Here is a 72089-nt window from a genome sequence, read left to right on the forward strand (position 1 = left end):
ACAATTCATTGATAATTCAAAGTTAACTTTCATAGATAATGTTAGAAACTCTAGTTCAAAAGAGATTGATGCCTAGAGTTGGTGGTGAGCAGTTTCCTTATTAATAATTATTTTATAAACTAAGTTGAAAATAATATTTCTAAATTAAGAAATTACCTTCTAGGAAACGGACTTTGGCCCAATGGTTAGGGCGTCCGCCTACCATATGGGAGGTCCGCGGTTCAAACCCCGGGCCTCCTTGACCCGTGTGGAGCTGGCCCATGCGCAGTGCTGATGCGCGCAAGGAGTGCCGTGCCACGCAGGGGTGTCCCCCGCGTGGGGGAGCCCCACACGCAAGGAGTGCGCCCGTGAGGAGAGCCGCCCAGCGTGAAAAGAAAGTGCAGCCTGCCCAGGAATGGCGCCGCCCACACTTCCCGTGCCGCTGACGATAACAGAAGCGGACAAAGAAACAAGACGCAGCAAATAGACACCAAGAACAGACAACCGGGGGAGGGGGGGAAATTAAATAAATAAATAAATCTTTAAAAAAAAAAAAAAAAAAGAAATTACCTTCTAAAATAAATGAGTTAAAATAGTAGTAACTACATTCATTAATCAAAGATAATAAGTAAATATTTCATTATAACATCATAAGCTCTAAAAGTTTATTATTTATCATCTCTTATAGGGAAAATGAATGGTTACTTCATTTTAGGAATTGCCTTATATGTAGGCCCATAAAGCTCTATAAATAATCAACATATGTTGATACCTAAGTTAACAGATTAACTTAGTTTACTTGGTGGATGTTTTAGTGCAATATTGATGATATAGTTATTTGTCCCCCAATATTTGTACTCTTTTTTTTAGTAATAGAGCTTCTGATTTTCAAGAAGGTGAAAGGCTACTTAGAATAAAGAGCACATTCCCATATCAAGGTGTAAATGGGTGACTCAGTTCCATCCAATGGGATGAGTGGAACTATGTATGTAGCTTCCCATAAATTCCTTAAATGGATTTGACATCCCTTCTTTTCTCTTTCTCCTGCTGGCTGGTGGAACATAGATGTAAGTCTGGAGCTTGAGCCATCATCTTTTTTTTATTTTTTAAAGATTTATTTATTTCCCGCCCCATCCCCCACCCCACCCACCCACATATACCACCCAGTTGTCTGCTCTCTGTGTCCATTCACTGTGTGTTCTTCTGGGCCTGCTTGTATTCCCATTAGGCGACTCCGATCCTGGGACCTTCTGGATTGGGAGAGAGGCGGTCATTCTCTTGCACCACCTCAGCTCCCTGATCTGCTGCATCTCTTATTATCTCTCCTCTGTGTCTCTTTTTGTTGTGTCACCTTGCTGGGCCAGCTCTCTGCCCGGGCCAGCGCTTCTGCATGGGGCAGCACTCCTGTGCCAGGCAATACTCTGCACAGGCCAGCACTCCATGCAGACCAGCACTCTGCATGGGCCAGTCCACCTCACAGTCCAGCTTGCCTTCACTGGGAGGCTCTGGGCATTGAGCCCTGGACCTCCTATATAGTAAATGGGAGCCCAATTGCTTGTGCCACATCCACTTCCCTTGAGCCATCATCTTGACCTGAGTAGAAATCACATGTTAGATATAGCAGTGCTGTGAGATAAAAAGGAACTTGGGTCCATGATAACCATGGCACTTCCATATCATTTCTGAAATAACTATCTCTTAACTTTATTTGCATAAGAGAGAAAGAAGCTCTACCTTATAAAGCCCCTACTTTTTTGGGTTTTGTTATTTGCCATCAAACTTAATCTCAACTGATTTTGATCCATTATAGGTTGAAACACTGGACAGCTGCTTGGCAGGCCTCATACTTCACCTGGCACCCTTAATACTATTTCCCTTAACTTAGCCAAACCTGCCTTCCCACCCCACCCCACCCCCAAGAAAAAGAAAATGGACAAATTGCCACGAGGCCAATAACTTTCTTCCCCCATCTCCATTCAAGGATCAGAAAGGAAGTAAGGGGAGGCCAGCTAGGTGTCCTTCCAGCAGGGTGGCAGAAAGGGAACTCCTGGTATCACATATAATCCATCTGTAAATAATTCACACTTGACTGGGACAGGAACAAAAGTCAACTGCTTTCGTTAAAGCCAGAGGTGAGTTGTTTGCCCGTGAATGTAGCGCTTGTCTGCTAAAGAGCAAGAAAGTGTGGAAACTTTGATGTGTTCGATGAGAGGCACTTCATGAATCTAAAATATTATTATACATTATTACTCATTGAGATAATTTGTGGCAAAGGCAGATTCTTGTAGGCAACTGGTTATATAATCTCTTGTTGTTTTTTTTTTTAATAACATATGTGTCAGCCAAAAAGACATATGCTTTAACAGCTTTTAATTATTTCTACTGTTTGCTTGCTTATTTGCATTAAACATGACTTTAGTCTTTTGCATATTCATCTGAAATCTCCATTCCCTTATCCTTTGTAATCACTTCTTTAATAATTGCTGCCAGGTCTGTGGGGATTTTTGTAAAACAATCAGCCTTTCTGCAAGCCAAAACAGTTCCATTTTAACTTGAAGTTTTTTTTCCCTCTCTTTGGAGTTTCTGCTGATCTTTCCTGGCAGAAGGAAAGTTTCGATTGCTCCCTGCACTAACTTGTTTTCGTACACTGCAGTTCAAGTATAACCCTGTTTGACAACAATAACACCAGCAGCTTGATGGTGGGAGTGTCGCCCCAAAGGTGTCTTTCAGCAGCAGATGAGGTAATCCCTGGTACTTGAGCTCTAACTCCGTTAATTTCATAAACAGTTTTGAAAGGGGTTCGTAGCAAGATATTATTATGATATGTTGGTTTGGATTTAATGGAAAGAATGTGTCATTGGACATGAACAAAAAGTTGTGTTTATGTGGTTCACCATTGAGCTTCCTCAGTTTAAGTCAACAGATAAATTGTGATAAATTGTGAAGCCAGACCACAGTATCTGCATTTTCAGTACAGTATTGTCCCATAGAGCAAGCCCTAATCTGAATAGTGAAGGAAAATGTTGGCCTTGCAAGCTATTTTGTGAAATACCATATATACAACCTACAACACTCTCTGTAAATAAACAAGATTAACCAAATGATGCATAATACATAAACCTGGAGAAATATGCACTTTTGATAAGATGGGCCCTAGAATGAAAGAAAAGCCAAGATGATGAACTATTTCCGTTCCTTTGAGTGCTCTGTTTTTCATGAACCCTGAAAGGGCTATAGGCAAGCTGCCAAGTAAGCAAGGTACTACCAATCAGTTATATATTCTTAGGAGTGGGTCAAATGTTACTTCCCATTTAGGCACACCTCTTCCCAGCTGACAGGGTTATGTCATATTTCCATAGGGTTTCAATGAACAATCAGGCAACTCTGTGAGCCTTGGAACAGAAGGACTCTTGGACATATCTATATCTACATATCTCCCTCTCTCAGGTCTCCCATGCCCTACCCTGCTCCCACTGCTTCTAATCTCTGAGTAGTTTTCCTTCTCTAAAGGAGAATGAACCCTGAACTTCGAATCAGAGGACCTTGATCCAAATTAGGGTTGTCAGATAAAATACCACATGCCTAGGGAAATGTGAAATTCAGATAAACCAGGAATGTTTTTTAGTGCTAGCATATCCCAAACATTATATGGGCCACACTAATATGAAAAAATTGATTCTTTATTTTATCTGAAATTTAACTTTAACTGAATGCCCTTTACATTTCTTTGCTAAATTTGGCAACCTTTTTCCAAATTCAATTTTGGCCACTAACTCAAACAAGTCATTTTTTTATAGATTTAAAAAATTTTTTTAAAAGATACATAGATCATACAAAATGTTACCTTAAAAAATATAAGAGGATGCCATAAACCCGTACTCCCCACTGCCCCCACTCCTCCCACATCACCAAGTTCTTTCATCAGTGTGGCACATTCATTGCATTTGATGAATACATTTTGGATCCCTGGTACACAGGATGGATTATAATTTACATTGTAGTTTATACTCTCTCCAGTCCATTCAGTGGATTATGGCAGGATATATGATGTCCTACATCTGTCCCTGCAAGATCATTCAGGACAACTCCAAATCCTAAAAATGCCTCCATATCACTCCTCTTCTTCCCTCTCTCTGCCCTCGGCAACTCCAGTTGCCACTGTCTCCACATCAATGATACAGTTTCTTCCATTGCTAGAGTCATAATAATTCTATAGTAGAATATCAGTAAGTCTACTCTAATTCATATTTTTTCCTCCCTCTTGAGGGCCCTGGGATGGCAATGCCCACTCCACCTCTAACTTGAGAGGGGGCTTAGATCCCACATGGCTGATGGATGCTATTCTCCCGCTTGTAGTTGTAGACTCTCTCAGTTCCCTGGTGTGGTGGTTGACCATCCCCACCTCCCTGTTAGCAGACATGGGCATGTCTAACAAACTGGAGAGTAGGTGCTACAACTCTGCTGAGCCTCAGGGCCCAGCTGGTACACAGTCAGTCCAGAAATTCAAGTCTTCCAAGCATACACCAACCCCAGTGCCAATCATAAGTTCAGTAAAAGTGACAGAAAAGGCATGTGTAGAGAGGTCACATCTGAGTCCAACTGCATCACACTCAGGAGCACAAATTCCAAGATAGGGCCCACCAGCTAGGAACTGAACTCCAGAGCCATCTGTCATGACCATAGGACCTGGGTGTCTCTGTAGCCCTCAGGAGCACCACTACTTGGGGTTATATCTACTTTGGCTGTCTCTGAGATCCTGCTGAGTTGTGCATAAGCACTACCCCTCAAATGACCTCCTGACTCACTTTGAAGTCTCTTAGCCATATAAACTCATTTGTCTTTACTGTTTCCCCCTTTTATTCAATGTCTTTTTCTAGTTGCATCACCAGCTGGTGATTGGTAGAAATCCCTCGGTACCAGGGAGGTTCATACCCAGGAGTTGTGTCCCACACTGGGGTGAAGGTGATGCATTTACATGCTGTTTGGCTTAGAGAGTGACCACATTTGAGCAACATGGAGGCTCTCAGGAGTTAACTCTTAGGCATCCTGCAGCTCTAGACCTAGCTGAAATTTCAGGCACACATGCTGCTGGGTATTGTCATCAGTATCAAGGGCCCATTGTCAGACCATCCTTCTTCACAGGTCTTTGCCCTTGCACTTGGGGGATTGTTGTTGTTCCATTGGAGAATGTGACAGAGCTCCCCAGGACAGAGCTCCCTAGCAATGGAAAAAATTATATCCATTGGAGAATGTGACAGAACTCCCTCAGTTGTCATGTGAAACTCTACCCACTATGTCAATACCCAACGAACATCTGAATATATCTATATACCCTATATGCATGACCTGGAGAACTCCCTCCCACCCATGCATCCCCCATCAATGACATCTGTGTTCTTCTCCTGCCATAGTCAAACCCCTCTGTGATCCAAAACTTCTTCAAAAATGAAATCTAATATATTGCTGAATTCAATTGATAGGAAAATGAAGTAGTAATGATAGGTTTAAAGATTAGAAATAGAATACATAATAATTTAGAAAAACTAAAAAAATTAATTGTGTATAAAAAATGAAAAATATCATAGTAAATTTTTTTTGGTGTCTCAAACAAGTCAGTTAACTTTGGAGATTCTTGGTTTCTTCATCTCTATAAGGAAGGGGGTAAAATTGATGGGAGAAAAGAAAAAGATCAGTGTTAGTACTTATCTCCCAATATCAGGCTTTGCTTTAACCAATTCAGTACATGTTATTTATTTAACAACTTCTTATTGAATAGTCTGTGACCCAGTGTGTTTTGGGCTAATCACCAAAGATGAGGAAGCAATGGTTCTAAAGAAATTAATAGCAGTATTTCCATGCTAACTCTATAGTAATCTTATGAGGAAATAATTATTATTTCTATCTTATACACTAGGAAAATAAAATAGAGAAACTGTCACAGAACTAGCGATAAGAGAGTTGGACAGAATTGAACTTAAGTTCTACAAGTACTAAGAATATGTGACTCCATCTGTATGAGTCAGCCAAAGGCATGTTGATGCGAAACACCAGAAATTGGTTGGTTTCGATAAAAGGTATTTATTTGGAGTAGAAGCTTATGGGTACCAGGCCAAAAGCCTAAGTTACTTCTCTCACCAAAGTCTGTTGCCATGTGTTGGAGCAAGATGGCTGCTGACATCTGCCAGGGGTCTGTCTTCCTGGGTTCCTCTCTTCCCAGGACTTGTTTCTCTCTGGGCTGAGTGTTCCTCTCTTCCTGGGGCTGTGTTTCCCTCCAGGCTCAGCTGCTGTGCTCACTCCACAAGACCAGCTGTAGACTATCAGGCAAATGGCTCTGTCTCTTTCCCTGGGGCTTCTGACATGTGTAAGGAGCCTTCTCTATTCCTCTGTGTTCATCTTCTGTGTGTTCACTTCCTGGGCTCCAGCTCAAAACTCCAGCATCACAAAAACTCCAGCTCTGTCTTTTGCCATGTCTTTTATCTCAATACCCTATTGACATGGCCCAATCAAAGCCCTAATCATAATTTAATCATGCCCAAGTACAGACCAGTTTACAAACATAATCCAATATCTATTTTTGGAATTCATAGCTATATCAAACTGCTACACCATCCCAGAATCCTGAGGATTGAGGAATGAGCTAGGAACCAAAGTAGACTTATTGATATTCTACTGCAGATTTATTGGGATTCTAGCAATGGTAAAAATTATATCATTGATGTGGAGGCAGTGGCCACTGGAGGTTCTGAGGGCTGGGAGAATGAAAAACAGGTGTAATGTGGAGGCATTTACAGGCCTTGGGAATTGTCCTGAATGACTTTGCAATGAAAGATACAGGCCATTATATATCTTGCCCTAACTTACAGAATTGAGTAGGAGAGAATATAAATTATGACGTAAAATTTAATCCATGCTTAGTGGCAATATTCCAAAATGTCCTCATCAATTACAATGAGTGTACCACACTAATGAAGAATGTTGTTAATGTGGGAAAATGTGGGAGGTGTGGGTAGCAGGACATATGGGAATCTCCTATATATTTTTTGTAACATTTATGTAACCTAAGTACCCTTAAAAAAAAAGGTATAATATGGTAGCATTTTCGGGACATTGGAATTGTCCTGAATAATATTGCAGCGATGGATACAGAATATTATATATGTTTTCATAACTTAAAAAAATGTGTGGGAGAGAGTTGAAACTATAATGTAAACTATAATCCACACTTAGTGGCAATGCTCCAAAATATATTCATCAATTGTAACAAATGTACCACACTAATGAAGGATGTTGTTAATGTGGGAAAGTGTGGGAGGGGTAGAGAGTGGGGCATATGGGAATCCCCTACACTTTTTATGTAACATTTATCTAATCTAAGTATCTTTTAAAAAATTTAAAAAATATATAAAAGAAAAATAAATTGAAAAAAAAAGAATGTGTGACTGGCAGATTTTCATCTTTACTCTTCTTCCTTGTCCATATTTTAAAGCTTTTCTTAAGGTCTTTTTGGTACATTCCAGAAGAACTAAATGGCATTGCTAGTAAGGTAAGTCATTTTATGTGGTCAGTTTGACATAGCTGTATTCTAGTGGGGGGCCATTTTGAGAGAGTTTTCTGTAGTGATGCCATGCCAAAATGCCTGCATACAAAATGTCAACGCAAAATGTGTTGTTAAATGAATCAATCCAGATTCCTTATTCGTTATTCTCTTCCTGTCCTTAGATGGGGCTCAGTGAGTTTTAGGAAAGGCATGAGTCTCTGGGGAGAGGAGAGGATGTTTATTGAGTACATTACTGAGAATAAAAATAGCCGAAAGCTTAATAATATATTTGTAGGTCATGTCAAAATGTCGCTAGGGTCAAAAGAGTCACATGAAAACATCATGTACACACAGCTGAAGAGGTTCCTGGTTTATGTTCAATCCTGCCCATTTTATTTTTGGATGCAGTGTTTTCCAATAGCTCCACTTATTTTTCTAGATCCCTTTTAGCTACTCTCTCAGTACAGTGTTTAGTTCTTTTGGTAAAAACCAGAATTCTTTCTATGAACTTATATAAAAACTGGTCATTGTGATGAAACGGTTTAGAGGTCCATTGAAAAACTTCAGCATAAAAAGCCTGTTATCTAACTTCTTTTATGATTCTGTTCTTTCCTAAAGAGTAGGCAACAATTCAATCCTTACTTCGTAAGTTACCAACTTCCACACTTAAAAAAACAATCATCATACCTTGACTCAGCTAGCATAGATTCAGTCTATCCACCAATATTGTAAGTGCATGAGAATATAGAGCTTTTCAGCGCCGAATAGAAGCTTCAGGTGACAGTGGAGCTTATCCTTCCTCATGAGAAGAATAGGGGTGGTTTAGAGAGTGGCTGGCTAGAGTAGAGGACTGAGACTTTCTACCTTCTTCTATCCCTATTCCACACAGATCCTGACTGTTCACAAGGCCAGATCACAACCCAAAAGAAGGTGAACAAGGGCCTACAATGTAAGCAGGGACAACTCCAAGCAAGTCTGTGATGGGAACTTTTCCTCTCACGACCTCCCCCACAAACACATCTCATCTCTCCTTTGTCTCTTTCATGTCTTTTTAAACTTCTTTCGAAGTCTCAGTATCCTGTCCCACTATGTCAGCCCAGCTAGGATTGCTTCCTGGCTACCATCTAATACTCCTCCATCATATTTTACCTGCCTTGAGTTTTATTTCCTCAAAACTATTCTCCCTATTTTACAAATTAGTAAGTGGTTATCCAGTGATTAGGGGTCTTCCCCACCCCACCCCAAGATGGCTCCCTCATCTGTTTGCTCATTGTTTTTGCTCATTATCTGCTCATTGTTCTGTTTTTTTTGTTTGTTTGTTTTTTCATTAGGAAGCACTGGGAACTGAACCTAGGATCTCCCGTGTGGGAGGCAGGCACTCAACTGCTTGAGCCACATTCACTCCCCTCAATTATTATGGTTTTTAATGATGGAAACTGCCCTGATATGACTTATCATAAGGGCGTTTGCTTTATATGAGGTGATTTTTCTTGGTCTCAGTGCCCAGTAGATTATATCTCTAGTGAAATTATAAGATCCTATAATAAAAAGCACAGTAATAGAGCTCCCATTATGTGCCCAGTATAGACAATATTTAATTTAATATTTAATTTAATTTAATTTAATTATTTAACTTAACAATAGCCTTATTACTATGTCGGTTTTCATAAAAGGAAACCTAGGTTCAGAGATGTTAAGTGACTTGTCTAAGATTGCACAGCATGTGAATGGCAGTGAAGAGATTCAAATCCAAACATATCTGATTTCAAAGCCCCTGATGAGCAGGAGAGATTTAATCACCAGCAACTCAATACTATTTGGGCCCCCAGTTATACCTGGAGACAGTGCCTATGATCACTACAACTAGTAATTCTCCCACTTCCTGCTACAAATTCTTCATATCCATGGGATGACAAGCAAATCCTTCTCCTTACCCAATGTTACTCTGTTATACTGACCAATCAGAGTAAGAAGAACTAGTCTCATTGAGAAAAAAGGCCAAGAGAGCCTAATTAAATCACGGTGTTTGTGAAGACAAGAGGACTTTTGAGGAACAAAAGTAGATATGGACAAATTAACCAACTAATATTTAAAAAAAAAACAAACCCTTCTTGCAAAGGGCCCTTATGCTATTTATATACAGATCTTGCAAAGGAATCCTAGAATCCAAATCCTCATTTGAGAACCCTGAAGAATACCACTGATGTTATAAACTTGATGGCCCATAGAATCCAGCCCAAATTCCCTACCAGTACATAGAAGTCCCATCTCAAAGTGGCTCAAGTCTACGTGTCCAGCCTCATATTGAGTCACTCACCACAAACCCAACTTATGGTACCTGGACTATATCTTAATTATTTTTTAATATACTTACTATTTTTAAATATTCAGTATCTTTTTATAAGAACATAAATTTCCAAGAGTCCCAATGCCAATGATTGGAAATCTCAGTTTATATCTTGTACATCAAGCAAAGTACTCACATTTTAAGATCCAGATCAACATCCCCAACTCTTGGTCACTTTTTCTGATTCAGGATTGTCCTCACACAATTGTGGTCCTTTTTTTTTTTTTTTAAGAGGAACCAGGGATTGAACCTGGGACCACATACATGGGAACCAGATACTCAACCACTGAGCTACACCTGCTCCCTTTTTATCCCTCCCATATACTTAGTTTTAATGAATTTGTTAATGTTGCAGGCTTCCTGCTCTGCCAAAACCATGCCTGAGAATTCAGAGAAAGAAATGGTACAATGGACAACCTCATCGACCCATCATACAGTATATTTAAACTTGATTCATGTGAATTTTTGATAAGTTCACAGTCTTTTAAAAAGTATAACAAGAGTTGGAGTTTTAAATCTGATGCAAGGTTTCAGATTTCTAGTACAATATGCTATTAAATAATATTTCCACATATTCATCTAAGTTCATTCCTCAAAAAGTAATGCCCAACAAGATTTTGCTGGAAAAAGATGCATACCTTTCAGGGAAAATGTGTGACTCAATATCCAAGAGATTATTTAAGGTTTTGGATTACCAAATGAAGTCTTCAGTTTAACTAAGAACCCCTTGTGTCTACTTTAATCATCCAATTTCTCCTTGGCTCACCTGCTCACCCAAATAGATCAGAAGGCAGGCATGATTCCTGCCACCTCCAATAATGCCAACACTATTGCCCAGAAGTGGTTGGCATGTCCTGTCAGGAGACACTGTAACCCTCCTGGGGTTTAACTCCTGAACTGACACTTCTATCAAGACTGAACTTCTATCAAGACTACTCCTATCAAAATTCTTCCACATCAGGATGTTTTTATTCACCCATTTGCTTCACTCTTACTGGTAGCAAGTCTGCAGCTCCTGCATTTGTCAAAGGGATGTAATTCATTCTTTGAACTTCAGGACTCAGAAAAGCCAAGAACACAGTGGGACTCTGGCCAAGTAGAATGAACGCTTCAGGGAGGCTGGATGGGCACATAAGAAATGCATATGCAAATGAAAGGACTAGTCCTCTGAGGTGGTGCTCCCTGGCCACCTGCCCACTCTCACCTAGCAACAGCCTGGGGCACAGTCCCCAGAGGGCATGCTGCAGACAGAAAGGAATAGGACCAGGAAGTAACATGGCTGCTCATGGGCAGTGCAAAGAATCAGCACCCTGGATGAGGCAGCCTTTGTGAGATGACTTGAGCCACTCTCCTGGCCCTGCCTGAGCCACTCAGAAGATCTAAAGGGATGCAATAGAGGGTCGACAATTCTGCTTTCTGATCAAATGTGGTTCTCGTCCTAGATTTACCTCTGGCATAGTCCGTGTGACCATTTACTCCTCTTTCAATCTGGTTAGTTCTGGAATCTGTGAAGCAAGATTGTTGGATGAAATGACTGCAAAGGGTCTTTTCTGAGTTTAATTTTTTAAATCTTGTTTGTGCCTATGATATATAACAATTCTATGGGACAATAAACTAATTTAACTGAGTTATCTTGAAGCTTAGGTATTTTTCTTGTCCACAACACCATCTCATAAAATGATTAAACTAGCATTAGTGAGGATTTTCAATCATAGAAACAAAATTGGGTTTAATTTTGCTTATATACTTGTATGGTTCTTAAATTCTTAAGAAAACTGATTTGCTATAGTAATAATTATGCATTGATTATCTACCATGTGCTAAGGATTTGATATACTCTATCTCACTTAATTCTAATAACAGCCCTGTATGGCATTGTTCTAGTTACCTAGGCCACTGAAAGCAATATACCACAAATGGGTTAGCTTTTAAAAATGGGAATTTATTAGTTTACATGTTTACAATTCCTGAGGCTGAGAAAAATGTCTAAATTAAGGCATTATCAAGGCAATGCCTTCTTCTGCCTATAGACTGGCTTCCGGGGATCCTGGACTCCTCTGCCACATGGCAAGGCACATGGTAGAGTCTGCTGGTTTCTTCCTTCTCTTCTGGGTTTCCTTGCTTTCAGCTGCTTGCTTCCATGGCTTTCCTGTCTCTCTCTCTCTGTATTCATCCCATTTATAAAGGACTCCAGTAAGAGGATTAAGACCCATACTGGGTCATGTCTTACCAGAAGTAACCAAATCAAAAGACCCTACTTACAAAAGGTTTACACCCACAGGAATGAATTGGTGTTAAGAACATACTTTTCTGGGCATACATAGAGCTTCAACCATCACAGGCATGGAGAAATTAATTAATTTGCAGAAGTCACAAATTAGTACGTGATAATAATGGCTATTTGAATGTGTCCAGTGTTTCTCTGCCTCTTTTTTTGGTAAACTCACCTCTTTTTTTGGAAATTCACACTCCCTACTGATGTGGGACTCCCGATTAAATTCACTATCCCATCACCATCTCAACAACATGGGTAAGCACAAGAAAAAGGACTGGCCAACTACAAATTTCTTCTCCTGGCCATAATGATTGGTTCAAAGGTGGGCAAGTGACTCCAACCTGGCCAATCAGAGGACTTTAATGGCCATTGAGAAAGATGGCTACCCTTTCTTTCTTAGAGTTTTTAGGCTGAGGTAGAATAAGCCTTCAACTGTTTGAAGCATCACATGTACAATTTTTTTCTTCATAGTAGATATGGAAACTACCTTCTTTATTTTCCTTCCACGTAGGTAATTTGTTTGAATCTCTGATCATCTCTCTACAATATCAAGATCAATCACTGGTTCCAAACTTTTGTATGTATCAGGATCATCTGGGGAGCTCATTAAAATACAGATTTCTCATAAGGTACATCTAAGATATAGTCCAGGAATATGTATTCTTAAACAATCCTTTATATGATTCTGATGTGCGTAACCCTCTGAATATCTTTAAAAATACTGAGCTACAATAATTGTCTTGATTTTCAGCCTTCTTCTAATTGTGCTATTTGTGTTTCCCTTACCCCAGGCAAAAATAGAATGTCTCAAGTAAACTCCTGTATTTCTCTTTGAATACTTTTATTTCCCTGGTCAGGATTTCCCACATTTTATTAATGTTTAATTTCAGGCTTCCTCAAACTCATCTGCCATTTCTATTTTGGAAAAAGAAATACTGCAAGTGGACAACCTGATGAATCACAGGTGGGCTAAATTTTATTATATTAATTTTCCTCATTGGAAGATTTTGCAGCAGAGTTTGGGATTTTACAACCTTACCAGATTCTGTTACATATGATTTGGTATATATATATAGTTTCTTATTGGCACCAGTAGATACTTACTCTAATGGTAAATAAGAAGAAACCTTGTTTAGTATTGAGCATTGCATTCAACTGTGGAAAAAGGTATCAGTAAATAATTTGTAGAGAGGAATAACCTTTCAGAACTGGAACTTACAGTGTATTTTCTCTTTATCATTAGTATCAAATACATGTCTTAGTTTTTGTTATCATAAGAAAACTGAATTTTTTTTTTTTTTTGGTACCATTCCCCTTAACTATTTAGAAACTCCTGTTATAATATACAGGTCAGGACATGCGTAATTGTTGATATAGGTAACTAGTATTTTCCTAATTTAAATTTTGGTCTTGTTATTATCAAAGTCTACATGTTGAGTAGCAAATGGTCTTTGCAAAAGCAAAGTATGCAGTCACAGGAGTCGAAGATCTTTGTGGATTTCTAGTTCTTTCTGGAGGGCATTTGTCCTAACACAGAACAAGCTTATGAGTCAGAAAGCAATGTCTCTGTTCCTCACAATACTACAACCTTTCTAGGTCAGGAACTCCAGTAGGCTGAACAGTAGCCCCCCAAAATACATGTCCACCCAGAACCTTTTTTCAGAAATAGGATTGTTGCAGATGTAATTAGTTAAGTACATCTTAACTAATGATTAGTTACTGAATCATTAGTTAAATGATCATCCCAGATTTAGGGTGGGCCCTAAATCCAGCGGCTGGTATTCTTATAAGAAAAGGAGAGCACACACAGAGATACAGTGAAGAAGGCCATGTGAAGGTAGAGGCAGGGATTGGTGCTATGCTGCTGCAAGCCAAGGAGGGCAAGGAGCCACAAGATGCTGGAAGAGGCAAGGAAGGAGTCTCCCCAGAACCTTCAGAGAGGGAATTCCCTCATGATAAACTGAGTTTGAACTTCTGGACTCCAGAACTGTGAGACAACAAACTTCAATTGTTTTAAGCCACCAAGTTTCTGGAGTTGGCTAAAACAATCCTAGGAAACTAACACAGAACATTACCTAGAATCTTTTATGTATACTGGGTATACACATAAGCTGCCACAATGCCTAGAAAGTTGTCGATACAAATATATTTTATTGAATAAGTAAGTCTTATATATATTTTATAATCTTAATATGAACATCATAGAAGGGCAAAGGGAAAGTCCTACAAGCTTCCAGGGAGGCCAACATAAAGGAATGAAAAAGCATATCTTCAGATTTCTCAAGAGAAGTAAACTAAAAGCCAATAGAAAAATACTTCAAAATTCTGAAGGAATATGACCTCAGACCTTGAATTTTATATCTAGCCCAACTGTCAATTAATAACGAGATAAGACTAAACATATATTCAGACATACAACCTCTCAGTATTTACCTCTCAAAAATTCTTTCTCAGGAAGTACTGGGGAAATACTAGAAAAACAAAAGATACATGGAATAAAAAATCAGGGGTTCCAATGAAAGAGAGTGGTCAGGGAAATCTAAGAATGATGGGTGAAAGCGGGCTGAAGCAGACAGTAGTATAAGGCAGATAGCATAGCCGCTCTCTACGGGAGCAGGTCCAAATGCTCCGGGAGGTGTTTCTTCAAAAATATGAAACTGACAAAATATCTGACATCTGAAATACTGGTGAAGTAATGTAGACAACTGGTAGAGATTTAGGGGCTAAATTTATGAAAACTACTTAATAACTAAGCAGTCAAAATCGAGGTATTTATCAAGTGCAGGGAAAACCAAATGTACAGGAAAGAAAAAGTAATCATATTATAGCACTGGCCTCACCTATGTATAGTATTTATGTTATAACAATGGCAGCAAGGAATATTGATGTCACCAAAAGGAGTTATATTAGGAGGAAGGAGGACTGTTTTTGTATAGTTGAATATTGGGGCTAAAGAGAGTTAGTCCCTGTTTTTCATAATGGCTAGTTCTTAGATTCTGCCTAAATTTTAAACATCAAAAGTTAGCAATATAGTATTTTTATTTAAAAAAAAAAAGTGGAAGTAAATACAGGAAAGAATCAACCCCCGCCCCCCCCCCAAAAAAATGAAATAGGTTGTTTTAAGGAAGGAGAAATAGGGGAGAATGTTAGGGAACTATTCTTTTGTTGATGAGCTTTTTAGAACTCTTAAAAGTTTTTAACAAGGAGTAGGTATATTTCTTATATAAATAAAAATGACAAACTGCTTACATCACATGGACAACATTTTAAACTATAAACCATCATAGAAGCTTCTTCAATGAGCTCTGGGTCAGATAATGCACTAACGAGCTCTTATGCTCTCTTGCAGCTCCTGGCCATACTTCTAAAAGGATTGAGAATGTTTTTTCTTTCCCCTTCAGAAAGGTCACACATGAATTGAAACACCATCTCATCACCAGTCTCCTAAGAAACAAAATCTTTTGCCCTGAAAAGAAAATTTGGTTTCTAAAATGAATAATGTTTTGAGAAACCCCTGAAAGGTTAAGGCTAGGTGTGGGAAGAATTCAAAATAAACAGCAATGCATGATATATAGCTTTATTTTTAGTAGTTAGGCTATATATTAATAAAAAGTTTACCTAAAAATATTTAGATAGTATAGTATTCAGGGTATGAATGTGCAAAACCAGAAAGTTCTTGTTGAGCACAAGCAGCTCACAGATTGAATTATTTTGGAAGCTGCCCTAATTCATACATTAGGCTGAGCCATAGATAAAATTAATGCAAGCAAATGTAATTTTGCTAAATGGTTTCTGTATTACAAGATTTACTTGTTACTTCGAGTTGCCTGTCCACAATAAGAAATCTAAGTAAATATTATGTTGTACTTGAAATAAAGCATCCTGCTGAGAGCGATTATTCATAAGGTATAGGAGACCACTCTCCCAGCTTGACTTCTTTGTCTTATTTAATCACTCTGTTTCAGGTGTGATTAAAAAAGCGATCCTACCTTTAGTTGCTCCTAGTCTTAGCCACGAAGAAAAGCTTAAGAAAGTGCTGAGGTCTTCTTCAAAAACATTCTGATGAAATCATTTGCATGAATACTTGAAACCACATGGTGCCAGTTTCCATTATAATTTGGAGAAGTCAACCTTTGAAATTAAAACCTGCCTGCAGCGCTAGGCTCAGCAGGCATAAATACACACTCACACACACACACACACACACACACACACAGGAATCCATTGAGGAAAAATGCATGATGCCAAGTAAGAGTTGCTGTTCACTGCCAGTGTCAGAATTGTGAGTCTCAGTACACATTAGCCCAGGTGAAACCAGGTCAGCCATGGTTGTTATGGCATTGAGGCTGTATTTTCATAAGAAATGGCTCCAAAATTAAATTAAGACAAGATTATTAGAGCCATTCAAGCTTCTGTCTGTTCTCTGATTATTTTATTGTATACAATTTATCATTTTATATGGATGATTTATATGTGTTTCTTCATATAACTATTTTTATTTAAGTCACATTTGATTATACCTCATACATTTCTATGACTATAGGACCTAAAATCAATGGACTTGAGTCTGTAATTATAGTTTAAATAAAAGATCAATTGTGTTAAAGAAACAGTACCTTTTCAAGCTTGCTGCTATAGTTCTACTTTTTTTCTAAATTTTTCAAACTAATCTTCCCCCATTTTCTTTTTTTAAATTTTTTCAAAATCTACCCCTAATAATTCTGATATGCACATACACACACTTAGATTCTTTCCTTTGCAAATTAACAATTACAATTTTTAACCCCTTCTCACCTCTCCATGAAAATTTACCCCAATAGTCATTTCCAGATCCTTTATATCACCAGTCTGTCTCTCTTATACACCATCATAAATTTTGATTATTAATTTTATTAAGTAGTAATTATTATAATTTCTAACTCACTATATGCCAGTCAATATACTATGTGTTTTGTAAAAATTATCTTTAGCTATGCATCACAAAAACACTTTAATATGGGTGTATCAGTCAGCCAAAGGGGTGCTGATGCAAAATACCAGAAACTGGTTGTTTTTTATAAATGGTATTTATTTGGGGTAGGAGCTTACAGATACCAGACCACAAAGCATAAGTTACTTCCCTCACCACAGTCTATTTTCACATGTTGGAGCAAGATGGCTGCCAACGTCTGTGAGGATTCAGGCTTCCTGGGTTCCTCTGGGCTCAGTTCCTATTTTCTCCACAAGGACAGCTGTAGACTATCGGCGAACGACTCTATCTCTTTCCCCAGGGCTCCAGGTTAAGACTTCAGCATCAGACTCCAACATCAAACCTCCAACATTAAGAACCCTCAGCTCTGTTCTTTGCCATGCCTTTTATCTGTGAGTCCCCACCTACCAAAGGCAGTCAATCATGCCCAGGTACAGACCAGATTACAAACGTAATCCAATATCTATTTTTGGAATTCATAACCATATCAAACTGCTACAATGGGTTTAAGTATGCCCATGTTGCAAATGAAAAAAAGTGCAGCTTTATGGGAATTATACTGCTCTGTCTCTTCCTTTCTCCCTATAACCAGATTGTTTTAAAAAGTGAGACTTGTAAGAACTCTTTCTTCACTTTCCATTCACCCCTCAGTTTAGTGCCTACAATTCTAATCCAGTCTACTGTTAGAAATAGTATCATTGATGTCCTAATGATCAGTTCAGTATCTTCTCTTTAGTTATCATCCTGTTCATTTTCTTATTCTCTTTTGAATTATGGACCCCCTTTCACCTTCTTGAAATGTTTTTATTCCTTGACTTCTATTATTTATTTTCTCTTGATTTTCCACTTGCCTTTCTGATCTTTCTTCTCTTTCTTAAATTATTCTTTAGCTGCTACATGAGGGTATGTATTTCCCAAGTTTCTTCCTTTCTCTTCTTTTTTTTTCAGTCTTACTGAACACTCTCAACAATTTCCAAAGCTCTGAGAGTCATCTATACAGCTAGCCCTAATCATTCTTCTGAAATCAGACTTTATTTAATCTACCTAAAATATATGGTCAAATGAATGTCACTTAGTCAACATCGGATTCAACATGTGCAAATTTCCCTTTGCAGTTTGTTTTTACCAATACATTTCCCATAATAGTTAATGGTATCAACAAGTACCTGGTTGCCAAGGTAGAAATCTCAGCATGGTTATTTACTTCCTCTTATGCCAGATATCCCAATACAACACACCATCAGTTCTATGCATTTTGCCCTTCAGTTCATTGTCATTCTCGATCCTACTGCCATTATTTTATCCTTCAACCTCTCTTGCCAAAATAACTACTTAACCCACCCCCCAAAATAGGCTCTGTACTTCCATTCTCCCATCATCATTAACCTTTATATCACTGACAAAGGTCTGCTTATGTCATTCCCATTTTAAAAGCCTTGCTTACAGAGTAAAATTTAAGTGCCCTAATACGGCACTCAGTATTCCCTTTGTTTAGGTCAAAGTCCACATTTTTAGCTAATTTTTAAAAAACTCTTGTCCCATTTGCCTTCTTGTCTAGTTAACATAGGCTAAATACTGTTCTTCTATCCTATTAAACCTCCTTGTCTAGAATTCACTCAACTGACAGAAGATAAGGTTCTGAGACAAAAGACTTTACCTCCAAAACTAGTTAAACTGTTTGTGAGTACAAGCATAATTGTGGTGGTGGTGTTTTTTTAACTAAAGCCTAGAAGAAAATAAAAGGAAAAGTTTTTAAAAACATAAAGATACTTTATCCTGATACGATAAATCTATACTTGCTGTGGTGGTCTGAAGCTGTATGCACACCAGAAAAACATGCTCTTAAATCTAATCCATCCCTGTGGGTATGAACTCACTGTAAGTAGGACCTTTTGATAGGTCATTTCAGTGAAGGCATGGCCTACCTCAATCAGGACTGGCCTTAGTCCTATTACTGGAGTCCTTTATAAATGGAATAAAATTCAGACACAGAAAGCAAGAAGATTAAACAGAACTTGGAAGAGAAGGAAGGGACCAGAAGATGTTGCCATGTTCTTTCCCATGTGGCAGAGGAACCAGAGATCACCAGCAGCCAGGCTAGAATGGCAGTCTTTAGCAAGAAAACATTGCCTTGATGAGTCCTTGATTTGGACATTTTCCCAACCTCAAAACCATGAGCAAATAAAGTCTCATTGTTTAAACCAAACCATTTCATGGTATTTGCTTCAGCAGCCTAGGAAACTAAAAGAAAATGCTGGTACTTGGAGAGTGGGGCACTGCTATTGAAAATACCAAAAATGTGGAAATGGCTTTGGAACCAGTTAATGGGGAGAAGTTAGAAGGACTATAAGGAGGGACTAGACAACAAAGACTTAAATTGCTTTGAAGAGACTTTTGGTAGAAATAGGAATGCAAAAGTTACTTCCAGTGAAGATTTAGATGAATAGTAGTGTTATTGGAGGAAAGGCAATCCTTGTTTTAAAGTGGTAGAGAACTTGGTGAAATTGAGTTTTGATATTGGATGGAAGGCAGAACTTGGATGCAAGAAACTTAGACACATAATTGAGATTTCCAAGCTAAATGTGAAAAGTGCAGCCTATTTTCTCCTTGCAGCTTACAATGAAATAAGAGAGGAACAAAATAAGCTGAGAACTGAACTCCTGGACACAAAGAAATCAGAAATTGCTGGTTGAGGCAATTCTGAGTTTCTGGAATGTGAGAGACCAAAGAATAGTGCTCCATGTGAGGTTTAACTGAACATGGAACCAGTCGGCAATTCCCATGGAAGTCAGAATTGGAAATACTATTATCCAGGAAGGATCTGTGGAAAGTTCTTCTGTCTAATGGTTTGGACCCCTTTGAACTACAAGCAAAACCAACAAGTATTTTTTGTTTCATAATTCTTATGAAGAAAACCACTGCCAGTCTTGAATTAAAGGGACAAATAGGGGCAAATTGAAGAAAAAATCACTTCAAGGGCAGAACCATGGAAAATGAGGTCTGAAGACATCTCTCAGGTCCAGAGAGTAGACCCACTCATGTGGAAAGGGGGAGTCTGCCCCAGGGCTTGCAGAGGGTGGGTCTTCTGCCCCGTTGTTCAGGAAGAGTGCTGCTGTCCCAGTGCTCTGAGAGAGTAGAGCCTGTGTTCCGGCATTCATGGAGAGCCTGGCAGCCATTCACATGCTTGGAGAAGGTGGAATCTTCATCCCAGTGTTCAGAAAGCATGGCCTCCCGGCAGGTGCTTGGAAGGGGTGGGGTTGCTGCTCCATCAGGCCTGGAGGACAAAATATCACTCAGTGGTTAGAATTATGCCCATCCCCTAAAGTACAAGTTTCCTTGTGAGAAAAAAGAAATTACAGTGGAGGGGTAGGTGGAGATAATAGAGTATCCATCTCAAAATTAACTTGACTCTGCAAAAGTTACCAAAAAGAACACAAAACAAAAAGATTAAAAATGAGTTATCAAATTTCTTTTCTTCACCTAGAAAATCTACCAGTATTCTTTCATGTTACTAAGACCAAAAAGAAAATCATAATTAAATTTGTTTTGACTGAATGACTGTGATTAGGTGATTCTTTGAAGAGATAAATTTCCATGCATTAGGGAGGAGAAATTGCTCATTCTATATGACTTGAACAGTAACTCTTCCAACAACTGCACATGTGGAAGGAGGTTCAGCCCAAGAATCAGCCTATTGGACACATCAGTAAAGTATAATGGAGAGCTTCTGGGGTGAGGCAAGGAGACAAATAATATGAAATTCCTCCAGTTTGACTTCAGAACAAATATTTAAATTTTAATTGAAATATGAACATGTAATTTGTTCATATTTGGATAATGCTAAAGCACAGAGAAGACAGCATTTAGGAGGAGCTTTTTTAATGCTAGCCTCTGTCAAATTCCTTCTGGTTCTCCATTTTGGCAGTAGACTACCTTGTATTTCAAGATTGTGCCAAGCAGTTACCATATCCAAGATTTGATCAGCTTAATGTTGAACAGCTGGGGAGTGACAAGGTCCTACAGCCGAGTGGACCTACTTGGAGGAAAGGTGGCAGAAGCTTGGCCATAGGTACTAGGATGCAGGAAACAACAACTCTCCTCTGAAAGTGGGATGGGAAATCTAATGGAGGGCAGGAACATGCATTTGCAATAGCTCAGCCACTGACACAAAGCTGTAAAAGGTCCAAAGCAGAGGTTCGGTGATGGGGGTAGTGGACATCTCCAGACTCAATGCACGGCAGATCATGTACACCTCCTGACCTAGGATTCTTTATAAACAATCAATTCCCTCTGGCAGATATGGTATAAATTTAATCTACTTTGTGAAAGATATTGGGCAGCAATTCCTAAGAAAGAACTTCCTTCCCCTGCCTGCCTGCTTTCTGGCTTATGTTTTCCAAAAGGAAGAAAAATCATGATGGGCTAAACTAGAGCTCTTTTACATTCAGCAAGCCTGACAGCTATGTATGAATAAGCCTAAAGGGTAGCAATGTCCACAAAATAATAATTTTGCAAAAGAAAAAAGCAGATAACATCAATGAGAGGTGAAAACAAGATTTGCTATGATAAAATGCACTCCAGATATTATCTGACACTATTAGATGACTTAGTTCCCAAGCACCATCCAAATATTACTGGAAGGGATAGAGGGGCAGAATGAGTTACATTTTCCTCAGAAATATTACCTAACTACTCCAGTGATGTTTGCAGGAAAGATCTTGCAAAGAGATACACATCTTTCATTTTCCACCTAGAATTTATTTCCATTTCTAGCTCCAAAGTTTCCAGTTGAAGCTTTTATTAAGAATAGTATTTGGCAATAAGGAATAATCCTTGAATTATAAAGGAAATTTAAGGAGGTAGAATATAATTTCCCTTATGCCTATTATTAATTTTTGCATATTCATCCAATACTTCTTTCTGGTGTTGGAGGAGTAACATTTCCATTGTGGGCATAATTATCCCTCTAGGTAGAGCCTGAATCTAACTGTGATAGGTTTTTTTAATAACTACTGATAATTATTTTTCCATTTTTCTCTTTTTATGTTCTCATGGTAAAATATTTCATTCTAGAATCCCCTTCTCACACCTTTGTAGTATGTATTATGTTTGGATTATTTCCCTTTGTCAATAATATTGCCAGTTCTGATAGATCATCTACATGTTTTAGAAATTTGAGAGATTGCAACAGCAGTTGGTTTTGCCCTAACTGGTCTGAGTCAGTCAGTGGGAATTCTGATTATATACTCCTTGGCCAAGATGTGAAACTGGTTTGGAAAACTTTTGGAAATATCAATCCAAGAACATTTCTTTCTTATTCATGTATATCAGTCATTTTATTTCCTACTGAGAATTATATCATTCAGAGTTTCCAAGTACAGAACATGACTTTGAAATCCCATGGTTTCTGAAAATCTTTCAAAAAAGAAAAGGAGATGAAATGAACCAGTAATCAGGCAGCAGCATTTCATTCCTTGCTCTTTGAAAAGCATTTTCTATCTTTTGTTTTCCCTTATAGTCTTTTCTTTGCCCTCTAACCTGCTGATATTTCATATACTGTGATTCCTATCCCTTAAATGTACTCATGATCACACACTTGTTGAAAGATCATGGTCTTAACTTTTTGAATACTTCAATTCTGCATCAAAAGTTGGCACAAAATGCATACATTCATATAAATACATGTGTGTGTTGTGTGTGTGTGTATGTGGGGGGAGAGACAATGACAGAGAGAGAAAGAGTGAGAGAAACTGATTTTTCTCAAACAAAGCATAGCGTTACTAAGACTCTCCTTTCCTCCTGTGTTTTTCCAATTCCAGATGCCACTGAAACCGAAGAAATTGGCATTGATTTAGTCATTCATGCAACATACATTTATTAAGCACCACAGGTGCTGTCCCAGACGCTGAGGTTACACTGCTGAACAAGCAGAAAGGTTCCCTAAATCTCATGGAGCTCTCATTAAAGGAGAGAAAGACAGATCATATACAGGAGGAAACTTTAATATCATAAAGTGAGACGTGGTATAATCAAAACAAAACAGGGTGATATGATATGGAAGAATCAGCAGATGGCATTTCTGTGTAATGAAGAAGGGCTTCTCTGCGGAGGTGTCGTACAAGCTAAGACCTGAATGACAAGAGACATACATAATAGAATCATTTAAGAAAAAGGAAATAGTTCTCGTTTAAAGGTCCTAAAACAGGAAAAAAACTGAGTTGTTTGAAGAAGGCCAGTGTAAATGGGGGCAGGGTGAGGGTGGATGTATACTCTGTTAACGGGAGCAGTAGGAGACAAACTCTGATGGTAGTGACAGGAGATTTCATCATTTACGTCTTCTTTAGTAAGGACAAGTACATGCTATTGGAAAGGTATGAGTAGAGAGTGAAGCTATCTGATTAAAAACATTAATATGTATAGAGAATACATTTTACTTGTATATTAATCTATTTTAATGTATTTTAATTAAGTGTAGATAATTTTAAAAATTAAATATATTTTAATGCTGTGTGGAGAATATAGTGTAGAAGGGATAAGAATGAAGAAGACCATATAGGAAGGCAAAGAGGATGATCAGTTGAGCTGGTGTGATGGCAGCAAGATAGAAGGAAGCAGAAGCATTTGGGATATATTTTGGAAGTGAATTGCTTCTAGCCTAGGGTTTTTAGGTTCAGTAACTATTGATATTCATGCATTTATTGAGATAGGGGAGATTGAGAGAAAAAATGGAATTGGTTTTATGTTAAATTTAAGATGCTCATAGAAATCTAAGTGAATTTGCCTAATAAGCAGTTAGATAAAAGTGTCTAAGAGAGGTCAGGATTAGAGATAGAAATTCTAGACTGTTTAAATCTGTGCAATTGGGTGAAATCATAAAAGTTAAATTGAGAAAACAAGGATTCCAGATCCAAGACATCAGGTACTCCAACACTCAGACAGGAGGAAGAGGAGAAGGCAGCAGAGGAAACTAGAAGTAGAAGGACCCTTAGGAGAACGTGGTATTAGGGAATCCAGGGGAATCAGCTGTTTCAAGGAGAGAGTGGGCAGTTACCTTGACAACTCCAGGGAGTTTAAGAAACACGAGAAGAGAAAAGTGATCACTGACTCTAAGCTTGTGATTGTTGAAACTGCCAAAGGCAGGCAGTAGAATGGAGGTCATGGAAACCACTTGGGGATAGGAAGGGCAGTGAGGAAGAAAAGAAAGTGACTATAGACGTTGTGTTTTAAAAGCTTCATGTGTTAGAGAAAAGAAAAAATCAAATAAAATAAAAGCTTCATGTGAAGGGTGGCAGTGAGATGGGGGAATAAACAAAGGCATTCAAGGAATTGGAGAGGTTTTTTGTTTTTAATTTGATGATATTAAGACATTTATATGCTTCATTGGCCAACTTCTTCATATCATATTTGAGTCCCTTTTTGAATTTCCAATAGGAATATAAAGTAGTGGTAGTGATAAATAGTGATAAACATGGTAGTGATAAGGTTTTAATGTATATTTTGAACGGAAACCAGAAATTTTTGTAGCACGAAGGGGAAGCAGTAGATACCAAACATATTATATTATTACCTCAACCATGCAGAAGGGAGTGAAATTAATTCCCAATATTTTTGACTGAGGATAGAGCAGTTTTGTCTTTGCTTTTATTTTTAGCAAGATACTGCAAGTATGCAAAAATACCTTCATTAAAGTAGGGGTAAATAAGTTTACAAAGTTATTGGTAGTGTTGTCTTCATCCACCTTACAGTGGATTAACATTTTTTCTTGCACTTCAGTTTTAAAATGTCTTGCTAATGAATGGAACAATTGCAAATCCTGCAAAATGTTGGGGGGGGGGGCAGGGAATGGGGAAGATATGGGGAGTAGATTTTAAATTATAAATTAAATTATAAATTATCTGGTAAATACTCTCATACGCAAGTGTTTGCTCTGAAGAAGTTGATGTTTAATTTATTACTCTCTCCTTTCCTATTTAAAATAATGACAAAGAAACAATAGAGTAGAAATTCACAGAAAATAAGAGAGCTTTCACTTATATAGTAGTAAGGGGAATAAGTCTTCCCCTTTTCCAAGGGAAAAGGAAAAAAAAAATCAGTATTGGACCAAGGAACTAAAATTTAAATAGTTCCAGATGACTCCAGCTAGTCAACTGCTAATTTAATTCCAAAGAGATAGTTTGGTTTTTCAAACAGCTAGAAAAATCATTTTGGGGCAGAATTGACCTCATGAACTGATTTAGTCCAGAGGATCAAACCAGTTGAAGATGCAAATCTGCTTGGGAAGAAGCTAAGACATAAAAATCACAAAGCGGGGCCACCCATGTAAGTCTGTGGTTTATGTATCTAGTACACTTTTTGAGACTGAAGTATTCCATTCTTAGACTCAAATGTCTTACTTATGGCTAATTCCAAGTCTCCATAGCTGGTTAGGAAAATGGAGAGACTGCACGAGTCCTTAAATGTCCAAGGTATAGGTAATCATCTGAACAACTGTTCTATAGCCTCTGACTGAATATCGAATACTGCTTCATGTTTCCTTTAAATAAATCTTTTTTTTTTCCCCTTAAAAAATAGGAACAAGAGGTTTAATTTATGCTAGTAGATTCCTAGGTTTTTATTCAGAACAAATATTTTATGAATATGATTGGGAAGATGAGATGGGATTGGGTCAATGGTGTGATGGTAAATGTTTAAGAACCAGCTCCCTGGTCAGGGGAAATCCCCGATTTGTAATGTTTGCCAGTTTCCATGGTATTAATTTTCCCACTGTGGCCAATTTCCAGGAACCTATTTCCAGCTACTAATTTGAATTCAGAGTTGGTAAGAAATGTGCACAGTCAAGTTTCACAGACCAGGGCAAGCCTATTCCAGTAAACCAATGGATCGGGATCAAGAGTTGGGCAGATGGCAGCAGCAGAAGAAATTATAAACCTGGCTTCCTCGTATGCCTAATAGAGTCAAGGATTTTTTATTGCGCAAGATCTAATGGTGACTTGTTTTCTTTTAAAAGTAGGGTTTTCACAATGCCTAGTGCATTCCCAGAAATCCCTCAGAAGAATGAGGAGCCTACTCTGGAGAGCACTTTCAGATGTGAAAGTAAGTCTGGTTTGGAGTGTTTTTTGAAAGCAAATGTAGCATTGAAGCAGTTGATATTTCCTAGACTATTTATTTTTAGTCATTCCATTTAGACATGAACCCGCTGTTGTGACTCCAAACCTGTTTCCTTTCTCTAGTGGCAGATAATTCCAGTACAATCTCATTTGTCCTCTCTTCAGAAAATGATTGTAATAAACTCATAAACCTGGAGAATCTTGGGCCTGGACAGGGACTTTAAGAGACTTACTATAATCTGTGCCTCCAGGACACAGAATGTGTAAGGCCAGATAAATATAAATAGCACTTATTTTCTTAACATTTTCACAGTTCATGATTCACCTCCTCTGTCCAGTTTTGAACATGAAATCTCAATCCCAGGCAGGAAATCCTTTCCTGTATCTAACCTTGGCATCTCATTTTTTCATGCTTCATCAATTCCCTTTGTCTTGTCCTAAATGAAGGAATTATTCTGCCACTCCTGCAAATAATTAAAGATACTGAAAAACCTTATTATCACACCCCACTAATTCACAAATTGTGATAATTCCAACAAGACATGGACTGCAAAAATAATTAGATAAGCAAATGAATAGAGCAAACAAGATTGTAGGTGTATTACTTAACTGCTCAGGAGTTACATTCATTACATACCTGTCCCAAGTAAAGTGCCTGCTAAGAAATAGGCACTCAGCATATGTTGTTAAATAAGTACTGTCTGAACTGGATTTATAGCCTTAGCAGCTCTTTGCTATCACGCAGAGGTGCTGCTTAAAAAGCTCTTGGTACCCTTCCTCAGAAAAGCCCTTTAGGGTCTTCACCTAGGTGTCCCTCCCTCACCGTGGACTTTATTTCAATCCCTTATGCAACCCCATAGGACTAACGCGTTGGTTGGACTTGCCCTGGCTTTCATTTATAGGAGTCTTTCAAATCTCCTTTGTCTTCTCACTCAGCAGGCTTTGGCCAAGATAGTCCACCCCCATGCCAAGGCCAGGTCTCACAACCACCTGCATTTAGCTCTCCCCGCCCTTGCTTCCTCAAGGGGCAGGTTCAGAAGATTATAAGATATTACTATGTAAATTAGGAACTCGTTCCCTCTCCTTCTGAAGGCAAATACTGAAGGACCTTTCCTGGTGGAGGGTGGGGGAGCTGGAGACCAGGAGGCACTGAAAGGCTACCAGGTTGTGTTTCTTGCAGTGTGCTTTATAAATCTGGCATTTTATGACTCATGGAATGAATCCTCTTTCTTGTTACTTTTAATCTGTATTTTCTCAGATTCCTCCATTCATTTAGCAATTATTCATCGATTGCCCACTCTTGGTTCCACCCTGAGGATATGTGACCTAGATGAACTGTACACAGTTCTTTCTGTGTAATTCAATTTATGGACAATGATGTCGTCTTGACTACTTGTGAGGCACTGTTCTAAGCACTTGTTCCTCAGTGAATGCAGTACGGTTTAACTGGAGGAGACAGTTGATTATAAGAAAGGAGATTCAGACAATGCCTATGAGTTTGGAGAATCTGACTGGTGGTCATAGCTGAATGGAGTTTAAAGGGTAAGGAGCACTTTTTCAGGTGAATGACTGAGGGCAATTTGCAAAGCAAAGAGTAGGGTGAACTGAAGCCAGAGATCTAGGCCGAGGTGGATCATGGGTAGTCTAACATGTCACATGAGTAGGTTAGACTTAGACGTTTCTCTAGCTAATATGTCCCCTTTGAAGGAAGCTGAGAGAATCACTTCAGATTTCAAAAGCTCCTTTTGCATGGCTCTGGGAAAACCAGAATGAACAGAGAGAGGACCAGAATCAGTCAGTATTCAGAGAGCCATCTTGTAAAGAGATCCAGGAGAGGAGGGATGGGTATTGAGGGGAGAAGTTCAAAAGATGATTCCAATGATATATATAGATACTTACAGTAAGCAAGCGATTGTGATCAGTTTCAATGGCCAAAGGTTTATCGAGAGAGAGAATTTGTCAGTCCAGAAGCATATTTAACAAATAACTGTACCACATACCAGAATTTTGTTTTTTTATTCAAATAATATATAATTTATATAGTTATTTAATATATATAATTCATTCACTAAATTGTCCTTCTGGACCAACTGTGTGCCACATACTGCTTCAAGCACTGGGGAAATAGCAGTGAACACAACGGAAAATTGTCCTCATGGGCTTACTTTCTAGTGGAGGGGGAAATATCAACTGCATAGAGTATGGGTGGAAAAGGTGATAGAGCTAAAGAGGAAGACAAAAGCAGAGGAGAGGGGTAGGGAGTACCAGTGGGGGGCTTGCCATTTTAACAGGTTGGTCAGGAAAGGCCACACAGGAAAGGCCACACAGAAGAAAACCTCAGAGAAAAGCCCTGAAGGAAGGTAGGAGGATTCAGTAGAAGGAACAAGTAGAAAAAGCCCTGAGTAGGTAGTATGCCTGAAATGAAGAAGAAACTGCAAGGCATCTAGAGTGGCTGAAATGAGTGATCCAAGGAGAGAAAAGTCAGGAATGGGTGAGGGTAGGGGGATTGTGGGGAGAGAACCAATTTCTAGAGAGCCTTTATAGGTTCTTGTAAGGCCTTGGACTCTTCCTAAAAATAAAAATCATTGGAAGCTTTTCAGTAGGGGGCTAACATGATGACAAAATATTTGTGATTTACATTCAATAGCATTTATTCCACCTGCTATTTTGGGTATACTGAATACAGGAGGGTGGAGGAGAGCAGAAGCAGAGAAAACAGTTAAGAGGTGATACCAGCAATCCAGGTGAGAGATGAGAGTGACTTGAACTGGAGTAGTAGCAGTGGTGAGAAATAGCCAGAATCTGGATATATTCCTTAAATAGTGTCAACGGACTTTGCTAAAGAATTGGACATGGAAGGTAAGTGAAACACCAGGCAAGATTTTGGCTTGAGCAACTGGGTGAGGTCGCCGTTGACCGAGGTAGGAAACTGGTGGGAGAAGCATATTTGCCAGGTGTGGTGGACAGACTTTAGGTTGGCCCCCATGATCCTTATCTTCTGGGGTTCACACCCTTCATTGTAAGCAGGACCCATGTCTTCCTTCTAAACAAGAATACAGCAAAGGTGACAGGATATAGATAAGCACATGTATGTGATTATGTTATGTAAGATTGTAGCCCATCCCATTAGGATATCCCCCCTTCCCCTCCCTCCTCTCTCTCTCTCTGTCACTTTTCCTCTGGCTTTAAACAAGTATCCTAAAACATTATGATCTGCCAAATGGAGAGAACTGAATGGAAAGTAGCTGAGGGCTGACACCAACTCACAAACAGTAAGAAACTATAATGGACCCTCAGCCCAGCAGCCTGCAAGGAGCGGAATGCTGCCACCAACCAGGTGAGCATGAGAGTGGATGCTTGCCCAGTTGTGACTCAGATGACACCATAGTCCCAGTTGACACCTTGATTTCAGTCTATGAGACTGTGAAACAAAGGATAGAGCTACACTGTGCCCAGATTCTTGACCTACAGAAACTCCAAGATGATATGCGTGTTCTTTTAAGCCACTAAGTTGGTGGCAATGTTGCTATGCAGCACTAGATAAATAATACACCAGGAGAAGACTTTCCTTGCCTGAATATATCAAATTTGTGATACAAGCTATTCAACTAGAAATTTTGAGTAGGTGATTAAATATAAGAATCTGGACTTGGGGAGCATAGTCTTAGCCAGAAGTTATGTATCGGGGAGCCATCAGCTATGGAAGACATTGAAAACCATGAGAATGAATGACATCACCAAGAAATAAGTGAATATAGAAAAGAGAAGAGTTCTAAGAACTGACTCTTGGAGTAATGCATTAAGACCTTGGAGAACTAAGGAGGTAGGAGCAAAAGAATCTGAGAAGGAGCCTCCCAAGTGGCAAGAGGAAAGTCAGGAAAGCAGGCTATGTTGGAGTCCAAAGGAAGGAGGTTAGTCAGGAAAAGAGAATTATTAATTGTGCCAAATGCTGCTAACTACCTTTCAGTGCCTTGAATGCCTTTTTCAACTATTTAAGCCACTTACTTCCATAGTCATACTGTGGACCTTGTCTACCAAGAACTGTAACTTCTCCATATTCTCATTTTCTAGTATCCTTTTCATGGTCTCACTTTTCCCTCATCCAGCATAAATTATCTGCTTACCATGTTCTGTCCCAATGTACAGGTGAATAAACTGTCCTTGCCTCTTGGGAAGACCAACCCTTTGTGTGTGCAATATTTTCCACACCCTCTCACCTTCTAAGGGCATTACTCTAGCAAACTTTCCCTCTCTCTCCAGTTTCAAGTCTTCCCTTTCATATCCAAAAGAACCTATAGGGTAAATATTATTTTTTACAGTTTTGTGTATTTTATAATTGTGTGTTTATTTATACTCAGATTTTGGTCAAAAGTTTAGGGATTTTGTAACTAGTTTGAATAATAGCTCTCTGTAAGAATTAAGTATAACTTTATGCCTGAATTTTTCAAGTTATAATAAATCTACTATTCTTTCTTTCTCATCCTGTTTTTTTTTCCTTCACAGAATCTATAATCTTGTGGTAAAAAAGAAAAATGCAATTGTGTGGTTATTTTGATACTCAGTCCCCCTCCCCCTTAGACTCTGAGCACTACAGGAAAGAGACAATATCTTTGTTTCCTTGGTTGCTTGTTTATCCTTTTGCCTTGCATGATATGTGGCACACAGTAGATATTTGATAAGTTATTATTGATTGAATAAATGAATGAAAAAATGTCTCGCAGAAGTCATCTGCAGCAGAGATAAGACCCGCATAGGGAAGCTCTCTCCATGTAGATTTATCTCCCCAAAGGGGTATGGAATGAGGGAAATGACACTGGTGATCCCAGACTCAACCCTGAGAGAGAATTTAGAATTCTCTTGGTGGTAAGCTTCCATAGCCTTTATTTAAGCAACAGCAAGCCTTTAATGCTGTGACTTTTGGAGAGTATTTTGGGATTGCTCAGTTAAGCACATAGGACATGGTGAGGAGATTGGCAGATCTTTTTCACTTGGAAGTGGAATTATCAGAAAGCTTTCCTGCTGATGTTAGGCTGCCACAAGCTGGTGGGTGGTGCTGACCTACTTATTCTTAGTGGAAACAGTTGGTCGCAGATGTAGCTTAAACCTTTATCTTGGCAGGTGCCAAGATTTCCCATTTGCTAGAGTGACTGAAGAAGTTTTTGAGCAGCTACTGGATATAATAAATTAATAAGTATAATAAAGCCAGGAAAGAAAAGGCAAAATGGTCCATCTATTCTGGAGCACAAACATTTACTGCACAAATGCTATGGCCCAGGCATCACATTTTCTGAAAATGGCCACTACAGTAGCTTTCAATCCACATGTCCTTCTGGGATCTGACTACCCCCCAGTCAAGAAGTGAAGTCTAATGACCCTCCCCTTGAACACTGGTGGGTTCATGTCTCACTTACATCATAAGACATGCTGATTTCCTTTTAAGCCTAGAGAGTAAAAGCCAAGCCCTTACCACTGAGCTTTTACCTCGTCAACAAGGCCACTTGACTCTGGAACCCAAGACTGCCATGCTGTGAAGAAACCAAGGCCACAGAAGAGGCCTCCAGAAGGTGTTCCCACCAATAGCCCAAGCTGAGGTACCAGCCAACAGTCAGCATCAACTGCCCACCAGTGTGCTAGAGACGAGTAAATCTGTTTCCAGATGATTCCAGGCCCAGCCATCAAACTACCATGACCCTCAGCCTCTGAGTCCTCTGAGCTGAGGCCCCAGACACACAGGAGCAGTGAAGAGCTACGGCTTCATGCCTTGTCTGAGTTCCTGAGCCACAAAATTTGTCAGCACAAGAAAATGGTTGCTTTACACCACTAAATTCTGGGATAAATTCAGTTACTATTGCCAAGTAAATGCAGTTATTCGGCAATAGTGACAGAAATATAATATGTGGTGGGAGGTTTCACATATTATCTCACTTAATATCTTCTCCATGTAATCTTTATGAGGTGCACCTTTCATGGATGAGGGAAAATCAAAGCCTGGAAGATTAATTGCCAAAGGACCCACAGCTGTATAGGACTGGGATTTGAACCCAGGTCTGACTGACTCCTGGGTCCTTCTCTCCACTGGAACAACAAGCAGAATCTTTGTGCAGATGGTTGCCTTTATTTGCCCCTGCCAGCTATGCTCCTCCTTGGACTAAAGGTCACAGCACTCGTGGCACTCAGGCCCCGCCGTTTGAGAAAATGCACAGCACAGGACACATTCCACGGGTTGTTCAGAACAGAAACAGAGCATACTTCAGCAGCCGCCAGCGTGCCTCTAACACGGCAAATGTGGCACAGCCTCATAATTTGAAATTCTTCCAAATCGCTTGGCTGGCTCCTGAGAGCTGCACATTTGAAGCTGAGCGGCCCTGAAGTGCAAACACTGAGGAGAAGCTCAATGCAAATAGATGCAGGCAGGCTGGCCCGCTCCACCCTGGCCGCCTAGCAGCCCGGCTTGTTGCCTCCTGACCTTATTTTCCAACTGGATGGGCTATTTACGGGGCTTATTTCTAAAAGGGAGCCTACATGGCTACTCCGGCTTTTCGTTCCAAGGTCTGGTTTCTACTTAAGTGAGCAAAGCAGCAAGGCACAAAGGGAAATCCAGCTAAAGTTTATTTTTAACTTTGCTCACCTGCTGGCTTTTTGTTGCATTTTGTTTTTATTTTCAAAGAGAAATGGAGCAAGTATTCTTCCCCTTTCCTCTCTCCCTCTCAAAAACATCTGGAGGATATATTATTCCTATTCTGGTGCTCCCTCTCGGGGAAAAGAAAAATCGTATTTGTACCTATTGCTGTGGCAGAACTGAAATGAAGGCACTAGCTCAAAGTTCATGCTGCTCAATCTCCTTTTTCCTTACGGGTTCGTATCTTCTTCCCGACAGGAATAGCAACAGCGCAGCAGTTGCTATGCATTTTAAGCGCCTCCCTAGAGGCACTCCTCAGATTCAGCAAACTGTAGTTGTGATAGTCCCTAAGTGAGAGGGCCTCCCTTAGGGGTTCACTCCCCAACTGCTCCCCTCTCGAAGCTGCTTCTTCCCAAGGCTTCATATGTGGCGCCTACAGTCGGCGGGCATAGGTGAAATATAACTTCCAGCATAGAATTCTATGCACTCGGGTCATCAGGGCACCGAGTCCAAGTTTGACCTCCATGTCAAAATAAGTCGGTCACGAAGCATATCCCTGGCCCATGACAAATTGATTTTGACCCATCGCTCTTCTGGCTTTGTTGATGTCAAGGAAGATATATCCCAGTGATTAATAATTTATCTAACAGATAATAGTTTTCACTGTTGTTTTTGTCCTTCTAAGGATCCCAGGGTTTTATTGTCCCAGATTTGAGCACCAGTTGGATAGGTGTTCACACTTAGAATTTAAACAAATAACAACAGGATTCTCATGTTGCTCTTTTCTCTCTACTCCCTACAAAAGGGCATTCAGGGCAGTCAAAAGAGAATATGATTTTTCTGTTCTCAGAATTTTGCCCTATTCGTCCCACACTCTGGGTTGGCTTTGGGCGCGATGAGTACAATGGGAGCTTCAGGGATGCCTGTTTGTTTCATTACATTGAGTAATGAAGACTGAGACATGAAATTAAATTTTTTTTCTAATCTCCATGAAAAGCCAGACTCTAGTATAATGCCTGTCATGTTATAGGTTCTTAATGAATGTTCTTTGCATAAATGGAGGGATGAACAAATGAATACAAGAGTGCATGGTGCCACTGGTGCCTATTGTATATATTTATACAGTCAGGAAATAAAGCTTGAGAAATCGGTAAAATTTAAACTTTGATTTTAGTCTCATGATTTTTTTTTTTGGTGTATTTTTCACTTTTTTCTTATCTAATTTTCCTACTGTTTCATTACCTCTGACACCTCCCTTACTCCAGTTGCCATTCCATGATTAAATAAATTATATCCTGAGTTGTTCTTTGGGTATGTGGGGAATTAGAGTGTCTAAGACAAGGACACATAACTCTCTCATCACCAGCTTCCAAATCAGATGACTGGAAATGGAGCTGGCATGCTATTTAATCCTGTTGCCTGCTTCTTGAGTGGGCTTTCATTCAGAAAGACAAAGAGCATTACATGTTATCCATGTTAGGAGAAACTCTAGACTATACCAAGAAAATCATAGAAGACAGGATATTTTTACAAAGAAAAATCAGATTTGTTTCCTTTGAGATTTGTTGAAAGCAAGTTTCTCAGTAAATTATACAAGATATAGAAAAACTGCTTAGCCTTTATGTAAAATGTGGACAGAGGCTACAGTGCTCTAAACAGGTACTTACCAATATTTTCAGTATTCTGGAAACATAATTCCAGGAAAAATCCTTCTAAAAAAGAGGATAGCAAGGTCTTGATATGTGCTATGTGACTATGCGTAACATGGGCAGAGAATCAAAATAAGCTAGCGGAGAAGCCAAGAACTGAGTTTAAGTAATCTAATTCTTAGGTCAGGTTAAATTACAGCCTAGAAAACATAGTATGATTTTCTGAATTTAAAAAAAAGTATGCAAATAAAGAATTCAATAGATAGTTACACAGTGGTAACATCCTCAAAGAGGGAAATAATGCACATCCTGGTGTATGTATATCATATGCACATGTGGTTTCTTTTTCTTCCTCTCTTTCCCATTCTTACTAAATGTTATCTAGTATTACTAAACTACAGCTTGAGAAATACTGTGATTTTAAATAACATACATGTGTATCAACATATACCATCAAGCTCTAAAGTCCTCTGTGCTCCTTATGCTGTTCTCAACTTTGTAAGATAGTATTCATATGGAGTTTAAATCCTTGCTTTGTCACTTACTAATTATGTGACCTTGGGCAAATTACTTTACCTCTCTGTGTTTCTGGTCTTTTCATCTCTACCTTGGAATAATGATATGATATGCCTCATAAAATTAAAGCGAGAATTAAATTAGCCAATATATGTATAGAGCTAAAAACCATACTTGGTACAAAGGTAATATAGACATAGTATTGGTTATTGTTATCATTATTCCATAGACAATCAAACTTAAAGTCACTCCAAAGTCTATCTCATGTCTTAATTTTTTTTATTTCTATGGCAAAGACATCAGTTTGATTATGGTCGCATGGCCAGTTAGTGACCAAGGCTATTCTAGAACTCAGATTTTCTTTTCCTAGATCTGAATTCCTTCAATCACACTCATCCAATTTGTTGGCAAATTCTTTTGAGTCTACATTCATAAAAGACCCCAAGTTAGAGAACTTGGCACCACCTTCACTTCTACCAGCCTGGGAAAAGTCATCTCTATGATTTAAATTCGGACTCTATGTAACTTTTCTCAATAACAGCCAGAATGAAGTATGAAAAAAAATATGTCAGATATGTCATTGCTACTCAAAACCCTTGATGACTCTCCATTTCACTCAGGTGAAAAAGGCCTAAAGACCCACCCACTCTCACCCCCAGCTCACCATGGACATCATCATGCTGACCTCTCTAACTGCATCTCCTCCTGTTCACCACCTGGCCCACATGACTCCAGCCACACTGGCCTTCTATTTTTTCTTCAAACACTCCAAGTCCACTCCCCACCTAACCATCTTTGTATAGGTAAGGCCTACTTGGAACATTCTTCCTGTATCTGCTTAGTTCGTTCCTTCATCACGTCACCTCCCACCTATTATTCTCCATCTGTCTTCCTTGCTTTCATGTTTTCTCCATCATACCAATAAAATTCTTACTTGCTCTTTACTTATTTATTTCATTTTCTGTCATTCTCCTCAAACAATACGGTAAACTCCAGGAGGTTAGAGATGTTTGTTTGTTGTTATTTTCTGCTAGATCCCTACTACCTTAGAAAAATACATGGAAGGTATTCAATAAGTATGAACTGAATGAATAAATAAAAGAATGAAGGGAAAAAAAAACAAATGAAAGAACAAATAAAATCTGTTGCAACTAGAAAAAAAGTAAGCCAAGCAGCATTAGCATAGAGAGAGAAAAGATGGTGAAAAGGAGGTAAAGGAGATTATGTTTCCTCTTCTTCTAAGTAGACAGTTTTACAAATTAACACTTTGTGTCAAAATATGTATTAGAGGTCAGAGTTATTAGAGATGTGTGACCTGCCTACAGGTCCCAGAAGGATGAAAAGTCAAAGACTCACTTGAAACTCAAGGGCATGTATGTCAGGGACATCTATTTGGGTGTCAAGGAACCTGCAAACCCAGGCTCTTAATGGAGTTAAATGGAATCAAGGAACTATACCTTATGCAAAAATAAAGGCCATTTATCAAGAGGATACAGACATGATTGGAACGAAGAAATAGGTAATCCTAAGGAACCCAAAGTGTATTCTAACCTAACAAATCCATGTTATAAGTAGTACTGTCCATTGTACAACTCCCAGTTTGATACAGCAACACCTAGACACATGAAGACATTGACTCATGCAGAACTAATTCCAAATTTCTTAGACAGAAAATCTGATTGGCGCATATTGGATCAGGTTTTCACTCCCAGACCATGGCCATGAGGAGGTAGAGGGACACGACAGATAGGTAGCTGCTAAAAGGCCATCTCTGTTGATTTATCCATGGGGGGGATTGGTAGCTTAGGAGCAGGGCAGGCTCCCCAAAAGCATGCACATCAAGAGGCAGGGATATCTCTAACGTTTTTAGCCACCATGAGCAAAGGGCTGGCCAAGTGCAGGTAATGATGTCGAGCTCCTGGAACCCTCCCACCTTGCTATTTGGAACACAAATAGTACAGCCAGTTTGAAATTCAGTTCAGTAGTTTCTTATGAAGCTAAACAGACTTTTTTCATATTAACTTAAACATATACTTGCTCAAATGTTGCTAGCAGCATGAGTAGTGATAGCCCCAAATTGAAAACAGTCCAAATATCCATCAAGTCATGAATGGATGAACAAATTGGGATATATCTATAGAGTGGAATATAACTCGTTGATTTAGCAACCAAACAAAACAACCAAACTACTATTACATGCAACAATGTGGATGGATCCCCAAACCATTATGTTAGGGTTAGAAAGAAGCCATACAAAAAAGACCACAGAATGTCTGATTCATGTACATTCAAGTTGAGACACAGCTCATTTACAGTGACAGAAAGCAGGCAGTGGTTGCTGGCACTGGGGTTGGGTCAAAGACTTGTGCAGGATCCCTAAGGGGCAATGGAAAGATTCCATATCTTCATCTAACTGTACATGTAAAAACATGTCATTTACTAAACATAAATTGTGCCTCAACAAAGATGATTTAAGAAAAATCAGAGGAGCTCAGCTGAGAGTTCTTAGGGTGCAGGGAATTTTATATTACAGGCACCAATTTGAGTGCTTGGCGAATGCTAAACCGTCAATCCTTCCAACAGGACTAGCATCAGGCATTATTACATTCATGCTATAGAGGAGCAAACAGGCTCAGCGAGTAAAGGGCCTACGTGGTTCCTGGGCCAGTGGGCAGAAGAACAGAGATTTTATTTTGGTTGTGCCTGATTCCCAAGATCCACAGGAGCAGAATCTGGTAAGAAGTTACCTGATCAACAGCTGTCACCCTTAGGTTTCTTTGAAAACCAGTGTGTATATATGTGTGTGTGTGTATGTGTGTGTGCACTCATGTATGTATGTTGTTTAAATATAGATGTTACTATTTCATCGTCAGGTCACCAACATTTGAATCAAGTAAAGAATTCCGTAAAGTAAATAAACACTTCTGACTGCTCTATTTCATAGGATGCCTTCTCAGTTTCCTTAAATGAAGACATGCCTCTAGCTTCATATCAATGCTGGCTGCTTCAACAGGATAAACAGTATTTGAATCATAGGCATGTCATCTTAGAACTTAAATACTCCTTACACACGTATTAATGGTATACCTCTGTCATTTTTGTCATTTTGGAAAAGATGTCTCCTTTCAGGAATTGTCTTACACAATGTTCCAGTGATTTCATCTTGGCCATTTTGTCCATAAACAATTAGCAATACAAGGAATCAAAGCAGTAATCTAGATTCTTTTTCCAAAACTGCCCATAAAACACATAATCTGGGCAACTGGCAAGTGATTTTGGTGGAAGTTATTTTTTTTTAACTTTTTATGAAAAGTTTTAAAAAATATACAGAAATAGAACAAATAGTACAATGAACTTCCATAGACGTATCACCTGGATTCATCACTTACCAAAATATTGCCAGACTTGTTTTATCTATCCTTTTTTTTTCCTTTTCCTTTTCCTTTTATTTTCTGATATATTTTAAAGCAAATCATTGACATCATCATTTCATTCCTACATATTTGAGTAGGCATTTTTTTAAAAATCTGGACTTTTTAATTTAAAAAGGATACTATTTTTAGACCTAACAGAGTGAACAATAATTTCTTGGTAAGATCTAACACAGAATTCACATTCGAATTTCACCATCATTCTCAAAAGTGTTAAAAGTTTTTATTTTTTTTCAAACCAAGGTCCAAATAAAGTCCACACAAAAATATGGTAACTATAGTACTTCATTTTCATTTTATTTAGAATAGGTCTCATTCCTCACCTTTTTTCCCCCATGCCACTGAACTGTTGAAGAAATCAAGTGAGTTGTCCTATACAAAGTCCCACAATCTAGATTAGTCTGTATGCTTCCTTGTGGTGGACTTTAATTTGTTCTTTTACCCCAATATTTCCTTTAAACTGGAAGTCAACTCTCAGGGCTGAATTAGTTTCAGGTTCACTGTTTCATCAAGAATACTTTGTAACTGGTACTGCGTGTTCTATATTGCATCACATCAGGAGTTTAGGGCCTTATTGACCCAAATCTGTCTTTCAAATATTAAATTAGTTAGAAAATCTCTCAGCCACACCCTCCTGCTCAGCCTGCAGAGTTGGACTCCTGTGAGTTTATGTCAGAAAGTGTCTCCACCAAGCTTTCAGCTCCCAGGCTACCAGTTCTAGGAGCTGAGAATTCCTGAAATACACAGCATTGCCCATTGCCAAGACACACTTTAGATGCTGCCTTTTAGGCCAAGCTATACACCTTCAGGAGGGCATCTACTTCTCCTAATGAGCAGGCAAAAAGACAAGCTGCAGAATAATCATTTCTAATTGGGTACAGATCCAACAGATTGATTCATTATTTCCAAGTATGGCTGTCCATGTTTAGCATGGCACTCCTATTAAACTAATATGCTAAATGTCTGTACTGCTGTAGCTGTCAGATTAATTTAGTCTCACATTGACAACCTTAGTCTTCTCTCCAGAAAATCAGCTGCGGTGGTTTATCAATATATGTATAGATAACATTACCCATTTGCTGTCCTCCATTGCATAACAGCACTGGCAAAGGTCTCCTTCTACCCATACTATGAGTTTTCTCTCTGACCCCCAAGGCAGTAGAGAAGAAGAATTCCTCCATCTCTCTGATCCCAGTAAAGGCCCACGCTCTCAGAGTAACCTTGTCTCTGCCACCAGGTGTTGAAATGATGCCATGCCAGAACCATTTGCCTCGGAAGGTTACGATTGAATGTGCTCTCCCCTGGGATTTTAGAGAGGAATTAGAGAAGACACAAATGAGGGATATTCGAACAGCGGATTTTCAGCCACTTCTTAGAAAGACATTGCTGCACGTGGGCCTTATGGCAGAGATGGCCTGTTCCCTACTCAATGTTCTTCATCCCTTCTTCTTTGCTCATAGCACACTTGATCTATTTGGGGTGAAAAAGTGCTCAGGAGAAAGACTGTTTCCCTCTTTCCTAGGGATAGTGTTAATCATAGTTTGTGGTTTGCCTGGGATAGTTTTTTTTAAGCTTAGTGTACTGTCATAATTATTAATAATGCCATCCTTCCCTTTCAAAAATGTGCCATTTTGTGAATAAAATATATGGTCACCTTGGTAATGATGACAAAAGAGTCAGAAGAGGAAGTCATTGGGGGAGTAGCTTCTGAACAAAATTCTTTAAAGGTGGCTGATTCAACTGGGATACATATCCTTTTTGGGGTACCTCACCCCCTTTTCTCCTACATGGTGCAGGAATATGGAAATGATGCTTGGAGCTCCAGCAGTATTTTTAGGTCATAGAGTGGCACTGAGAGTGAACTGTGTGTACTGAGGAGAGCAAAGCAGAAAACCAGGAGCCTGGTCACTTTAGCCCTAGGAGACTTATTTTAAGTGAGAGAGAAATAAACCCTATTGTAAGACACCTTTTGGGTTTTCAGTTAGATACAGTCACAATTAATCTAACCTCATAGAGACTTTCATGGAAAAGAACTTTCCCTTCCGGCATCATTTTAATGACTTCAGTAACTATGTTAATAAATTATCTGACATACCAGCTTCTTGCTATTGAATATCTTTCATTTCAATTATGTCTTCTGCTCCTTTTTTCTTTTTTTCACTCCACTACCAACTCATACTTGACTTCTACTTTAATGTTTAAATAGACTAAGATCAACAACAGTAGTGGCATTATAAAATGTCAGCTTGTCTAGGCTGAACTACATCCTCCAGAATTCCCTTTCCTATATATTAATATTTCTGGTTAGGGTAGACGACAAAGGAGATTGTTGGGTGAGACTTGGAGGGTAGAAGTAAAGCAGCAGCCATTGGTAGCTCACACATGGTCTCTAACTTCCTGGCCTGCTTTGATAGCTTGATGCAGCAGCCAGACCTGCTCTACTTTCCCTCAGGGTCCCCTTCAAATTCTCTGACTCCTGGGTGAAGATTTAGATCTGTGATGAAGGACTCCTGCTTCCACAGGATACCCACCCTCTAAAGGCCAGGAACAACAAGAACGGATAAGAGTTTCAGTCCACCCACGTGGGCTCCAGCTTGTGCTGTGGCTTCTGACTTGTCCTGGATCTTCTCCACTTGACATCCATCTTCCCTTCTCCACTGCTTACCCTGCGGACTTCAAGCGCCAGCCTCAGGCATGCTGACAGCAGCCTGATGGAGAGGCTTAGCCAGCTCCCACCACGGGGCAAAGTCCAACCCCTACCTCTAGCTCTCTCCATCTTTACCAGTCAGTGTGTCTAACTGAACCGGACTGGATGATCTCCAGATATTTGACCCCTCAATACCTTCCCTCTTTCTCTACAACTTTTTTCTGTACCTTTAGAAAGTACAATGAGGCGGTATTGCAGATATGGCAGATTGCTTTAGACAATTCCACTCTACACCTTCTTGTGAGGAGTAGAGGCTAGAAAACTCAAGACTGCAGTTACAATTGACAAACTTCATTGCAGTCATGGGTGCACATGTGAGTTAGCTTCCTTCATGCAGAGGTGTCCACATGATGTTTGGAAGGTGGGAGAGAAGACCACAGTGTAGAAGTGATGTTCCTGTAATTTCTGATATTTCCTCCAGCAAGCATGGCTGAGGGAGGGACTGATTTTCCTGTGAAATATGGAATAGAAGTTCAAGATGTGGGTGTCAAATGGCAGGGCAAGGGCATCTCTTTTGCTAGTATGGATTTCAACATAGATCATGAGGCCCTAGACTTACAATTTCCCAGCTTCCTGACTGTGGCAGAGGTAGCAGTTCCCTTGGCAAAGAAATTCTGTGGTGGTATTCACCCTAAACTCTACTCCTTCAGTCTTGCCAGCCACCTCGTATTTCACCCGCAACCCTACTGCTTAATTCTTTTCTGCATAAACCAACTAGAGTGTTAGTTTCACTTCAAGAGAAAAACAGCACACGTTAAAGGGAAGAATGTTTTTTAGAGTCAGGTAGACCTAGAATTGAACCTACCTATTGCAATTATTAGTTCTGTAAATTATTAGCTCTTAAATGATTTTGAGCCTCTATTTCCTCTTATATAATATAAGAATAACAACCTCAATCCTGAAAAGGTATTAGGAAGTTTTAATTAGGTAATACCTTTAAAAGAACAAAGGGCAGTATTTGTACAAAGTAGACTGACTAATGCAAGTCTTCATTTGTACTTCCATTCTCCCAAATTTTATTTTCCTCCTTTCCAAGTTCTTTTAAAAAAATTTTTTTAAATTTTAATTTTCTTACCTTTTAGTTTGAAAATGTTCAGACATTCAAAAAACTTGAAGGAATAATGTAATGAAAACCCATCTACCTAGGTTCACCAATTGCCAACATTTTAGCCTATTTGTTTTATCTCTATATATGCAGATGTATATTTCACTTTTCTCTGCTGAGATACTTCAGGATTTATCTTCTAGGTACAATGACATTCATGTACCACATCATAATATTATTTACACACTCATGAAACTTAACAGTGATATAAAAATATATATATCATATATGGTCCATATTCCATTTTCTCTCAATTATGCCAAAATGACTTTTTAAACTATTCTTCCCTCCATCCAGACTCCAGTTAAGGATCATGTACTGCTTTTATTTGGCTTGTTTCCTGTCATCTAGGAGAGTTCCCTGGACTTTTTTTCTTTCCATTTTGTCTCTCATGACTGTTATTTTTGAAGAATCCAAGCCAGTTCTTTTGTAGAATGCCCCACAGTATGAATCTTTCAGACAATTTTCTCATGATTAGTTTTGGGTTAAATGTTTTTGGCAAGAATATTCCATTAGAGATAGTGTTTTGTTCTCAGTTCATCACATCAGAAGGTATATGTCAGTTTGTTCCACTATTGATAATATTAAGTGTAAGATAAATTATAGTTAATGTGGCAGCTGTCAATTTCTCCAGTGTTAGGGAATCCTTTGGTGTATAATTGACAAATAATAAGTGTGATGATAGTTTGAGACAGTGTAAATATTTTGTCTCACAAGTGTTCTTTTACCCATTGTTTTAGCATCCACTGATGATCATTGCCTAAATCACTATAACAAGAATGGTTGCAAAGTATTTTTCCAAATATCTTGATTTCCCTTTATCTCAAATGTTCTTCATTTGCTTCCTCATCACTCTTTTTGGCTTTCTTAATCTCTCCCTTTCTTTTGACAAGTTGACTTTTATATTCTCATATCCCTCATGTCCACTTCCATCCACAGCTAACTCCTATGCTAGTAACATATGTTCTCTCCTTCTACTGTCTAATTTCTCTTAAGAGTAATCTATATATGCTGTATTTATCTCCCCTCCCATTCATGAGTTATTCATTCCCTTGCCTTCTTACCTACCATACTTCTAAAACAGTCTTTTGAAAGTAGAAAATAATCCGTATAATGATGCTTTTTACATCTACTTTTTTGGCTTAAATTTTTTATATTGGGAAAATTGTGTGTGTGTGTGTGTGTGTGTGTGTGTGTACTTGTTTTTCTCAAAATTACTTCTTTTTTGATACCTCTTTAGCATTTGATAGTTTTGGTCAATTTTTCAGTCTTGAAAATTTCCTCATAACTGTGAGAATGCTCTACACAAATTTTCCTTTGTCTCTTACTCATTGTTTGGATCTTTTTTGTCAGGGTTATGTCCTTTAATTTTTTTTTTTAGGAAGTATCGGGGCTTGAACCCAGGACCTCTTACATTGGAGGCAGGCACTCAACCATTGAGCTACATCCACTCACCAGTGAAAGTTGTTTTTTTCATTTGTTTGTTTCATTTTGTTTTTAGGAGGTATCGGAGATCAAACCTGGAACCTCGTACATGGAAGCAGGCATTCAACACCTTGAACTACATCTGCTCTCTGTTCTTTAACTTTTCAATGTTTCTGTCCTTTACCTTTTGAAGGTGGTGGTGTTTGATGTGTATCTTTTCATTCACTCAAAAACACCCATTTCTTTCTCTAGTTGCTGCCTTTAGGAAGTCCCTGTCTAGCACTGGTGTTACAACTTGCAGCAAATGAGGGTAAACTATTCTACTAAACAGGGTTTCCTTAACCAGCATGGTGGCTTCCTTTTTTTCCTTTCTTTATTTGATTGAATTTAAATAGGAGATAATCTTTCCAGTGTGTCACATTTCCTATCAATCCTCTTGCCTTACATTAGAGGCTTTAAAGATCTAAGTTTCCTGCCCAATCCTTGAAGACAGTTAAATTTGTAATTCTCTGATTATTGGGTGGGATGAATTGGTAGCCAGTCAACATTACAGTCAATGTGAAAAGTGCTTTGTGAAAAATATGAGCTTGCAGAAGATAAACCTAACTGGCTGATCACGGAAAGCTCCCTGGAGGCAATGCCAATTAGCCGAGTATTGAAGAATACACAGCAGCTACCCAGGTGAAGGAGAAACATGCACTCTCACCAGGGAGCAGCTGGTGCACAGGGAAAGAAACCTAAGAAAACCTGATCTATCTGGGACGATTCAAGAGTCAGCATGGAAGGAATATAGGGTATGAGCAACAGAGTGGTGGGAGAAGTAAGCAAGGGCCATATAATGATGTGATTATTATATCATGCTTAGGAATTTGAATTTTATCTTGAGGGAAATGGAGAGTCTGATGAATTTTCAGCAGGGAAGGGTGTCATCAGATGATACAGAGAGGTCATTTTGGTAGCAGAGAGAAGAATGGCTTTAAGAAGGGTAATGCTAGAGACAGCCCATTGATATTTAGGTTGTAGTAATCCAGGGAGAAATGAGGAGACTTTTGGACTAATGCAGTAACATTGGGCATGGAAAAGTTGAGTTAGGTCTACGATGTATGGTAACCATTTGGAAGTGAGGGACACTTGACAAATTCGTTCAGTCTCTGGTCTTCCGGTATGCATACAGCCCTCAAGTCTGTTTAGCACACCCAGGCTTCCCTTGAGAGATTCAAGCTTAAATTTCCAGAAGCAGCTACCTAAAGTTAAACCATTATAGCCCATGCAAATTTGGTTTATTGCCTGATAACTCAATTTTTCCTAATATAGCCAACATCTTCCTTGTTCTGTAAACTTTGTAACAAGTTTATTGGATTCTTAGTCACAAGGGACAACATAGAGGATTTTTCCAAAACCAGGATGGGTTTCATTGGTGGATAGAAGCTGAGTGCAGCTTATTATAAACAGCCTAGCGTGGTCATGGCCTAGTCCCAAACCGATGGACTCTTCCGTTTCTTCCCATCCCTTCCCCTGACCCTGTATCTAATGAGTTGTCAAGTCATGTAAACAATTCCTTTGAAGTGTCTTCCTCTTTTAGCTGCATCATCCCTTTCAAACTCCTCTACTAGGACTTTATCATCTCACTTCTCAACTATTAAATTTATCTCCTAAAATCTTTCCTCTTCATTTCTTAAAATCATCACTCATTTAATATATATTTGTTGAGTGGCTACTGGTCCTTGGTACTCTGCAGTAAAATAGACATAGTCCTGCCCACACCCAATCCATTTATTCTGTAAATCTGAATTTGGAGGTCACATTCATGTTAACCAAAACAATTCCATGTGTGATTATGGGTAGTTTCTAGTAGTTTCACTTTACAGATAAAGCAACTAAGATCCAGAAACCTTCAGGGATTGCCCCTGCTAGTGTGGTCACACAGGATGGAAATCAGGTATTTGATCATTTCAAGTCAAGTGTGCTTTCCTCCACCTCATAAGGAACAGTATTGTCATAATCGTCTTCCTGAAGCAACACTTTAAGTATGTTACCCAGTGATGCAAAAAACCTTCAGAACTCCCCCAAGCCCAATAATAAGTTTCAAATTTTTCTATATGAGCTTAAGTCTCTTGAGCCCCATTTGCCTCCCCTCTCAAATATATGTGAGTTACTGTAGAGCTGGTGGACTATTTGGCATTTCCTAAATGTGAATTCCCATCTCTCCACTTTTGTTTATGTCCTTTTATCCTACCTAGGATGCTCTCTGAGTGCACCTTTCTGCTTAGCTAAATCCCCCTCATCCTTCACAGGTCAATTAAAATTCTACCTACCCTATAAAGCATTCATTCCCCAACAACCTTACCTGAAAGTAAATTCCTTCTCTCCCCTCTGCTCTGAATTCCTAAAGGAGTCGATTGCACTCTTCATGTGCCTCTTCACATAACCTTCTGTTTTGTTTGGCAGTTATTTATTGTGGTAACCATGGAGATGAGCTGCCCAGGTCCCTTTCTAGGAAGGACTTGCTGCAGAGTGGCAGCAAGTGAGCTCAGCAGGCAGCCTCCAGCTCTCAGCTCCTTCAGGGCCTGCCTCAGCCGCGGAGGAGCTCCTCTCCTGAGGTCACGCCTTCCCAGGGCAGCTGCCATCTGCTGACTAAACACAGCGGGGATGCCATTCCAGTCTAATGCAGGACACATCGCAGTGTGACTTCTTGCCGGCCCAATCCTGCTACTTGCTCCTTTCCTTCACAGGAGTTGATATCTAAAAAATACCTTGAATCCCAAGCGCAGTCTCAATGTATGCTTCCAGAGAACTCAACCTGTGAAAATTGTAAACAAACTCAATTTTATGGCCCAGACAGGCACACAGTGCTTCATAGCCCTTTACCCATAGCAGGGGACCAGAAAATATATTATAAGCAATGAGTTTCTTTGAATAAGGTCCAAGTTAGACCTACTTTCTACTAAATTCTATTTTTAGTGAATTTATCAGCCAGTAAATACTAGTAATAATTTATGATTAGGCATTACCTTATACATCTTAACAGATTTAACTCTAGTTTAGTGGTGACAAGCGCCAAAACTTCATAAAATATCTTAAAATATCAACTGGATGTGCATACTTAGGAATCAATTAAAGTAATAGTCAATGCCCTGTTATTCACACTTAGTCTGAGTATAATCTAAATTGTATTAAAAAGTAGCAGCCCTGTCTTTCTGCCATAATAGTCCACTCTTCCATAGTTGTTACTCTAGGTCAAGTGGAACTGGTACTTTAGGAATAAATTCTGGCTGGCCATTGGGCATGTATCAAGAGGCAGAGCTGAAAAACCATTTCAGATTGCAAACACAGCTCTCAATCTGTTCTCCAAGAACTCTGAGTTAGCTCTGAAGTCTACATTGTTGTCACCATCAATTGCAACTTTACTATGCCATGATCCGGCCCATGTTAACAGTTTTAGAGCAATGAGAATGCCAAGCATACAGCTGTCTTGTAGCCTGTCTCCTGACAGAATATCCTGAACCAGATTTCTAGTCTTTCTGCATATAACTGTGCTACTAATGTCCCTGGAGGCTCAGGACCAGACTTGAGCAGAGGCTCACCTTCTACAGAAAATCCTGACTGTCTCTGTACCATGTCACACACACACACACACACACACACACAGAGCCAGGGATGGGAAAAGAATGTCATTTCCTCCCTGTACTTAAGAAAAATTACCACTGCAAAACTTTTCTACAATAAACACATCTAATGTGGGCAGGTTTTAGCATAAGCAGGCTAAAAATGTTCATGCCATTTCCTCCACCATCGAAGAGTCCCCAGGCTACCAACTCTGAATCAGGTAAACAGTGATTAAGGACCAGAGAGTGGAGGAGGAAAAGTTTGGCAACCACAGGTTTCTACTAATTGCTGTCATCTTGATTTTATTTTTTTCTCAACTTTAAATCGGGGTGACAGTTGACAGAAAAAAAAAATCACAAGGTACTTTCCATTTGTAACCTTTATACAAAAAGACACCAAAAGTGTGGAAATTTTTAAAGAAAACTGTAATTAAGGAGGCATGGCATAGAAAAGAAAGAGAGAAATAAAGAGCTCTGTCAGTGGCAACATGTCAATCTTATTGGTTCTGTAGTGGAACAGGCTTTTGTCTCGTAAAGGCTTGATCTATAATTAAGAGTTTGGGGTGCCAGCTGAGGCCACTGCACTTAGCACGCATGATTCCCCACTGCCATCATCCATAAAATCTTGGCTGCCTTGTCTAAACAAAGTGCGAAGCAGCTAATCACATTAAGAGTAATAACAGGAATAGAGTTAAAAGAAGAGAGGCACACAGAAACAGATCAAGATAAATAGTTCTTCCTTCTGCATTTATCAATGTCTTTCTTTTCTTCTTGGCTCTCAGGAGTAATTTGGGAATCAACCCCCAATTTTCACAACGGCAAGTGTTAGCTGTTGAACAGCACTGAGCCTCTGAGCAGCTGCGCGCTGGAATTTGGTCTGTACCAACTACTACTCAAGTAGTGTCCTCAAAGCAATGAGGCATTTTGATTTTTTGACTAGACCTTTCTTTTGCAAAAGGGAGAGAGGGAAAAAAAATACACTAAAAGCATAGCTTGGAGCATGAAGCACTGACAACTGAATAAGAAATCAAGAAGTCTCCAGGGCTGCACAGCAGAGCTGAGCTGCAGACTTACTCTGGGGTATGCAGGGTTGACATACACAGACATATATTGCTCCTCAGTGATCTCTCTCATCGGCAAAGTGGCAATGGCCTGCATATTAACATGCAGCCCAAGAGACTGCTGCGCACAGAAAGGACAGGAGCATTTTGGTCTGGGAGCCCTGAAGGACACATTTTGGTTTCTGGTTAGGATAAAGAAGGCGACACTGAATTCAACTGTATTGAGCAAGGCTTGCAAAGTTACTGGCATTTAATTCCATCTATTCACAGGAGACAAGTTCATCACAATTGAAACCGAAAACTGTAAATAGACTGGTTTTCCCAGACTAACAAGTAATGTTCCAAATTACTGGCAAAATGAAATTTTTTGCATTTCCTTTTAAGCAAAACATATTGCTGTACTAAAATCAGATCTTGGTGCATCTTAATATTTTCTAAGTGACAAAAAGGAGAAAAAAAATCTTCACTAAGGGGACCCCTTTAATTTATGGAGCTCTTCTCCCATAGCTCACAATTGTATGTGTTCCGGGGAAATATGATTGGTATACAGTCATTTTAGCTATAGATGTAGCTAATAATGTTGACAGCATGATTAGGTGGTTCAACAGAACTTCAACAACTCAAAATAATTCACTATCACACGTACCAAATGATTACCTTATAAACCTCGATTCAGTCTCCCGTAAACATTAATAGGTGCTCCTTCATCTTCTATGTGGTGCAGCTAAATATACTTTTGGGAACAATGACTTTCCCTGCAGAAACTCTGGAGCTATTCTTAGCATGGCATGATCTGACAATAGCAAGCTGGTGTAGATTTAGCTTATATACTTTCAATAACAGTTGGGTTAGAATTTTTTATTTGTTAATAACTGAAAATAAGGCATATTCCTTGAGGCAAGTTCATGTAAATTCTATCTAATCCAATTAACTGGTATTTTAAGGGACACATCTAAGCAAGAGTAAGATGTGTAGGTCAAAACTAATTCTAAGTGAAATGGAAAGAAGAGGCTAAAGAGCAATGGCTAGCACACATGGAGATTCCGGACAAAGCCAGAGCTCACCATGGGCATGGTTATGCTATCATTCCCATACTCTAACAGGTGGACTTAGTGGGCAGATAAGGGGATCCATTCTAGCGAGACTGTGGATAGGAAAACACAGAGGGAGTGAGCACCAGGTATAGTCAACAAGGTCAGTACCTCGGACAGAGGCTGATGGATGGAAGAGGAATGAAAATGGGCAATGCTGGTGCAAACCCTTCGGTACCTTTAAAATCTCACTGCTGCCGTAATGAGATGAAATACCCTAATTTATTAGATTTTTCACTTATATATCCCTTGCAGTGTTTCGTTTCAGACTGCAACTGTTGTTCTATGCTGAAGTATGACAGAGTAGTAGTGTGTTACTGTGTGTGTTTATTTGTGTCTCTGAGTGTGCTTACATGTTGGAAAGAGTAGTGAATCAGTGGGAAATACCACTAAGAAAACTTGGAAAGAAACATAAAAATATCAGAAACTAGAGACAAAATATTAAATGGAAGTCTTGAAGAAGGACCAGTTAAGAAGAAACCTGAGATCAGTGTTTCTCTTACAATGTAGTATTGGTAATATTATACCTGCCTAGCATTAACTCACTTATTTTAATGCAGCCTCCAGCATGCTGGATGTGCTGAACCATATCATTAGGAGTTGTGTTCCAAAGGGTCGCTGTTAACTAGCAGCTACAGTGAACTTTTCATGCATTTTCAGGTTTAAGAATCTCTGGGTTAGTCCATCCAGTGAGTGTTGTGAAGTAGAAGTTGTGGCTCAGATGCCATATCCCTGTTTCCTCATGCTTAAGCTAACCTCAAGCTACCTAACTCTATTACAGGGGCCTCTGGTGTCAGAAAGGGGTGCCCCATGGAATACTTTGTGGACTGGCATGGAGGAAGAGGGTAGAGGAGATCAAGTGAAGTGTGTGGTTCCGGTGCCCTGGCTTTCATCTGAATAGCTCCCTTTTATGTAATTTACATATTTAGATTCTGAGTAAGATTTATTTGAGAGAGTTGTGCAGCTTTTAAGAATGTTTGAAAACTGTTCTACCTTTCACCATTGGGTCATCTTACACTTGGTCTCCATTAGAGTGACAGGGGTTGATACTGGGTTGTGTTTCAGATTACATTTGGGAAGACATTAAGAAACTGATAAATTTTATTCTGCATCTTCTATTAAATTAATCATTATACTAGAGGTAAATAAGGAAGATGACCTGTCTGAGTCTATTTGAAGTCTGAATGATGTTATTTTAGTGAAATTCATTTTACTGTTTTCAGACATATACTGTAACTGTAACCAGTCTAAGCAAGGGATGGTAATAGCTTTAAGGAAACTGCTCCTCCTGAAAATGCTTGACCTACAGGAAAAAATATTGAAAAGATATACATACATTCTTTTCCTTGACTATACTTTAAATATTAAATTAAGTTGAAGTTTAAAATAAGAACAGGTAATATAAAATATATTCAGTAAATATAATGATGCTACCTTGTTCACTTTTGTTTCATGTTATTATCCTTAAAAGTCATTTAAGAGGAAATAGAAAAAAGAAATCAAAGAGAAAGAAAGGGTGAGGTGAGGAAAGATAAAAACAAGAGCGAAATGAAGGAAAATAAAAGCTCAGGAAGTTCTGAGATGAATGCTGTTTTCAATATCTTGCAGGCAATGCTGGCATTGGGTACCAGAGTAACTTCTCTGTTATTATAGACTTTTGACAGGTCAGTTAATCACTATCTAACTTCTCAACTTTGTTCATAAGCTTTGGGGGCTTCATCTCTGAATGGTATGCCCACAGTAACCCATCAGTAGGAAAGTTAAATTATTGGGAGCTGCTTTGGTTAGGAACTATATCACTGTGTACACCAAGTAAGATCCTACTGAGAAGGAATTCTTATACCTGAGGTAATAAAAGTTTCTCACTAGTGTTTTAAGAAACAATGGAAGGAAGTAAATATGACTCAAATGATTGAGCTCCCACCTACCACATGGGAGGTCCTGGGTTTGGTTCCCAGTGCCTCCTGGAGAGGACAAGCAAGACAGCAAGTTGATACAACAGGCTGGCATGGTGGGCTGATGCAGCAAGATGATGCAACAAGGAGATACAAAGAGGAAACATAGTCACAGAGACGAGACAGCAAAGCAAGGAGTGGAGGTGGCCCAAGCAATTGAGCACCTCTCTCCTGCACGGGAGGTCCCAGGTTCGGTAACTGGTGCCTTCTAAAGAGAAGACAAGCAGACAGAGAGAGTACACAGTGAATGGACACAGAAAGCAGACAGCAAGCACAAGCAACATGCGACAGGGGAGGGCAGGATAAATAAAATAAATCTTTAAAAAAAAAGAAACAATGAAGATTATTTATGCATAGCCTTTCAATTCTTTCTAAATGAATTATGCATAATATTGTGTACTAGAAAATAATTTGTTCTCTGAGTAGTTGAACTATTTTATTATACTGTCTGGCTTAGATTTTTATATATTTAGAAAACCCTTTGTTTAAAGATAATAGGCAGGTATGTTCAATTCAGTTTCAATCCCAGTTTCTACAAAGTCTGAATTAGAGTACTAAGAATTATTCCATTTTCAAAATATAGTAAGTGGCCAACTGTTGCTTATGATCTGCAAAATTGCCTTCTGTATTTGTATGCACAGAACTCATAGTTTACCCTTATGCTTTTATCTTAGTCAATAGAGGATGATATCTGGGTACCTTTCATTTTCCTCTGTGTTTTCATGGCCAAAATACCTGGAAACAATATTAACAATGACATAATCTACAAAGTCTGAAAATTATTTTTGCCACAACACCTGCTCTACTGGGGTGAATAGTGATCCCCTAAAATTCAGGTCCACCCTGAACCTTTGAATGTGACCTTATTTGGAAATAGGGTCCTGCAGATGTAATCAAGTTAGGATGAGGCAATTTTGATTAGGTATATCCTAAATCCAATATGGTTGGTATCCTTATAAACAGAGGGAGATTTAGACACAGAGACACAGATACACAGGGGAAAAGGTCATAGATACACAGAATGCCATGACTACAGTCCAGAAATTGGAGTGATGTATCTACAAGCCAAAGAATTCCAAGTATTGCCAGCAAGCACCAGAAGCTAGAAGAGAGGCTAGAAAAAGAATCTTTCATGGAGCCTTTGGAGGGAGCATGACTCTGCCAACAATTTAATTTTGAATTCTAGCTTCTAGAACTCTGAAAGAATAAATTTCTTTTGGATTGAGTCATTGAGTTTGTGCTAATTTGTTATGGCAGCCATAAGAAAATAATATACCTGGCACAAAGAAGACCATTGGAAATAATTATGTCTTCCAAATTTAAGAAAACAAACATTTGAAGAATGCTGACAGAGCCAAGAAAAAAGAAAAAAAGAAAAACTAAGAAAGGAGCTAAAATAAAATATGAATAAATACAACTACTGATTTTAGTTAAATTTGAAAGGCAATGACTAGAATGTGATTTCTAATACCTAAACATGTTTTTAAGAAGTTATCCTAGATAAAGAACGATTCAAGAATATTCTTAAAATGTAGCAAGAGATAATATGATTAAATGAAAGAAGAGATTCTTGAATGCCAGGAAAAATAGATTAGGTAATAAATCCTTCGAAAACCTTTACAAATAGGATTAAAAAATCAAACTGGGAGCTAGATGACCGCAACTTCTTCATGTCCCCTCAATTTCTGCCATTTTTATTATTCACTGGTTAGATAAAATTATTTTCAGAGAAAGGGATATGTGAGGTCAGTTCTTTGCCAATATAGTGTTTTTTATGACTACAAGATAATTTGGATTAGTGAAATTCAAATTCTGAAAAAGTTAACACAATCTTGAATATTATTAATAGTTCTCTATTCTTGTTAGAGTGAATATTCAGAGATGATGTTAGAGTCTCAATTCTACATTTGTTCAAGATTTGGTTTTTTTTTTTCCTTCTCTTTATCATTTACCCTACCCCCTTCTTCTAGTAATCATAGCTATTCCTTTTCAATTAACACTCCATGTGAATTAGATGGTTTTAATTTCTACTCATTTCCAGAAATGAGAACACAACCAGGTCACATTGTCTTGAGCAATGACTAAATCCCCAGACTTTTATTGGAACTCCCCCTGGGCTAATAAATATCAGTCTAAAACTCCTGGTAACCATCTTTTTACTTCTTTGGTATAGCTTACTTGAGAATCAATCTACACAGAAAAAAAAAAAATTTAAAGATTGATCTATTCTGGATGACATCAGCTGAGCACTTGTGTTCAGTCATAGCTAAAGACTGTTCTACTCCTGGTCTTTATAGCTCCATGAATCGATGTATCTCCTCCTCCAACTCTTTATGTCTCATTTTGGGGTGGTTTTCTTTACCTTTACCAAGTTAAATTGAATTTCCATCATTTGCATTTGATAACCTTAGTTAGTAAACTGCATATTAAGAGAAATATTGATAATTTCAAAAGAATTTAAAAAGATTTAAAAAAACTGGGGAAAGTTGGTATAGAGAAGAAAATATCAGAGTGGACATATTAGTTGTACTCAAATATTTTCAGAGATGTTATTCAGTAGAGGGAGTAGATGCTCTAAATGACTCCTTGAGGCTAGTATTGCTATAAAAGGGGCTCCTTATCAGGGAATCATTGAGGTCTAAATGAGTTTGAGTACTTTGAACTCAAAGAGACTTTGACTTAGTAATTTGAGGTAGGGCTTTCTTTGTGAGTCTTCATTTATACACTGTTATTTCCTCCTATAATTCAATTAGGATGGCATGCACAAATTTACTCCACAAAAGTAGAGGTAGAATGGGAGGAGAGAAAGGGAGAAGTGATAAAACACTGTATTTTGAATTTTCTGGAATATTGCCATAGATCTATAAGCCATATCTGGGAATCATTTACATCCAACCTAATTTCTCTTTGATTTAAAATGTTTTAAGCAGTTCCACATACCTGTTCCACAAGCAGTTGCATGCTGAAGTCTTAGGTTTTACTTGTTTGGTACTCCACAAAAATGTTTTAAGTAGTTCCACATACCTGTTCTACAAGCAGTTGCATGCTGAAGTCTTAGGTTTTACTTGTTTGGTACTCCACAAAAATGTTAGGAATTACGTAAAGCACGATAGCATCACTATTGGTACCCATGGGGAATTTACTTTTTAGGAAGACACAGTGGATGAATAGACTTTCATCCAGAAATAGAAGTCCCAAGAACCAGCTACAGCTATTGACTGTCATCTTAACTCACAGCATGTGCTCAAAAAAATATCAGCTGAGAGGTTGACCAATTGTGTCTGCAACAGTCTCAAAATATTTTAGTTGTGAAAATATGATGGATTTGGTTATTTTAAGTGGGTGTTGAGACATCTGGAATTATTTCCATAAAAACTAAGGATTAAGAGAGCAAAACTTTAATTGTTATAGCTTCTGGTGACTACTATATAATTGGCTAGTGCCTAAGAATTATGACATTTAACAAACAGTATTCTAAAAAAACACAAAGATTTAATAGGTGAGTTTTGTAAATAGTATGTAAACAAACATAGATATTTGAGAATCTGATATGAGAAGGGAGTTCTAGTATCACTTATTGCAGTTTCCTGTGCCCACCCATATTTCATTAACGAGGACACCGAGATTTAGGGCCCAATTGGCTTTCACAAGGTCACATAACTAATAAAAGGTAAAGAGTTTTAAGTCCAGGTTCCACCAAGAATTATGTCTTTTTGTCTCATTTATATAAAACTCCTTGCATTTTTGAGGGTGCTATTCAAATCAAGCCTGCCTTCTCCATTTCTGACTGCCTTAACAATGATCATAGATATCACCCATAGACACCATTTACAATGTTCTAGCCACTGCTCTCAGTGTTTTTATTTCCTGATTTATATACCAATTAGTAAATTAGTGTATTTACTAATTGAATTCTCACAAAATCTATTATTAACCTCATTTTATAGATGGGCAAATTAAAGCATAGAGGCATTCAATTAGCTTGCTTAGGTCACCTGGAGGAATTGAACTGGCATTTGAGTCGTGGTGGTCTGACTCTGAAGTCTATGTGCTCTCACCCCCTGACCTTTTGTTCTCTCTACACACCTTTGTTTAACGTGGGCTACTACAACAGATCCTAGTGCTGGTCGTTTGTCACTCTAGTCTCTCATACTCCAATGGGAGTTAGTTGCCTAAAGCAAGGTCTGATTGAGTTGAAAATCCATCCACTAGTGGTCCCTTTTCCCTTACACTGTAGGATCTACATGATAAAGTTCAAGGTTCTTAATGTTCCATATAAAATCTCTTCCATAAGGCTGCCTTCACATCCCCCATCAGCCTCATGCCCCACCAGTTATTCTCCAGTGCCGCCATTCTGAATTGTTTACCATTTTCTGCATATGCCCCCCACTGTCATGCCTTTGGGTCTGCTTCTCTCAGTCTAGAGCAGGGGTTCTTAACCTTTTTTGTTCCATGGACCCTTTGTCAGTTAGGTGAAAATCATGGGCCTCTTACTAAGTCCACACTATACTGTTAATTATTTAATAAATAGATCACACCCACACCAACACATCCCTACAAGAATAATGTTGTTTTGAACTGCAATTCAAGGTCACCGACCCCTTGTTAAGAACCCCTGGTCCAGAATGTCCTCTTCTTCCTTCCTTACCAGTCAAAGTGCTTTTCCTTCCTGGACACATTTCCTCAGGACTCTCAGGGCACATGAGCTACTCGATTCCCACACAGCCCTCCCTGCACATTGTTGTTGGAGTGGCTAGTGCACATGCCTTTTATTCCTTTGCATGTTAGTCATCACCTTTTCTCAGTAGACAGAGTTTTCTTTGAGTGCAAAGGCTATATATACTTTATTTTTGAATGCCTAGTTCCTAACTTCCAGCTGGAATATACTTGACAGTCAATATTAGTTGAATGAATGCTCAGTCAAGTATTATGGGCTGTGTTGAATGCTTTTTTGTAGCTAACCTGAGGAAAGCCTATTGGAATTCAATTTTGTTGACATTTTCCTTTTAGCCAGAAGTGGAAATAGATGCCATCTATATTGAGGATCCTGAGTGGAATTCAGAGCACTCCTTCTTGGCATGTAGTTAGGATATCAATAGAAAGACTTAAACAACTTTAGCAAAGAATGTGCATATTTTATAAACGGATAATAATTGCTCAATTGTTCTAAAAATATTCTGTCCCCCTTTTAGTAATGCCTTTGATATCCACCATGCTGTCGGAATACATTTCCTCTGTTAATTAACTCAGAATTGATTCAGCTTGTGGAATAAATGCACCACAGGTTTATAACACAGCTTCAGAGTCTAAATAATAATATTCAAATTGCAAAGTCATATTAATGTAGAGAAAAGTTATTAATCAGTTTTCCCTCTGTACTGCATTTTATTTGTAAATGGTAATAATTTGTAGCTAGATAGTTCTTCATAGTTTTCAAAGAATTCTCACATATTTTTGATGATTATAGAAATTATGAGAGGTATTTGGGCAGGTATTATTTTTCCACATTACCTGTTACAAAACTGGGGCTTAAAGAGTTTTGCAAGTGATGGAGGTAGGGCTAAAATCCAGACATTTTTATTTTTATTTTCTTTATCCAATGCTGCCCCTCAATGATGTACAAGAATTAGAAAGTAAACAATAGACTCGCCCTTACTTGAGAAACATATTAAGCTCTTAAAGATAAAATTGCTAAGTAGAAAATGCATATTTTCAGAATAATCGAAGAATAAATGGCTACAATATTAAAGATTGAAACAAGGTAAAAATCTTGCTTGAAAAAATAGACACCTAAAATATTAGTTTTATTTAAATTATTTTACCACTATATAAAGCGGAACTAAAATGTTGATCAATAATGCCTTCATGCATTTGTTCATTAACTATTCATCAAATTTTGTCATGCAATGAATGAAGGCATTTCATAGGTGGAAAGTGTTCCTGTTCCAAATATTTCAATATCTGCTAACATGCCAAAGTAAAACAATATGCTGTAAGTAGTGTATGGGGCAAAATAAAAGTGATTGTGCACTATAATTTGCAAACAAGGCCAGGCTTTTTTCATGAGCTTAATTTAATGAATTCTAAGGAAGAGAAAATACTTAATTGCCGAGAATAGAACTGGATATATAATCAGGTGCAAGGTTGGGAGTCAATGTCCATCTTTGTGTATTTGTACCTTTTTTGCTTAGATATCTTTCCTACTGCTAGAGCATGAACTGTTTGAGCACAGCAAATATTTTAGGCCCAACTACTAACAGTACAAGGCAAACATAAAAGGCACTTGATAAATGTTTGTTGGCTAAATAACGTATCTTATAACTAAAACGAAGAGCACCATAGCAATCCACAATGCATGGGTGCTCTTAGATACTTAAAAAAAAATTACCTGTGCACTGTACTAACTACGTATCAGGAGCTACAACATGTACTTTATACGCGTTACTTCATTTGCTTTTTCAAGTACTTTTTGAGGATAAACTCAATTGTGAGGTAAGGTGGGGTTCAGAATTCACATCTCCCATCTTTTTTCTACTAAAGAAGAGACTACAGTGAGAGATGTAAGGTGACTTGCTCAGTGCCATTTAGCAAATTGTGGTTAAATTGGAATTGGATCACAAAACTACTAATTTCCAAGTGCCATGCTGCTTCCCATATAAAATACAAATGCTTTCGTGTAAGATTTAGTGCTGGCTATCACAAAGATGAAAAGCATATGATCATTGAAGAATTGAAGCTGATGAAATGTTGACACCTGGAAATACAGGAGTTAAATGCTATTTTGTCAAAGTAGAAATAAATGGTGGCAAAACATTGGGATCAATGTCGCATTTTACCACCCCAGTCACCAAAGATGAAAATGCAGTGATTTGTTGGGTTTATTAGGAATACTTTGCGTTCCCTCACACTCAAATATTTTGTCTACAATGAGAAAATAGTTAGGTGGTGTTCTAGGGTAGTTGTCTAGACAATTAGAAGAGTGGTCCAAAAGCTCTTCACTCCTAAATCCTAAATTACTCAAATAATTGCTTTGACATTTCACTACACGGTGTAGACACAACCTAATTGATGCTTGAAGCAAACTCACTCTAATTAACACCCGCTTTCCTTTTTCTCAAAGCCATATTTTCATTACAAATGGCCTGTGTATTTATTTCTGGGGGTAATGTTTTACATAATTAATAAAGCTTATTTTCTGTTAAGAAGACAGCAAATAGATGAGGGGTCATGGAAGTGAAATGTGGTCAAGTCTTGCTCATTCAGCTTGCTCTGTTTTCGTAAAGATTAAAGCCTGCTTTGGAAGGTTTTGTGAGGTCAGAATATTCTGTAGGGAGGTTTCAATGTTTTCTTAAAACTGAAGATAAATATTCACAAGAGGCAAAGGTGATAAGAAATGTCACAGCAACCTTTGTCTTCAAGGGAGTTGCAAAACAAGCTAGAAAGACCAATAATTCTCTCGAATGATGCATAAAATGACTTTGTCTCTTTTTAAAAAAGAGCTTCCTGAACAACAGAAATTTTAGGTCTAAGAAGGCTTGGATACATTAGAATATTTCTGGTCACATTAGAACCTATCAAATGTGACAAGGAATGGTTAAGTAGTTAAATATCTCTTACAAAGTCATTATTATCTTAAGCCACTGAATTTAGTTTTGCAATTTCCATTTTTTAAATGATCAAGTAAAGGCAATTTACTCACTGCAATGGCAAATTTGAGTGACTAGAAATCTGATTATCTCTGTGACCTCTAAAACACATTTAAGAAATTTATCGCATTTCTCAGGCACTTATTTTATTATTAAAATCATCATGTCTGAAGAAATGTTTGTATGAGTTGAGTTGGAAGAATTAGGAGTCAAACTCTTCTCTTCCATAATATTTTTCAATATAACAGGCTTATTGAAAGCCTATTAAATACGAAGCACAAGGGCTTCTACAAATATTATTTAATTAAAATACATTTACCATTCCATGTGTGTCCCTTTTACAGTTGAAAATGATTCCGGCATTTTCTAATAGGCAAGGACTAATGGGGTTGAACAAATTTGGTGGTCTAAAATCCCCAAAAGCTGTGGCTTACAGGATTTGTTTCTAGTTCACTGGGAGGAATTTATACCTTTGCTCTAGGAATCACCCTCACACTTCATTACTGTACCACAGGTAAATTCCCCACAACTTGCTTGCAGGTGTGTTTCAGCATGTCTACATGGCAGCTCCTCATTTACATGCACAGTTCAGAAGACGTATTCTGCTCCTGAACGGAGTCCCTCAGAGGACAATAGCGTCTGTGCCCTGTGCTAGTTGATCATTGTCCATTTACTGCAAATGATAGCCACAATAGTCACTGACGAAAGGTCCCTATGTTCCATAAAATCAGCACACAGATTATTTTATGACTTCCCAATACAGAATTGTATACGTCAGATCGATTGCTGATAGTGAGCATGCTTGCATTGGGTCAGATATCATCATCCAGAACACATTTAATATTTTGCTCAGTGGCCACTAAAGCTTTATGCCTGAGAAAACTCAATCATGAAATATCAGGCTGAAAGGTAAGGTTCTTAATGCAATGGCATCCGTTTCTGTCTACAGAAACATCACAGAAAAAAAAAAGAATAAGCAGTAATTGACAGGTAAGAGCCCAACCTGATCTAGCTAATGTGTTTGGTTCTGTTTTATAAACAGAATAGATTGGGTATTGTAGCCTTTTGAATTATTTCTTGATATACTCTTCCTCCCCATTTTGCCTTCATTTTTACAAGTAAATATATGGAAATGAAGATACAGAAAAGATTGGCCTGAACTCTAAATTACTTGAGTTCATTCAAAGTCCTACAGTCAGTTCCAAGCACTCGGACTAACTTCAAAGACTTACTGATGCATTTGCCTTAAAATTTCCTGCAAGAACATGGTAGTTCTTATGGATTTTGGACTAGCTGTATTCAAATTTGATTGCTAATCCAAATTTCTGTGGAGCATTTAAAAACTGTAGATTAGTAGATGCCAATACCAGATATTCTAATTCAGTAAAGATGAGTAGAGACTGAGAATCTGTATTTTTATTACTGCTTTGAGAGAGGACATAATCTCTGCAAGATTATCTTCTTGTCTTCTTTTAGGCAAGTCTCTCCCAGAGTAGAAGTACTTTATTTCATTCAGGTAGAAACACCTTCATTTCTACCTTCCTTCTTTTCCTTTCCTTTATTGTTTTTCTTTGTCATTACATATTTATAAAATGCAAGTGATATTTACGGGTATTTCAGATGTATTTTCTCTAAAGTCCACCCAATAGCCTTTTGAGATAAGGAAATAAATATAAAGTTAAGGAAACAGATAAAGAAATAGAGGCTCATAAATGTTCAGTATTCTCCAAGGTCACACAGCTAACAATTGGCTAAACCAAAATCCAAGCCCAGGACTAAGTCACTTCGAAACTCCCTTTCTACTATTTTATATTGCCTCTAAAAAGAGAAAAACATGAAATTTTTGTTTTGTTTTGAAATGCAATGGCTATTTGCATTTTATTTAATTTTTCTTTCTAAATTTTCCTCTACAAATGGCCTTTTATGTATTTTATACACAATCTTTTCCATTTAATGGCATATCTTTCAAAAGGATTTTGATGTTATTGTATAGACATCATAACATCCTTTTTGCGGTCTAATATTCCATGAAGAGCCAAGGAGTACTTAAATATCAGTATATTGGTGGAAACTGGGTAATTTTCAGTTACCCACCTTTAAAATCCACTATGTCTGATGAGCTTCCCTACAATCAGCCAGATTTGGCTCCAAGCTAACGGTGGTTTCAGGTCTGCTCCATGTACTTCTCATTTTGTATCCAGCAATTATGCAGACCATGTTCTTCTATTGGATGGAAGAAATGCAAGAGGCCCAGTCAAATCATGCCAGTACATTCCAAGCCTCTGAAAGTGTTACATCCGATAGTACTCCATTGGCCAAATAAGTCACGTAGCCAAACAGAAAGCAAATGCGATGGGGATGTTGACTATGTGTACTCTTCTGGGAGTCACTGTGAAGATGCATAATCTTACTACTGAGAGGACATGATGGTTTGGGAACACTAATCTAATCTATCAGAGTAGAATGTCCATTTAGAAGCAGTAGTGCGAGAAAGAATTGATCATGATGTTGTGTTAAAGTAGACAGATTCAAGAGATATTTATGAAGTATATCAGTCAGTGTCCTAGCAGAAAACAGATGGTACAAATGGTACATTAACAAGAGTTAATTAAAGAAGGTAATGAAGGGACTATTTACAACAGTGCAGCAAGTGCTGAAAGAAGGAACAAGGGATAAAAAATTGCCCAAAGACAGGCAATAGTGGTTATGGCCCCTATGCCTGAAGGAGCAAGGGAGAGTTCACTATTGTCAAAGCACACTGATAGTCATATCCATAGAAGAGTTTGCTTGATAGGGTTATAAAAAAATGTCCACAGCTACTGCCCAAACCATCAAAATAGAAAGGGAATAGTGAGAATAAATATCCCATCTCTCTTTCCTTTTATCCTCCATTTTCTTTTAAGAACTTCCTCTTGGCTATAATCAGTCAGGGAGCCAATAAGACTAGATGGTATGGCCCATGAAGGCAAGCATCTGATGCCCAGAAGAGAGCAGAGAGGGACAGAAAATGGATTTGATGGGACACAAAGAAAATAAGCAACATAATCTATGTTTTTCATTACTGACCATACAATTTTATTCTTTTCCTAGATGGAACAATTTTGCATCCCCAACACAGAGAAACTCATTTCCCATCAACCACTATATCCACTGGAATGATGCCAATTTAATCATACTCCCATCAAAATTATAATATTGTCTGCCTCCAGAGTCCTTCATGTAAACTGATGGAGGCAGGAAGATGGGTGGTAGAAAGGCATGGAAAGAACAAAAATGATAATAAACCTAAAACAGTACTGCTACATTCCCTCCTTCATGAAACTTAGCTTTCTTTTCCCTATAAGTGCCTCATTGCCCATTATTCTCAGCTAGCATATTGACTCACAAACTTTTTGAGGTTTTTTTGTTGTTTTGTTTTGTTTTGTTTTGTCGGCTAGCATTACCTAAATTCTGCAAACAAAGGATTGAAATAGTGTCCCTATGTTTATCCAGTTGCCACTATTTCCTACTGACCATTATAATAGAACATGGGAGGAGTAAGTATGACCCAGTGAATCCCCTCGATTTCAGAAAAAATCCTCCCAGGCCTGATTAGATAACATCAATACAATTTTTCTTTGGTAATTGATATTAGTCTTAGTAAGTAGTATGGTGACCTTCTTCTGTGCCCTTAGTTCAGTGAGATGAATAGATCAAAATAGCTAGGGGGCCAGTCTTAGCTTCTAATTCAACAAAGTTCCTTCCTTGAACATTAGGGCTCCAAGATCCAGAAAGTCCTAGATTGCAGAGATGGGAGACTATTTTCTGAAAGTGGGAAATTAGATATAATAGTGAGACAGAGAATTCCTACATCTACTCCCTTGGCCCCTGGACTCGTATAGCTTGGCTATTGGAGGAAAAAATACCATACATTGGCCACTGGCTCAAGGCATTCACTATGTCCCGTAGAACAATGCCCTAGTCCTGCAGGGTCTTATCCTAATTGGTGCCAATGATTTAGACTTCATAATACTTTCTTTAGCATAAAGTCACCTGCTTCTGAAAGATGGTACAGAAAAGTAAGACCAGTAATTTCTGTAACTGTGACTCCATTGTCAACATTTCATTTTCAAGAAAAAACAAACAAAAATGAGTTCCTTTGCCAAATAAATGGGTTCCTTAGCCTGAGGCATTGTATCTGTGATAATATTAATGAATAAGGCATTCTGTAAGTCTAAAAATGAAGGCAATGGCAGAAGTTTTATGGGTAGGAATGGCAAATATGTTTTGGAATATCTGTGTAGACAAGTCCCCCCACTCCACACACACTGAAAGCCTTCTAATATGATCAACCTCCAGTGCATAGCCATTTTTTTTTCCTCAGAGAAAGGGTGCCTTACTTGGCATTCAGCATTAGCTTCTGCTATTGGCAAGTTGGGCCCTTAGAAGTGGCAGCCAGACTAGCCATGGTGAGGAAAATTCATGTTGTGAAACTAATACATAATGTCCATTGCTGCCACCTTTGCCATTTATATAAGGGCCTACAGAGCAAGCATGGAGCCCCTGAGGAGGAAGCATAATCATCTGTTACTGAAGAGGTCACTTTGTCTACCAGATTATTGAAGACCGCCTCTAGAATGAGTGCCCTCTGGCTGGTATTTACGTGAGAAATTTCCATCTTTATTCCTTATAACCCTTCTGAAGGGCCCTCTTTCCCGGGTTTTCTGGTCACCAATCTTCTACTAGCCACTGCCCAAGAATAGAAGTAGATCTGAACATCAGGTCATCACTCTTTCCATTAAATAGATAACCAACTGTACTGCTGGATGTTCTACCCACTAACTTCCTGGGCCACTCCCAGGAGGCTGTGATGCAGCAGCCATAAACTTTTGGCTGGTGTAGATAAACTGTAGTAAACTTTCCATAAGCGCATAAGCCAGGCCCTTGCTCTTACCTCTTCTGTTATCCATTCACAGAGAACTCTGATAAGGCCTTTTATATGTATTGAGGGGGTGGTAACAAAGCAACTAAAGCAAGTCCCATAGGAATCTGAGCAAAGCCATTAAAGGAGGTTCCAAGGATGTCAAGCTTAGGCATTTTATTTGTGCCTTATGTACCTGCTCAGGTCCAGTCTTGCATATATGTATTTTCTAGTTTGTAATGAAATGCTTCTGCTCATATTCAACATCAAATTTATAATTCAGGGGACCATAGACAGACCATTTGGGACAGGTCATGCCACAAAATTGCTTGTTACCTAAGGATCAGATATCTAGTCTCTAACAGGGTCTAGGATCTAAGGAGGAACTGCTTTTCAAATGTAGAATATTGTCATTGAGTAAGGGCCTGGACTTACTCAAAACTCTAGTCTGCATCTGATTCTCCTATGGGTGCTTGCCAGAGGCTCAAAAAAAGAAAAAACACTTTTCTCTGTTACAGATGCTTCTAAGCACCATGGAGTCCCTGCATAAAATGGTCTAAGTGACAAGACAGTTTTCACCATACCCTGGATCTGTTACAGAGCCTTCTCTTTTTCCAGATTCATCTCAAACTGGCAGTTTTAAATAGCTTGTCCAGATAATAGATCAGCACATGAAAGTCTAAAATGATTAATGTTGCTCCAAAATCCAAAGAGACACTGAAGGTTGTACCTCTGCAACCAATCTCTTGCTTTAGAGTAGACATTGCCACATTCCCCAGACAACCAGACTCCCAGAAACTTCCCAAGAGTGGCAGGCACTTGAATGTTCACAGTGACTGTCTCCCATACACTGGCAATTCGTTTACCTATAAATTCCTGTTCCCAAGTCCATTTAACATGATGTTTAATAAATCAGTATGATATTCTGTGGGACATCTAGATAATCAAGATTCCTCCAGACTAGAGTGTATCAAAAAGCAGGACATTGTCCTGTGGCTGGGACAGTAAAAATTTATGGCTTCCCTGGCAGATGAAGGTAAATTGCTCCTGATTATCTTCACTAACGGGCATTGCCAAGAAAGCATTTTCTCAATCAATGAATGGATGGTTCATAGAAGTAGCCAGAGGCTATGTTAATATATTCCTATAAAGACACCACATCTGGCACAACAGCTGTGATTGTTATCATCACTGATTAAGGTTGTGATAATCCAAGTCATTCTGCAAGATCCATCTGTCTTTTCTACTGGTCAAACAGGCGAGTTAAATGGGAATGTGACAGAAATCCTCACCTCGGCATCTTGAAGTCCTGACAGGGGCACTAATCTCTGCTACTCTCCCAGATAATTTGATTTACTGTTTTGAGAGTAAGGGCATCACCAGAAACTTCCATTTGGCCTTTACTACCATTATAGCCCTTACTTCAATGATAAGAAGATCTATGTCAGGATTCTGACAGTTAATAAATATATTTATTAGCCTCCAGGACTTTGGAAATAGCCACAAGATAAGCCCTCAAGCCTAACTGGATGTATTGTGAAATAGATTCATGCCAGAAGTCTATCTATCACCCAGCTATTTTAAGCTCCCCTTTGACTAGCAGGTCATGGCGATGGTTTGTGTCTCCAGGGATTAACATCATATCAGAGATATTATCTAATGATCCCTGAAAAATCTTGATATTTCCCATTCCCCACTAAACAGCTGTCCTGCCAATAGGCCACGGGTCCTTTTGGGGAAGTCTTGGAGAAATACCCATGGCATACCTTGTTACAGAGCAGCAAGGTTTTCCTCAAATGTTTAGTGACAATCGATAGATAAACATGCCGTTCACTGAGAGAGGGACCATTAAAGGACCACCAGGACTGGTGACAAGTTGGTGGACCCAAGACAGACAGGGGCAAGGAAAATCCCTTTTATGATATGATGACTTTCATTTCCTTCAAAATCTTCAAGTAGAAATGTCTAATGAACACTTGAGTCCATGAGTAAGAAATCAAGAAGCAGTCGGAGTCAGGAATATTAAATGCAAAGTCACTGATAATTAGATGGCCATTGAAGCCTCTGACCTGGATATAAACTTAGTGGCAATCCAATATTTCAGGTTTACATAGAAAAAGGAAAGCCAGCAAAGGAGTCTCAGTAAGAAAGAGTGGTAGAAAAAAAAGAAAAAAAAATGGAGTCTCATAGAGACCACAAGAAGATGGTGTTTCAAACAGGAGGAAATTGTCACAATGGCATTAAAAGCTGCTGAAAATTTAAAAAAGAACCAGGTCAGAAAAATGTTGTTTTCTATTGGGTAACTTGGAGATATCTAGTGACTTTGCAAAGATTTTATGAGGACAGAAATCAGAATGGGGTGTTTACCATATGTGATGAAACTTTCTGTCAAAATATTTTTTCTTCAAAAACCAATAACTTAACATTTTTAGTTTATTTTTTGTGTGTATAATTTTGATTCTCCCCTTATCATAGGTATATGATACAGATTTCAATGGCAAGTTGTTACTGTCTTGGCAATGACAACACTTTTTTAAGTTTACTCCAATGTAAATTAAGCTCCAAGGCTTTTACAAAAGAGTTAAGTTCCCTGAGTTATTTATTTGTCTTGTGTGCTTTCGTAATGGTAACAGAAGTAGCAGGGAGACAATTCTTAGCATGCAATACAGGATGTTGTGTCATTAAGACAGAGCTATTTATTACAAAGAAAAATCAGCCTGGAATTTTTCACACTGAACCTCACAGTCTTTAATTTCTTCCAATGATTTCTTCCATAGTCAGAAATTCAGAAATTTGCCCATTTTGTTATATTTTTCTGTATACATATTTAACTTTTAAAAATTCACGTGTGCATTTCTCTCTTTCCTTCTATGAGTTTGTGCAATCTTGTATGTCTAAACCTGTTGGCTTTTTACGTTTTAATTCATAGTTGAGTTATGCTCGAGCATGAGGTCAGTTTAGGAAGTTTCTTTGGGATTTTATTCTAAAATAATAGACAAATTAGACTAAAATTAGAATTAAGCAACAAAAGAATTACAGAGTGAATAAGATCACAGTGTTTACTAGTAAAGAACATTAATGTCTAAGAAGGTAGAGTTTAGCTTTCTGAGCATTAAGTGGGAATTTGACTAGCTATAATTCATAGTCAAGGTGAACCTAAAACAGAGCAAAGGTAAGAAAATTAGACATTTCCGACAGCATAATAAGCATATTAAAATTGGTTTTTGTGTAATGATTCCAAGTAAACTTAATAAAGAGTTTGATTAATATTGTTTTACCATTTGTTTAGATATAAATGGCATTTTTTAGAATCTATGTCTCACATTAATTACAGACATGGTTTGGTTTTTGTGTAAGCTGAACCAGTTTCCATATAATAAGAATTTACATATAGTATAAATTTAACTTGACCATTTTCCCATTTTCTGGCTCCTAGAGTATAGAATTAATAGCCTATAGCATAAACTACCAGTGATTAAGGCAGAGTTAGCATTGAAGCAAATGAATCCATTGTATTTTTGACTTCTTAAAACACAAGCTTCATCTTGAAAGGAGTATAACTAGAAGTATGTTTTTTAAGTGAAAGACAGGATTTCAAAATTCATCTAACAGATATAGAAAACACAATGAATTATAAATTGGAGAGAATGTCATAATTAATTGATCAACAAACAAAATCCAATATTATGACCCTCTTTGTAGGCCATTCTTAAGAACATGCAAGGAATTCATGAAACCATAATTTTTTCCCCAATGTCTAACCCTGTACTCTATAAATAGAGGCTGCAAATAAAGGGTAGCTGTTACAGACTGTATTAGTCAGCCAAAGGGTTGCTGATGCAAAATACCAGAAATGGGTTGGTTTTCATAAAGGGTATTTATTTGGGGTAGGAACATGCAGATACCAGGTCATAAAGCATAAACTCCTTCTCTTACCAAAGTCTGTTTCCACATGTTGGAGCAAGATAGCTGCCAGTGTCTGTCAGGATTCAGACTTCCTGGTTTTCTCTCTACCCAGGTCTTGCGTCTCTCCAGGCTCAGGGTTCCTCTCTTCCTGAGGCTTGCTTCTCTTTCCTCTATGTGCTTACCAGCTCTCCAGTTTGTCCTGGGACAAAGTTCTGTTTGCTATAGACCTCTGAAATATACAAAACAATTCGTCTACTTCCAATGCACAAATGGACAAAGGATAAGCATTTTCATCACAGGAAGGAGAAATTGGGAGGGAAACATGAGTCACTGTTTCTCTACAGTTCAGTAGACCTGCAGGGAATCCTCTGTTCGATTTCAAAGTCTGATTTCAAAGTCTGCGAGATGGTTTTAAGGAGATGGTTTCTTCTCCTTGGGGCCATATGAGGACCCACCCTTTCCACCAGCTTGCCCAAAGGCCATTTTCTTGGTTCCATCCTCATCAAGCATCTCAGTGTCGAGCAAGCTCCAGACCTCAACTTCTTAGAGTGTTGGGATAATTGCCACAACTTACCCAATCTCTGGGTTACAGTCTTAACCCCCCTAGTACAATGACATGAAGACAACATTTCCCCTAACCTTTGACATACAGGCTCAACCATCTCAGAGCAATGAGTTGACCACCTGGCCTTCCCTAACCTTTGCAGGACAGGTCCACCCCTCTCAGACCTGTGGGGTGATGATTTTAACCACCCTAATCCTTGGAGAATGTGCTCCACCCTCTCTGTACCCTAGGGCAGCAAAACTCTCCCAGAACATTAGACAGGAACATCCACCTTCTTCAACTGCTGAGGCAAACACCCTCTCTGTACACATGGGGGGGGCAGTTCCTCTCTTGGCCCAAGGTGATGTCCTAATTCCAGATCTCAGCTTCCATGGATTTTCTCTTAATGCTGTTTTTCCTTCAATCTCTCCTTTCCATGTCCCTTTTAGTCCATGCTGACAGTGGTTTTGTTCATGCAACTCTCTCAAAAACCTTGTTGGTTTAGCATGCAGGAAGTAGGGGTCCAAGACATCAGACAGTAAGATTTTTCACAAGTCTGTCCTAGATAACTGCATCTTCCATTCTGATTTACAAGTTCCAAGTTTAGTTAAGTCCTCCAATAGGGCACTTTCATGTTGGAGCTTGATTTCCAGCGGCTTGGAATTTCCAGAGAATCAGTTTCTGTTTTCTTTGTGCCTGATAGTTCAGTCCTCAGCATATCTCTTTCATGGAGCATTTTGTTATAAGGTGCAAGCAGAAGCCAAGCTGCATTCTCTGGGTTTACTTTGGAAATTTCTTCAGCTAAATGCCCAGGCTCACCATTTTCAAATTCTGCCTTCCACAAAACACCAGGAGTTAATCTTGCTAAGTTCTCTGCAACTTTAGAACACGGATTGCCTTTCCTCCAGTTTCCAATAATAGTTTCATCATTTACTTCTAAGGCATCATAAAAAGTCTCTTTAGCATCCATATTGCTGTCAATAGTCTCTTCAAAGCACTGTAGGGCTTTCCTTCTAAGCATCTCCAAAAAATGCCCCTTGCCCGTTTATAAAACTGTTCCATCATTTTGGTAATTGCAAAAGCACTTCCCCATTCCTCAGTACAAATTCTGTATTAGCCAGCCAAAGGGGTATTGATGAATATACCAGAAATGAGTTGGTTTTTATAAAGGGTATTTATTTGGAATAGTTGCTTACAGACTGCAGGCCATAAGGCATAAGTTACTTCCCTCACCAAAGTCTATTTCCAAGTGTTGGAGCAAGATGGTTGCTAACATCTGCCAGGGTTCAGATTTCCTCATTTCCTTTCTGCCCAGGACTTGCTTCTTTCCATTCTTAGGGCTCCGCTCTTTCCGGGGTTTGCTTCTCTTTCTTCCATGTGCTTACTTCTCAGGTCTCCAGCTTAAGACTTCAGCATCAAACTCCAACAACAAAACTCCAACATTAGAAATGCTCCAACTCAGTTCTTTGCCATGCCTTTTATCTGTGAGTCCCCACCCACCAAGGGGCGGGGACTCAATGCCCTACTGGCACAAGAGATTTACTTGATTAAGTAATCAAGTAAACCTCTGAATCCAATATAATCTAATATGCCCAGAGGAAAAGATCAGTTTACAAACATAATCCAATATTTCTTTTTGGAATTCATCAGTAATATCAAACTGTTACACAGGCTGATGATAACAAAAACAATCATCCCCCACCCCATGTTTTCAGTGCTGATTACGAGCCAATTAATTTTCTAGTGGTTTATGTTCAGGATCTTATTTCATTTCCCCAATAACCCTGTGTGGCAGATATCATTCTGTCCATTTTACAAAGGAGAAACTGAATCTCTGATAGATGAAGTAGCACAGCTAATTTTTCACAGAGATGGCATTTGATCTCATGTCATCAGACTCTAGAGTCCATACTTTTAACCAGTGCACTTACAACATATTTTTTTCCATGAGTTTCTTTCATTACATTGTAATACCTAAATCCCTGACTCTGTTTTATGGCTCTGAGCATGAAAGTCATGAGGAGGAAATGAAAGGCTCCACAGTAATAATCTACATGATGTTTGCAACTCTGTCAAATTACTTGAAAGTGTGAACAAGGCCTATGATGAAAAATAATAATACTTGGATTTTTATTACAGCAGAAATTAGCATGTATTTTTTCTTTTCTAATTAGAAAATTTTTCATCTCTTCAGAATGTTTAGTTGTTTTTACTAAATTAAAAGGCTACATGTTTTATATTCAAATAACAACCAAAAAAAAACCACTTTAAAACCAGAATATCCTTTTGGGAAGTTAATAATTCCAAAGGAGAAAAACTCAAGTAGACTTAGAGAAGCTGCAGCATAAACACTGACTTAGACAAACAGCACGTAATTTGGCCAGCGGCCTGAAATTCTTTCTCAAGGTAAGCATGGAAGTGTTAGACCAAGAAAACTAAATAAAGCAAAGCACGCCAAGAAGACAGATCTGTGGGGGAAAAAAACTAAAATTATTTATCATAGTGCAGAAGATATATCTTGGGAAGAGATAAGAAAACTTTAAAAAATATGTAGTGTCTAGACATTTCTCCATAATTAGAAAAGAGTACAGACAAATGAGAATGATTTGTGAGAGTGGAGGGTTGTGTGTGTGTTCTGTTTCTTTCTTTTTTTTTCAGGAGGTACCGGAGATTGAACCCTGGACCTTGTATATGGGAAGCAGGCACTTAACCAGTGAACTACACCTGCTCTGCTGTTTCTTTTTATATTTGAAATGCATTGGATATGCATGAATTTTTCAGAATAAAATTGTTAACAGTCATGCAATCAATGCAATAATTTTAAAATGTTGCAATGCAATGATTTCATTAAAGAGAGAATTTGGTTGTCATAAACTTTTAATTCACAAACACCTGAAAACATGTGCACTTATTACTACTACTAGTAGTAATCTCTAACTTTATAGCAAACTTACAAATTGCTAATACATAGTGCATTGGACTCTATATGCATGCATTATCTTATCAATTTAAAAAGTAGTCCAATAGAGTAGTTATTATTATTTTCCTACTAAGCATCTTGCTTAGCTTGGGCAAGAACACAAAATCTGGTTGAACTCCAGACCTCAGCCCTTTAGCATTTTGCTATATTGCCTTCTTCAAACTACTGGAATTTTTAAATCTTTAGTTATTCAGTAATAATAATCTCTAGCTTCATGCAAAATACCTCAAAAAATAAGAAAAATTAAAATGTTAAAAACACCCAGCAAACTGTTCTGTTTCATTGTTCTAACAAATTCTGCAAGAGAATGTAAATGTGAATTAATTTCTGTTTGCTGTTTTCATATTAAGGTGAAGTAGAGATGTTTGGTTGTTTTTGATTCCAATATTGCTTAATTAGGACTAAATACTTTTCTGTACTTACTTTTCAATATGTTGTTACCATGTCATAAAATGGTCTATTAAATACTTCCATATATCCTTAACAATCCAAACTGTAATACAGATAGACAAAAAAGCTTACTGTCTCAAATTTACCATAATAAAAAAATGCTATATTCTTTTTTTAAAAATGATAAATGCAGGAAGCAGATGTGGTTCAACCAGTTGGGCTCCCACCTACCATATGGGAGGCCCTGGGTTCGCTTCCCAGGGCCGACCTGTGAAGGCAAGCTGGCCTGTGTCCACGGAGAGCTGACGGCCCACGCCTGTGGAGAGCTGGCCCAGCACGATGCTG

General features: G+C 38.4%; 1 long non-coding RNA gene across 1 annotated transcript; it reads right to left on the bottom strand.

Moving 5' to 3' along the window:
- Nucleotides 1–17977: 17977 nt before the first annotated feature.
- Nucleotides 17978–46112, bottom strand: LOC131278562 (uncharacterized). The gene is made up of 2 exons (XR_009185929.2): nt 46014–46112; nt 17978–20381 (listed from the first exon to the last, which is right to left on the bottom strand). It is a non-coding gene; the product is annotated as an uncharacterized lncRNA (long non-coding RNA).
- Nucleotides 46113–72089: the final 25977 nt, after the last annotated feature.

This window comes from Dasypus novemcinctus, chromosome 5 (assembly GCF_030445035.2).
Source record: "Dasypus novemcinctus isolate mDasNov1 chromosome 5, mDasNov1.1.hap2, whole genome shotgun sequence".
Taxonomy (NCBI): Eukaryota; Metazoa; Chordata; class Mammalia; order Cingulata; family Dasypodidae; genus Dasypus; species Dasypus novemcinctus.